General features: G+C 40.0%; 1 protein-coding gene across 7 annotated transcripts; it reads left to right on the top strand.

The window, feature by feature from the left end:
• The first annotated feature begins 44,701 nt into the window (after positions 1-44,701).
• pdgfba (platelet derived growth factor subunit Ba) lies at positions 44,702-71,212 on the top strand. Of its 7 annotated transcripts, NM_001423262.1 has the most exon segments (8): positions 44,702-45,303; positions 55,518-55,614; positions 59,426-59,497; positions 62,252-62,445; positions 63,958-64,777; positions 65,046-65,169; positions 67,661-70,366; positions 70,413-71,212. In NM_001423262.1, coding segments are annotated over 7 exon segments (1,392 nt in total). In that variant the 5' UTR covers positions 44,702-45,231; the 3' UTR covers positions 67,674-70,366; positions 70,413-71,212.
• The last annotated feature ends 877 nt before the right edge of the window (positions 71,213-72,089 follow it).

Genomic DNA, 72,089 nt, shown 5'->3' with positions numbered 1-72,089 from the left:
TACTATAACTTATACGAACTAAAGATACATTTCGAAGTCCATTGATAACACAGTTGTTTCAGCGTGCACTAATGGAAAATCTACTATAAAGTATATGAACTGGAGAGACGTTTCAAAGTCCATTGATTGCATAGTTGTTTTTAGTGTGCACTAATGGAAAATCTACTATAACGTATACGAACTGAAGAGACATTTCGAAGTCCATTGACCACAGAGTTGTTTTAGCGTGCACCAATGGAAAATCTACCATGAACTATACGAACTGGAGAAACGTTTCGAAGTCCATTGACTACACAGTTGTTTCAGTGTGCACTAATGGAAAATCTACTATAACGTATATGAACCGTAGAGAATTTTTTAATGATAAGTTATCTAAATTTGTTAATTTGTGATCATTTTGGCCTTGAAATATTATTTGTTTGTACGTAAACTCGACTAATATTATTTCTTGTATATTCTAAAGTGATTTACCTGATTTATATATTTATGGAAGTTTATTTTACATTTTATCACCCGTGACTGGATAGTAGTGGGTATTATTAGGTATTGTGCCTGGGCCTGGAAATTTAAGTTTGCTTGGTTTATGAGTTGAACTAAAATGTGTTCAAGTTAAAGCTTGTTTGCTTTATTTTTTTTATATTTTATTAATATATCGATTTAGTTGATTGAACATTTGATTTTTGCTTACTTGATTAAAAGTAATTGAGTATGATAATGAATTATAAACTGACATTTAAAACAAATTAACAAATTTTTGCTTGTAAATGTAAAATAAATGGATGATAAATGAATACATTTCTAATTATCATCTAAAAGCTCAAGAAATGTAATTTGTTACATAACTAAAAAAATACAATATTTAAAATTTAAATATTAAATAAAACAATTGGTAACACTTTATAATAACTACATACTATGAACCATTTGTTAAGCAAATATTCATTCATTTTCTTGTCGGCTTACTACCTTTATTAATCTGAGGTCGCCACAGCAGAATGAACCGCCAACTTATCCAGCAAGTTTTTGCACAGCGGATGCCCTTCCAGCCGCAACCCATCTCTGGGAAACATCCACACATACACACACACACTCATACACTACGGACAATTTAGCCTACCCAATTCACCTGTCTTTGGACTGTGGGGGAAACCGGAGTACCCGGAGGAAACCCACACGAACGCAGGGAGAACATGCAAACTCCACACAGAAACACCAACTGAGCCAAGGATCGAACCAGCGACCCAGCAACCTTCTTGCTGTGAAGCAAACGTGCTACCCACTGCACCAATGCGTCGCCTTGTTAAGCAAATAGTGAATTCAATATTTGTTAAGCATTAACTATGCATTAACAGCTAGTTAGCAGTTACTATAAATGCTGTATTCTTGACTTCTTGACGTTTATAATGTGCTTAATGATTGTATTTTCATAATTTTTTATGACAATTAGTTCATTACTAAATTAAGTGTTACATTATTTGCAAATCAGTTATTTAAGAATAGTTGATGCTATTTTAAAATCATTTAGAATGCTTAAGTAAATGATTAATAAACTATTCAAATTAACATTTATATATCTTATTATTCAGTTAAATATTAATAGATAATCTGTATGTTAATAAATGCTTTATTAGTTCAGCTTCATCCAGTTTTGTGACCCAAAATAAAGCGATGACTATTTATGCTTTATAAATTCCTAATAAATGATAAGATTAGATCAGATTCAACTTTTTTGTCATTACGCATGTGCAAGTACACTGCAATGAAATGCAGTTTAGGTCTAACCTGCAGTGCATTAGCAGCAAGTGCAGGATACAGTTATACGTTATAAAGTGCAGTTACAGAAAAACTATGGTGATATTTACAGATGGATGTACTATCAACATTATATACAGGTTATTGTATTAGCTATGAACAGAGGTTTACAATAAGTGAATATATGTACAGGTTGCTATTAATAATCAGAAGTGTGCAGATAGATAAACATAATTACAAATGTCCAAATGATAATTAAATGCTCAGTTATATTCTGTTCTTCATTAATTTCTATGAATTTAAAGATACACAAATAAAAACTTATCACATGAAAAATAAATCTTTGCAATTTTATTTTAAATAAAATCACTTTACAGCTTAAACTTCGCTAAATGTCATTGAAATTTTGTATCATAACATGTTAAATTATTATATTGTTGTTATTTTATCCAGTTTTATTCAAATATATTTATTGCTAATTGTATTTGGACAGTCCTGTTGTTCCCCTTCGGGGGGAACTTCAGCACTATAAGTGGATTTGATTTGTAAAATCCACGCATTGGGAGGTTCGGTTCAGAAGCTACTCGTCTGAAAGAGTATTGAACGGGCCAATTAAGAATGAATTGGCAGCGCAAGCCTGCGCAGGTGAGCGGCATAAGCAATCAACTGAGTATATAAGCTCACCTGGCGCCAGCAGACGCTATCCTTTTCGCTTCAGAGACTTTCTGATCGAGTCGATGAGGGTTCCTCCTGCTGTGACCAGCGATTCTGAGCGAACGAGAGCATTCTCCCGGTCCAGAGTGTGTACACGCAGTGGCAGACGGTCGAGCTGGGTTTCTCCCTTGCCTGGTGTTCTTTGGGTCCGGTCCTCCAGAGCGGTGCGTATAAAGTTGCAAACTTCACAGAAAGAGCAACACAGTCGTGCAGCACGTCCTTATCAGGACGGCGCTCCGACTGTGCGTTTCTGGATGCGGTGGTTTCCTGTCCTCGGATGATGGGCGCGGGCACTGCGTTACATGTCTGGGGGTCCAGCATGTTAATGCGCTGCTCGCGGGCAGTTCATGTCGTCATTGCGATGCCATGACTGTTGCGCAAGATCGCGGTTAGCCTTTGCAAAAGGGTGAACCACCCCAGTTGTCCCCTGCTCTGCAGCGGGCACTCGGGCAGATCTGAGGGTTTCAGCGAGAGATAATCCGTCGCCCACGGGCCCACGGACCTCCCGCTCCTCTAAGCGCTCCATCCAAGCTTCGGGCGGGGGAAGCGATCCGTCTAACAGATGGTAGCCCTTACGCCCGATGACACCGGAGACCAGATGTCCACCGCGGCATCGGAGGGTGGGCTTTCATTGTCCGATGATGATCCAGACCCGCTCGCCCCCTTCGGGCTGGTGAGCGCTGTCACTACGGATCCTGAAACGGACATGTTAGCCGTGCTTTCCCGGGCTGCTTCGGCCGTGGGTTGGAGATGGTTTATCCCCCAGCTCCGCGGCCGGACCGACTAGAGGGGCGTTCCCTTCTTCCCGGAGGTGCACAGTAGGCTCACGCGGTCTTGTAAAGCACTTTTTTCTGCTCGTGCTGCGTGTTCCTCCACCCTAACCACTCTTGACGGTGAAACAGCCAGGGGGTATGTGGCGATTCCTCAGGTTGAGTGCGCGATGGCGGTAAATCCGCGCGGCGCCTCTTCTTGGCGGGATCCGCCTCGTCTCCCATCCAAAGCCTGTAAGTTATCTACCTCCCTCGGAGCTAGAGCTTACATAGCTGCGGGCCAGGCTGCTTCAGCCTTGCATGCGATAGCCACCTACTAGCGCTACCAAGCGCAGGCGCTGGCCGAGCTGCACGAGGGTGGGTCCAACCCAGGCTTACGAGCTTCGCACCGCCGCCGACTTAGCTCTTCGGACTACTGAGTCCGCTGCGTGTGCGTTGGGAAGGACGATGTCCACATTAGTGGTCCAGGAGCGCCACCCCTGGCTGATATGCGCAAAGTCGACAAAGTCCGCTTTCTTGACTTCCCCATATCCCCAGCCAGGTTCGGCGACACTGTCTGTGAATTCACCCAGGAATTCAAGGCGGTGAGAGAGCAGTTGGTGGGTGATGTCTTATCGGCGGTCCGTAGCCCGCTCCGCCCGCCGTGCCATTCATACCTGCTCCTCGCCGAAGGCGCCCGCCTACGAGAGCTGCTCCGCCCCCGCACACGCCTCAGGCGAAGCGAGCGCGTCGGGCACCTCGGAAGCAGGCAGCCCCCCTGCCCAGAACGCCGCTAAGTCCGGCAACGGACCGCGAAGCGCCCCTGGGACAGGCCATCTGGAGAAGAGGGAACTTGCTCTTTCCCCGCTGGAGGGCGGGGCCCCATTTCCAACGGCACTTTTTACTGCCATGAAAACATTATGAAAGGGCACTTTTCACTTCCCCAGATGTGACAGCCCGAAATCTGCCAGTCTGGGACGCTATGCTTTCTAGCTTGCAGATTCGGTGCGTTTCGCCAGTGGCTCACGAGCGCTGGGAGGACGGTCTCCTTTCTCCCACCCCTCGAGCCTCCCCTCCGGAGCTCGGGTTTGGAGTGAGAGCAAATATCTCACCTCCAGCTTTTCCGTGGGACCCGCGAGCTTCCCGGATCAGCACACCCACTCCGCGCTGCCCCACTGCTGGTACGTCAGCGATTGTAGCGATGAGTCCATTAGCGAGAGCTCTGCCTGCCTGGTTAGCGCGGGCCAGCTCTTCGCGGTGGCTCATACGCACAATCAGACTCGGCTATGCGATTCAGTTCGCGAAACGGCCCCCCAAGTCACGGGTGTGTATTCACCAGGGTCAGCCCCCTGTCCGCCCCTGTCTTGCGAGAGGAGATTGCTGTCCTCCTGGCGAAGGATGCAATCGAGCCGCTCCCTCCAGCCGAGATGGAGAGCGGGTTTTACAGCCCACGCTTCATCGTGCCCAAAAGAGCGGTGGGTCACGGCCAATCCTAGATCTGCGCGTTTTGAACCGCTGCCTGCACAAGCTGCCGTTCAGAATGCTCACGCAGAAGCGCATCCTCCGGTGCGTTCGTCCTCTGGGTTGGTCTGCAGCATTAGACCTGATGGACGCGTATTTCCATGTCTCCACTCTTCCTCGCCACCGACAGTTCTGCGGTTTGCGTTTGAAGGTCGAGCTTGGCAATACAAAGCCCTCCCCTTCGGGCTCTCTCTGTCTCCGCGGGTCCTCACCAAGCCCGCGGAGGGTGCCTCAGCGCCCCTTCGGCTCGCGGGCATCTGCATACTCAATTTCTTTACGACTGGCTGATTTTTGCCCTCTCTCAGAGCAGTTGATTATGCACAGAGACAAAGTGCTCTGGCACTTCCACCTGTGGGGGTTTCAGGTCAACCGAGAAAAGAGCAAACTCGCCCCCGTGCAAAGGATCTCTTCTCTCGGGCTGGAGCTGGACTCGGTCACCATGGCAGCGCGCCTCTCCGGAGAGCGCGCTCAGCTGATGCTGTACTGTCTGAGAGAGCTCGACAGTAAAATAGTGGTCCCACTGAAACTATTTCAGAGGCTCCTGGGGCATATGGCATCCGCAGCCGCTTCATGCCGCTCGGATTATTCTATATGAGACCACTTCAGCACTGGCTTCACGATCGAGTCCCCAGACGCGCATGGCACGCGCGCGCACACCGAGTCTCTGTTACTGCGCTGTGTCGCCGCGCCCTCAGCCCTTGGAGCGACCCCTCGTTCCTACAGACCTGGGTGTCTCTAGAACAGGCGTCCAGTCTTGTTGTCGTTTCAGCAGACACTTCCAACACGGGCTGGGGGGCTGTGCGTTGCGGGCATGCGGCTGCGGACCTGTGGAAAGGTACCCAGTTGCATTGGCATATCGCCTGGAGCTGTTGGCAGTGTTCCTCGCTCTCCACCGTTTTTTTCCGGTGCTGGAGCGGCAACACGTGCTGGTCAGGACGGACAGTACGGCGGCGGTGGCGTATATCAGCCGTATAGGGGGTATGCGCTCTCGCCGCATGTCTCAGCTCGCCCGCCGTCTGCTCCTCTGGAGTCATCCGCGGCTGAAATCGCTGCACACCATTCATATTAAGGCAAGCTCAACCGTGCAGCCGATGCGCTCTCACGGCAGCCTTGCGTCCTGGAGAATGGAGACTCCACCCCGAGTCTGTTCAGCTGATATGGGCGCGATTCGGGGAAGCCCAGATCGATCTGTTGCTTCCCCCGAGATCGCTCATTGCTAGTTGTTCTTTCCCTGACCGAGTGCTCTCGGCACGGATGCACTGGCTTACAGCTGGCCTCGGTGCACGCGCAAATACGCGTTTCCCCCAGTGAGCCTGCTCGCGCAGTTACTGTGCAAGGTCAGGAAGAGGACGAGGAACAGGTTGCTGGTTGCGCCCCTCTGGCTCAACCGGACCTGGATGTCAGAGCTCTCCCTCGCGATAGCCCTCCCCTGGCAGTCCCTTCGAGAGAGCACCTACTCTCTCAGGGACAGGGCACCACCTGGCACCCTCGCCGATCTTTGAAGAGATTGTAGACGCGAGGAAGACTTAGGTAACCTCCGATTGCGGTGGCTAATACCGTCACTCGGGCTAGAGCCCCCTCCCCGAGCGCGCCTATGCCCTGACGTGGAGTCTATTCACTGAATGGTGTGTCTCTCGCTGAGAAGACCCCCGTAATTTGCCAGATCAGCGTTGTGCTTTCTTTACGCCGAGAGAAGCTGGAGAGCAGGCTGTCGCCCTCCACACTCAAGGTTACGTGGCTGCCATCTCCGCTCTCATAACGCGGTGGCTGGCAGCACCGTGGGAACGCATAACCTCATCATCCGGTTCCTCAGGGGCGCTAAGCGAATTAATCCATCCCGCCCCCTCTCATGCCCTCTTAGGATCTCGCCCTCGCTACACAAGCCGCGTCAGATCCCTTCGATCCTCGACTCAGTATCTTTCTGTCCCTGAAGACAGCTCTGCTGGTCACGTTGATATCGATTAGAGGGTCGGGGACCCGGAGGCATTTTTCGGTCAGTGACTCGTGCCTGTAATTGGGCTGGCTTCTCTCACGTCCTGAGACCCCGCCCGCGATATGTGCCCAAGGTTCCTACCACTCCGTTTTAATACGAGGTAGTGAGCCTGCAAGCGCTGCCCTCGGAGGAGGCAGACCCAGCCCTTCTTTATTGTCCAGTTCGCGTTTTGCGTATTATCCGGACCGCACTCAGAGTTTAGATCATCTGAGCAGCTCTTCGTCTGTTATAACGGTCGGCAGCAGGGAAGTGCCGTACCGAAATAAGTTCCCACTAGATTGTGGATGCCTTTCTTTCACTATCAGAGCCGAGATGAGCCGCGTCCCCCGAGAGCGCGTGCGCACTCCACTCAGAGTTTCGCATCCTCTCGAGCGCGCGCACGCGGCGCCCCTCTAACAGACTTCTGTAGAGCTGCGGGCTGGGTGACACCCAACACATTTGCAAGGTTTTACAATCTGCGAGTGGAGCCGGTTTCCTCAAGGGTATTAGGTAACCCTTGGTGATTGAGGAAACAATTCGGTAGGGTGTTGAAACACGCTTGCTGCGCCATTTTCCCTAACACGGAGATACGTGCGCCTTTTTATCTGTCAGTAAAGTTCCCCGTCAGGTGAGCCCTGCAGATTCCTCCGTGGCCCCCAGCACTGACTCAGCGGAGGAGTCACTTGCTGGCCCACTACGTTGTAGGTCTGCCCGCTGGTCAGCCCGCGTTTTGGGTAAAGGTGCCTGCTATGCGTGATCCCCACTAGGCGATCCCATATGCTTATTCCGCCACGGTTAAGTCCCCCCCCTGGGCGGACCCGTGTCTTCCCTCCCCGCTAACCACTCTTTTGCTATGCGTACTCCCCCTTTTTAGGGCTAGTCCATATGTAAATTCTGCCATCTATCCCCCCTCGGGTAACGGATGGCCTCCGCAGCGTCCTCCCTATCGGGATTGCACGCTTCCCAACGTACTGTCGTATTTCCTAGAATTATCTAGATGCTCACGACTTCCCAAAAAATATATCTAAATCCGTAAAACTTCTGTTGAAGTAGGATAAATTAGGGCCAGGGACACGTTGGAGGACCGCGCCCCCCATGATGCGGGTGCGTCACGCTTGCTTGACTATCTCCTCATCGGGGGTGTTGGTAAGGTGCAGTCATTATGGCGCTTTCAATGGGCTCCCAATGCGTGGATTTTACAAATCAAATCCACTTATAGTGCTGAAGTTCCCCCCGAAGGGGAACGTTCGAGGTTACTAAAGTAACCCTTCGTTCCCCGAGGAGGGGAACGGAAGCACTATACTCCGTCGCCATAATGACTGTCCCTTAGCTGTTGAAAGTCTCTTCAGCTTAAAAAGGATAGCGTCTGCTGGCGCCAGGTGAGCTTATATACTCAGTTGATTGCTTATGCCGCTCACCTGCGCAGGCTTGCGCTGCCAATTCATTCTTAATTGGCCCGTTCAATACTCTTTCAGACGAGTAGCTTCTGAACCGAACCTCCCAATGCGTGGATTTTACAAATCAAATCCACTTATAGTGCTTCCGTTCCCCTCCTCGGGGAACGAAGGGTTACTTTAGTAACCTCGAACGTTCTGCAATGTTTAAAGTAATTTTATTTTTTTTAGATAAGATTGCAAATATTTATTGTTCAATTGATAATGAGCCTTTAATTGTCATTTATAAGGTATTTACAAAGCATAAATAGTCCTCACTTTAGATTAGATCACAAAACTGCATGGTTGAGTTAATAAAGCATTTATTAGCATGCATAATAACCATAACCATTCATGTGCCTGAATTATAAAATATATAAATGTAGATTTAAACAGTTTATTAATTATTTACTAACTCATTCTGAATGATTCTTAAAGCCGCCAACTACTCTTAAACACAAATGGTTTGTAAATAATGGAATACTTAATTCAATAATGGACAATTAATAAGTAATAAAGTATGAAAATACAATCATTAAGCACATTATAAATGTGCTTATGTCAAGAATACAGCATTTGTATCTTTATAAACTGCTTAATGTCTATTAATGTAGAGTTAATGCATAACAAACTATTTGCTAATGCGTAATAATTAATGGGCATAATAATACAATAGTTTAAATTAAGTCATAACATTTTTGAATGGGAAATTCTAATGGCCAAAAATCGTTTAAAAATGAATTTGAAATTGAGTATAATAAAAAAACAAAAAACAGCAGTGTCTTTAAAAAAGCCTCTATCTATAAAAAAAAATACACAAACAGGCTTGACAACATGCAGAAATCTGTCACACACACATACATGGAAAAAGGCTGTAGGGTGTGAAGGCTAATAAGGTGCATTGGTAAAGGTGTGTGTGTGTGTGTGTGTGTGTGTGTGTGTGTGTGTGTGTGTGCGTGTGTGTGTGTGTGTGGTAGAGGGCAGGCAATTGTTCGTTCTCTAAGACATGAATAACTTTAATGACGGAAAGCACATCTGTACTAATTACTAAACACATTGGGCTTTTACCGTACCTGCTGCCCTCATTTTACAATGAAGAAAAGACTCACTGAAACACAAGAAGAGCTGGAGAAGTCAGTTCAGTCCTGATGAAATGCTGGAACTCAATGCACACAATGAAATGGCTATAAAACACACCTGTAGAACATGTACATTCACAAACATTCTATGTAAACCATTTTTGAAATGTTTTAGACTAATAAACATTGGGTTAGCTAATTATGACATTTCATCACTGGAACTTTATTTCTCATAATGCAACTTTTTATCTTAATTTTTCTCATGCTTTTTTGGAATTGTAATGTTGTATTTGGGCAGCACGTTGGCTCAGTGGTTGCTGGTTTGAGTCTCGGCTGGGTCAGTTGTCATTTTTGTGTGGAGTTTGCATGTTCTCCCCGTGCTTGCGTGTGATTCCTCCAGGTGCTCTGGTTTTCTCCACAGTCCAAAGACATGCTGTACAGGTGAACTGAATAAACTAAATTGGCCAAAGTGTATGATTGTGGGTGAATGTGAGAGTGTATAGGTGTTTCCCAGTACTGTGTTGCAGCTGGAAGGGCATCCTTCTATTCTTATGTGGTGACCCTGAATAAAAAAAGAGTCTAACCTGAAGGAAAATAAATGAATAAATGAATAAATTAATGAATGTTATATTTCCTAATTATGATTGGGATATTATTTTCTCAGGTGAGGCTTCACGCCTCGTAATTGACTTTTTGTAACTGCAACTGTATTTAAGAATTTTGAGTAAATTTTTGTAATAAAGGAAAATACATTTTACTATTGCCACTTCATTCCATATAATGTAACTTTATTTCAAAGCTATTTTTTCATAATTATGTTTTTATTGTAATTACATAATTACATAACGCACAACACATGGACCGGACTTTAATCATGTTTGGTAATGATAATAATAATTCCTTATGTTTATATATCGCTTTTCTGGGCACTCAAAGTGCTTTACACAATGGGGGGATGGGGGGGGGGTCTCCTCATTCACCACCAGTGTGATGCATCCACCTGGATGACGCGACGGCAACCATTTTGCGCCAGACCGCACACCACACACCAGCTGATTGGTGGAGAGGAGACAGAGTGATGATATGCCAATTGTGATATGGGGAGGGTTAGGAGGCCAGTGGGCAGATTTGGCCAGGATGCCGGAATTAAACCCCTACTCTTTTTCGAAGGACATCCTGGGATTTTTAACGACCACAGAGAGTCGGGACCTCGGTTTAACGTCTCATCCGAAAGACAGTGCTCACTGAGCAGTATAGAGTCCCCGTCACTATACTGGGGCATTAAAACCCACACAGACCACAGATTGAGCGCCCCCTGCTGGCCTCACTAACACCACTTCCGGCTGCAACTTAGCTTTCCCATGTGGTCTCCCATCCAGGTACTGACCGGCGCAATCCTGCTTTGCTTCAGTGGGCGACCATGTGAGAGTATTTATTAAACTGTTAAAATGACTATAATTAAATTAAATGTTTCTAAGAATAAAATATTATGTGTTCTTTGGAAGAGTGCTTGCATATTTTATTGTCATTCCAGCATTTAATAATAATGGGTGACATAAAATAGTCTTAAAATGACAATACAATTTTTTTGCATCATATTTTGGAGTAATATATCGTACAACAAATAATAGATAAAATAACAGGCCTAATTTCAACTTCATTTAAAATTTGTCATAACTAAAAACTTTATATTGCAGTGGCAGCTTTCATTTCATTCATTTTCTTGTCAGCTTAGTCCCTTTATTAATCCGGGGCCACCACAGCGGAATAAACCGCCAACTTATCCAGCAAGTTTTTAAGCAGCAGATGCCCTTCCAGCCGCAACCAATCTCTGGGAAACATTCACACACACTATGGACAATTTAGCCTACCCAATTCACCTGTACAGCATATCTTTGGACTGTGGGGGAAACCGGAGCACCTGGAGGAAACCCACGCGAACGCAGGGAGAACATGCAAACTCCACACAGAAACGCCAACCGAGCCGAGGCCCGAACCAGCAACGTTTAGCTGTGAGGCGACAACACTACCTACTGCGCCACTGCTTCACCCAAATCATAACATTTGTGACTATATTTAGAATTTTCCAAAATTATTAGTTCATATCACACAACTCTAAATTTGTTTCTTGCAATTGCAACTTAATATCTCAGAGTTAGTGATTTTAGGTTTTTTTTTAAAGCAATAATTTGTATAAAGATTTCTTGCTAATACATTAAATAAACGACTGAGAAATTCAACATGGATAAAAATTTTACAGCACATTCAGAAAGTATTTGTAACGAGGAGACTGACACGGAGGGATCCATTATGCAGTATTTATTAATAACAACTTCACTCAAACACACAATATGCACCGGAGTGCACACACACACATCCACAGTAGTAGTAGTAGTAGTATAGGTAACAAGAATGGTGATGAACAGACACAGAGTGAGTTACCAGGCATGAGTGGAGGGGAGAGAGCGAGAATCAGAGTCCGTTATTCAGGCTTGGGTCGAGGGCAGGCAGCAAGGATCAGAGTCCGTATAACAGGCGTAGTCGTGGGCAGGCAGAGAGAGTCAGAGTCCGTATAACAAGCGTGGGTCGTGGGCAGGCAGAAGGCGAAGCAAAGTAAGAGGCAGGCTGGAGTCGTACACAAAAGATCAGGCTGGAGATAAACGCTCAGTAGTGCTGGCCAGGGCTGAACAAGACTTCGCACTGACTGAGTGTTTGAGTGCAGCTTATATGAGGTACGTGGGTCGTTAACCAGATTGAGCTCAGGTGTCTGTGCAATCAGTGTGAATGGATGATGTAATGCTAAAAGTCCGGAGATGGTGGCCTCTGCTGGCCAGCGAGGGGAATGACCGGGACCGAGTCGGTGACAGTATTAATATCGCTTGACTTTTTCCACATTCTTTATGCTACAGCCTTATTCCAAAATGGATTAAATTCATTTATTTCCTCATCATTCTACACACAATTCCCTACAATGACAATGTGAAAAAGGTTTTTAGAAATTGCTGCAAATTTATCAAAAATAAAAAAATCACATGTACATCAGTATTCACAGCCTTTGCAGTGAAGCTCTAAATTGAGCTCAGGTACATTCTGTTTCCACTGATCTGTCTTGAGATGTTTCAGCAACTTAACTGGAGTTCACATGTGGTAAATTCAGTTGATTGCACATGGTTTAAAAAGGAATACACTTATATAAGGTTCCAGGGTTGACAGTGAATGTCAAAGCACAAACCAAGAATGAAGACAAAGGAGTTGTTGGTAGACCTCAGAGACTGGATTGTCTTTAGGTACAAGGCCTTGGAAGGTTACAGAAAAAATTCTGCTGCTCTGAAAGTTCCAATGAGCACAGTGGCCTCCATCATCCATAAGTAGAAGATGTTTGGAACCACCAGGACTCTTCCTAGAGCTGGCAGGCCATCTAAGCTGAGTGATCAGGGAGAAGGACCTTAGTTAGGGAGGTGATCAATAACCTGATGGTCACTCTGTCTGAGCTCCAGCGTTCTTCTGTGGAAAGAGGATAACCTTACAGAAGGACAACCATCTGTGCAGCAATCTACCAATCAGACCGGTATGGTAGAGTGGCCAGACGGAAGCCACTCCCCGCCTGGAATATGCCAAAAGGACTCTCGGACCAAAAGAAACAAAATTCTCTGGTCTAATGAGACTAAAATTAAACTCTTTGGGGTGAATGCCAGGCATTACACGTTAAGAGCATAACCAGGCACCGCTCATCACCAGGCTAATACCATCCCTACAGTGAAGCATGATGGTGGCAGCATCATGCTGTGGCGATGTTTTTCAGCAGCAGGAACTGGAAGACTAGTCAGGATAGAGGGAAAGATGAATGCAGCAATGTACAGAGACATCCTGAATAAAAACCTGCTTCAGAGTGCTCTTGACCTCAGACTGGGACTATGATCTTCAAGCAGGACAATGACCAAAAGCACACCACCAAAATATCAATGAAGTGGCTTCACAACAACTTGGTGAATGTCCTTAAGTGGCCCTGCCAGAGCCCAGACCTAAATCCTATTTGAACATCTCTGGAGAGATCTGAAAATGTTTGTACACCGTTGCTTCCCATCCAACCTGATAGAGCTTGAGAGGAACTGCAAAGAGGAATTGATAAACATTCCTGAAGACAGGTGTACCAAGCTTGTGGCATCATATTTAAAAAGACTTGAAGCTGTAATTGCTGCCAAAGGTGCATCAACAAAGTGTTGAACAAAGGCTGTGAATACTTATATACATGTGATTTTTCAGTTTTTTCAACAATTTAAAAAAAAAAAAATTTTCACATTGTCATTATGAGGTATTGTGTGAAGAATGCTGGGGAAACAAATGCATTTAATCCATTTTGGATGAAGGCTGAAATAATAAAAAAAAAAAGCTCTAGGATTTTTTTCTGGATGCACTGTATGTCGTGCATAAAAAAAAAAAACTACCTTATAATAAAACCTTATGATAAAAAAAAAAACTACCTTATGAAATTCTTAACAATGTATATGGAGGATAACCCCTTCAGATTTATCTCAGCATCAACAATATCTTAATTTGGAGTTTTTTTAAAGAAATTAATTTTGACATAATTCCCAAATTCATTCATGATACTTATATCTGATCTCACTTTATTTCTTTATTTGAGCTATTTTCTGTAATGACTAAGAAAAAAAACAAAAGAAAAACCAAGAAAACCTGAACAAAAGCTCACATTTCTCTTGAATTCTTTTCATCTAGGAATTTTATTTATATATTCACTGCTCGTTAAAGAAACTCAAGTTTAATAAATGTCTGTCCTGTATATATTTAGCTCCACCACACACACACAAAAGGGTTTTTGCTGCTTGTTCAAACTACTTATTTAAAATGAGCTGAAACAACACAAATGTTAAGATCTGGACTTTTTTTTAGAGACAACCTAATAGTTGTAGTAGTTGTAAGAGCAATCAAGTAAAAATGTATGTCTTGTTGTCTCAACACAAATCGATTAAGTCGATTTAATAGTTTTACAAACTTAGGTGGATTGAGCATAAAACAATTATGTTGTTGCAAAACACATTTAAGAATTGTGTTGATTCAGCTCATTTTAAGTCATTAGTTTGAGCAAGCAGCAAACATAATTCTTTTGAGTGTAATATGTGAGTTCTACTAAGTCTTCTAAAGCATCTGTGAGTACGTTTACATGGACACCAAAAATCTGAGTATATGATTTGAACAAAACTCTGATTAGAAGTCTGGCATGTAAACAGCATTTTTTTTTTATTAATTTAATCTGACTAAAGTCATAATTAAACTAAACAGAAATGGAATTAAGACATGGAGTATGCAGATTTTCGCATTATTGAAGTGCAGTACAGACATGTAAACACTACAATCAAACTATTAACATTAAGAAGGGTTTCGCCATATTTTGCGACAGGATAATCTATACACACATGGCTGTTTGATACTATTCTCTGCACCTACCAAGTCAGTGAAAGACCAGGGTTTTTTTTCCCATACATCTTGCGGTATCAAATTCCATTACAACAACACTTTTCCAGCAGTTCATTCTCACATTCAATATCTCGTTTGTCACAAGATGCATGCATGAATTGTTCCTGAATAAAAGAGAAAGTGTCAAACTGCAGTTAAAGTCAACAAATTAGTCAACTAGAAACTTAAACCCCCCAAATAACATGAAGCACGGTGACACAATGACATTAATCAAATTACGTGCTATAACATGTAAAGCGGTATCATGAAAGAAACATTTAAAAAGCAACTCATGTAAACACCTTAATCATATCATTATCTTATTTAGATTAAGGCAAATAATTTAATTACAGATGTCCATGTAAACAGTTACTGACTACAAATTCTTTGACTTCTCTCAACATGAAGTGTTCATAGTTGCATTATGAAAATGGATGCACAGTGTGTGTGATTATAGGTCGGTTTTCACAAAGACAGACATGTTTAAGCAGCTCTTATTGACCTGTGCGGCCTACAAAAAAGAAAAGTTCAAGTACTGTTAGGGCAAGTCTTTCTCTTTGACTCGACAATATTTATGACAGGAGGACAGTATATGAGAACAAGGGAAAGACTGAGGTGTGTTTCTGAGCCAAATGAGGGCGGCCAAAGTCCCTGTATTCCCTCAGGTCCCGTTTTCCTCCACCTCCGAAGACTCTGTGCAGGAAAGCAGAGAACAGTAGAACGGATGCGAGCAGAGTTTTCATAAATCCACAGAGGGGAATTTCCCCCCCAACCTTAAAATCCTCTGAAGTCGCGCATGCCTTCAACACGCAGCCACCTGCGAGTGCTAAAAACTTTGTCCAAAAGCATTCAGGGAGGTGATTCTGCATCTGACATATTTCCATTTCTCTCTAGGGGAGTTGCAGCAAATGTTTCTAGGAAGGGGGAAAAGTCGAGGTAATAAAGAGTTTATGGTGTTTTTTCATTCCTGTGGGATTCCAGAGTGCCGCTGTTAGATTGATGTTTCCGAATGTTTGGGTTACTGGGTAAAGTTGGGAGGTGACTGGTTAGTTTGTCCACCTGCTTTGACAAACAGCTGGTTATTACTATAAAATAGTCTGCCCAGTGAAGATATATCTGTGTTTTTGTCAACCACTGGCCTATTTTGCGAATATTAAATTAATTTTGAACCAATTATTTCATTAATAAATAAGGAATTCTGCTTTTAATAGTTTTTTTTTAATTGTACAAATTTTACTTGGGTCTATTAAATAACATTTACTTTTGTCAATAACTTTTGACATTACCAAACAGACACACAACATCATAAGACGTTAATGTTAGGTTAGATTTAAGTTGTGACGTTAGGTGACCAAAATTCAATGTCTAGCTAAGGATGTTATTTTGACGTCCAATAACGACATTAAATGATGTTGATATTTGGATGATTTTAAGTTGTGGTGGTGAAAATCCAATGTCAAGCCATCATCTTAACGTCATTTTGACATCAAATCCTGACATTTATTCATCAGGTATGGCAACCAAAACGTCAACACAATGTCAAGCTGTAACATCATTAGACGTTGATATTTTGTTGATTTTAAGTTAGACACTGACATCAGCCTGACGTTGGGTTCTGATGTCAACCTGATTTTCATTTCCAAACAAAATGCAACGTCCCCACAATGCTGGGGTACAACATCGATCTGACGTCATGTTGACGTCCTGTGCCTGCTGGGTAATTAAGATTGATACTTTTAAAGTCTTGTTCTTTCTTGTCGGCTACTGTTGACTGGAGAATTTCCAGCTTTGATTCCAATTTTAGGATGGATTTTCATAGTTTAATGTTAAAAATATTTTAAAAGTTGTTAAAAGAAGGCATGTGACAATTTATAAGAATGTTGCGACAATGCAAAAAAGTAAAATTCAGTTTCAAGAATAATAAAAGTACCTTTACATGAATCTTCTGATTCTGCTTTACCTGATTCTACACAAGCTATGTATTAATAATAATTTTAGTCCAGAACTTGAGACTCAATCTCATATTATTGGTATGTGAGATTTTGACTGAGTTTTATTGACAGCAGGTGTCAACAGTGCTAAATTACAGCCTGCCTGAGTTTCCACTGTCATCCAATCAGACACCATTATCTCTGAAAAAAGAAACTGTGCCCCTGAAACTGACCTCAGCCGTAAACTTCAACCTGGACAAGCTAGTCAGTTCAAAATTTGACCAATAAATGTCTATTTTACCTGTGCATACCCATGAGATCTGATTACCTTTGAGCAAAACTTCCTGTGCTCTCAGTTTGTTCAATGGAGTATAGAATGTGTGTAAAAACCTGACCTCTGAATACCTGCAATTGGCCTCCCATTAACTGTGTACATACCTGTGGGACAATTTGCCTATGGTAAGACTAACCCCTTACTCACAAAACACACCTTGGTTTGCACATTCATCAAGAACCTGACACCATTTCCTCATGTGCAACTCCTATCTAAGCTCTCAAACCTATATGACAAACATTCGTCCGCAGTTTTAACAAATGCTTGCCAAGATTGTACTTTTTTTAAACACTAACCCACAAACTAGTTTCAACTGGAAGCTCATCTCACTTCCAGCTTTACTGTCAAATATACATTGCGGGGAATAGTTCAAGCCTGTTTTTGTTAGGGTTGGGTGATGAAAGAAAGAATATAAACTCCACTGAAACAGAGGGATATGAATGAACAGTAATTGGGAAATCAAATGAGACACAGGTGAGCAAAATAATCAGTAATGGGCTTGCTTGCTGCGGTCACACTTTTCTCCCCATGGACTTCCATTCATATGCACGCGAATGTGTCAGACCTAAATGCAGGGTCATGCATTAAGTTTCGCAGTTGGCTGCGGTGCAAAGTTCAATCTTGGAAACCTCTGACCTGCGAAATCGCATCACTTGACTGTGTGAGACCAATCGAGGATCAAAACATGACCTCTCTGGACAGAAATTTAAAACATGGAGCGATCCCTCGTTTTTTTAACGTCTAATCATCTTGTTTAATCCGGCACCTTTCGCAGCGCCGTACAACAGAATTTCACACACAAACTCTAGTGTGACTGCAGCTTAACTCGGAAGTGGGAGTTTTCCTTCCTACTTGAAAATAACGTCTAGACATTGGACATCTGACCTGTAAACTCAGAGCAGATCAAAGCAAATCACGTCACTGGACATCACTTCACAAATGGCGGCTAGTTTTGCTTCAGCAGGATTAGAATGGAGCTACCTAATCTCAAACATAATTGAATGAGGATGTTTACAGTACAAAAGCTTCATAGTGTAAAACTCTACATGGCCTATTGTTCCTTTTGTTTCTCGACATAGCATTTACTTTTTTTTTTTGTTTTGTTTTGTTTTAGCCATAATTGACACAATTGACCATAAAATAGATGTGTAATTGATTGGAAAGCAATGAGTTCAAAAGCTGGAAGTTTCACTGCTGAAATTTTCACCTCCATCTGTGTCTGGCATTTATATTATTATGTAATTAATATGTATTATTATTATTATTATTATGTAATTAATATTATATAACTAATATTTATATTAAATCTGCAACTTCATATTTTCTGGCCACTTTATTAGGTTTACCTTGCTAGTACCAGTTTTAACCCGTTTTGCCTTCAGAACTGCTATGCGCAAGTCATGTCTAGTGAAGTCTAGTAGTTTATTCCATTCTCTGAAACTATCATTCAATTCAAGAGCTCACACTTAGTTATTGTTTAACAACTGTTAGCAGGTTTGGCATGCTGTCCCGGGAGAGAACCCTGAGCTCGGAGATAGTTGAGCCCAGGGCTCCCGCCAGGTCCATAGAGCATGTGAGGGGAGTACGAGATCAGTTGGTTCTCGAGAGCTCCCCTTTAGTAAAGGAGGAAAGGAGGAGAAAGGGGTGGATGGGGGTTTTCTTCAAAAAACGATGATAAGGGAGTAAATCTAGCTAGGCTACTTATAGTGATCTAGGATAGATCTGATTGGCTAACTGAATGTAGATGGGTGGCCAGCTGCAGTCAATCATATCACATGCTCCTCTCGAAATTAGTTTGAAAAACTTCACGTCACAGCAGAAATTGAGACTTATCATTTCAGGCAAACTTTTTCTGTTGTCCAGTTTTGTTAAGCCCATGTGAATTGTAACCTCGTTTAACTTTTTTAAGATGACAGGAGTGTCAACAGTTGCTTTTATTCTTCTTATTTCTTACTTCTTATTCTTCTCATCTTCTTTAAGGTTTGAAGTGTTGTGTGTTCAGAGATGCTCTTCTGTTTATAGCAAGGTGTTTCTCTAAGGTTGAATCAGAAGGGATATTCCTCTTTTTCACACCCTTTGTGTAAACCTTAGAGATGGTTGTTTGTGAAAATCTCAGTAGATCAGCAGTTTCTGAAATACTCAGACCAGCTCGACTGGCATGAAAAAACAAACAACATTCAAAATTTCTAAATTGTCCTTCTCAATTCTGATGTCCAGTTTGAACTTCATTTCTTGACCACATCTACATACTTAAATGCACTGAGTCGACGTGATTAGATATTTATGTCAATGAACAGTAAAACAACCTAAGGAAGCAACCTAAGGTCCCTAAGGAAGTGTAGTTCTTCTGTCACCTTCAATTATACATTTAACAGGGAATTCTAAAAGTCCAGGTGCGAGTGATCCAGATCAGTCAAACTCTGTGGATGTATCCAATAATTGCCCCAATACCTTTAAATAGTGCACTATTTGAGGGAGCAGCCATTTGTAGGGGTGTCTGAATCCATAATATACAGTCTGAAGTGCACTCAATCAATCTCAAAATGCACCTAAATAACAAGTGTAGTTTTGGCCTGATATATTTAAATAGTGCACCATTTGAGGGAGCAGCCATTTGTAGGGGAGCCTAAATCCATAGTGGATATTCTAAACTGCACTCAATCAATCCCACACTGCACCTCAATAACAAGTATGGAACCCAGGGGCGCCACTGCTCCGGACGGGCCCTCTGACAACCTTTCGTGAAGAGGGAGATGATGAGGATTGAGGTCTAGGACGAAAGTGACCAGTGGGTGGGATAGATGTCTTTTGGGCCCTAAGACTTTTGGGCCCTTAAATTAAATTAAATAGTTTAAATCCTTATTAAACACGCCTGATCAAACTAATTGAGTCCTTCAGGCTTGTTTGAGACCTACAGATAAGTGTGTTGGAGCAGGGTTAGAACCCAAATTGTGCAGAACTGTGGCCCTCCAGGAATTGACACCTGTGTTCTAAACCATCTCTAAACCAAATCTAAACCATCTGATGGATTCAACAAACAGCAAAACAAACAAAATGGCATCCCTTACTTTAAGTTATAGGTCTCAAACTAGATTCCTGGAATGCCACAGCTCAGCACAGTTTTGCTCAAACCCTAGTCAAACACAGCTGACTAATCAAGGTGTTCAAGACTACTAGAGACTATTAAGCAGGTGTGAGTTAGAGGTGGTTGGAGCTAAACTGTGCATAGCTGTGGCCCTCCACGAATTGAGCTTGAGACCATTGCTTCAAGTGCACTAATGCACGAAATAGTAAATAAATTTATAGGTGTGATTTTTGGATACTGCCCATATCTGTTTGCATTCCATGATTGAGACTTTGATTGACAGAAGTTTGAATGCCTGTTCATGCAATGGCTAAAGTGGAAGAGAGCCAGATATAAAGATGTGAGATACCTGATATGAGCTGGAACAGAAACTGGAGCGTCCTTTATTAGTGTTGGCTTCGGTTTAGTCATGGATTGCAAACTACTAATTTACAGACATCCTTGAAATTATACCCTAATGTTGCCATACTTTTCAAACCTCAATGAAACAAGAGATCAATAATAGGAGATTAAACTACACATTAAGGCCTTGCTGTTCTACAAGACTGCAACACCAAAGTTCATTTAGGTCTGTCTGAAATAAAAATGTACAATGTTGATTTCGCTAGCTCACATTGTTATTCTTATGCTGTGTTCACACCAGATGTGTAAATAGACGAGAGAACATTTTTGCGCTTCATTCGCGCATCAAATTCGCTTCATTTGGGCGTGAAATTCACTTCACAATAGATATGGATTCGCATCATGGGTGACTCTAGCTTAATTGATAAATGGCTAACATGCATCTTATTGAGAGATTAGTTGTGCTTTATGAGTTTTTGCAATGCTGAAAAACAGCGTAGATTTGTTCGGCGCCATGTCTGAGTCGAAATCTTCTCAGAGATGCACCCAGCTTTGTAAATTTATCAACTTCACCAGAAACCATACCTGGATGATGAAGGCTTTTAGCGGTGCTTCCGACCGAGCTGAGCCCAGTTTAATGAGCTGTTGTCCGGTGTTGGCATAAGGATTTTCCCCTGGAAAACTAACAACATTCATTTTCTTTTCGGCTTAGTCCCTTTATAAATCCGGGGTCACCACAGCAGAATGAACCGCCAATTTATCCAGCCACAACCCATCTCTGGGAAACTCTTGCTTCACTAAATTAATAGATTTTTTTCCCATAACAGATGATAAAATAGCAACAAAAAAGCCCCTTACACTTCCATTGAAAGCAAAAGCTAGAGTTCTGAGAATCCTAAAGACTTTTCATATGAGGCTGGAAATAAAAAGAGGAGATACAATCTCTGGAAATTCACCTTAGATGACCAACACGAGGTCACGCTGTGGAAAAAATGACATGATAGTTTCTGTTTCACAAGAGGAAGCTGTTTTAATAGGACCTGCATTAATATTTGAGAGTGGAATCTATCATAGTTGTTATATTGTGCATACTGTCGATACACTCGTATTTATAAGCCTTTGACACTCTTCATTTGCATTTAACTCATACGCTGTTTCTCAATACCAAGAACTCGAAGAACGGACTCAAGTTACCTAAGAGGAAGACTGAGAACACAGACTGTCCTGTGAGAAATAACATCATCAGATCCTGGTTCTTTCACACATCCTCCATTCTTGCCATCTTGAGTATTGGGACTGAACTTCAGTGGTTGATGATCACTAAAAGCAAGGTTGCATAGGAACAGATATTGAGAAACAGCCATATTTTTTCTAATGCGACTTGAACACCCTAATTTTTAAATGCGTAACTAGTGAGTGAACTAAATTGCCTTAAGGCCAGGGTGTCAAACAGCCTCGAAGAGTTTAGTTCCAACGCTGCTTTGACACATTTACCTGCAGGTTTCAAACAAGCCTGAAGGACTCAATTAGTTTGATCAAGTGTGGTTAAAGCTAAATCGTGCAGACTTGCTGCCCTCAAGGAACTGAGTTTGACACCTGTGCTTTAAGGGAACCTTTTGGTGTGACCTTATTTTACATTTGTAAATACATTTTTTTGCACTCGTTTACCTGAAACTGCCCACAGGCTTGGGTAGAGCTATATTTTTGAAACTTGTTAGTTAAAACGTGCAACTTTAGTTATGACGTTTTTCAAGTGGGTAAAGTAACAACTTCTTCAGATAAAATCCACAACAGTGGATGAGTTATATTGTAGTTTTATTCAACAATTAGCTTGTTTGTTCAGTTCAACAATTAATTCAAATATTATACAGCAGTGGTTTCCAATCTTTTTTTGCCCGAGACCCCCTTTTTCCCCAGAAAATATTGTGAGGCCCCCCTCCACATTTAATGATATATTTGCTTATATAAGTTTGCAGTAATGAAGACAAAAAATGTTGTTTTCTAACAAACAGTAAGTTTATTTTAAAGGTGGGTATAGATTTTTTTTAATCTAGATTAATTTAGATTAAAATGGCACATTTGAATTGAATTTGAATTTCAATGGCTCATTTAAAATTTGTTTGCTACCTAAATAAAAAGTCTGTAAGAACGGGTTTCTCAAGCCAGGTGGCGCATTAGACTAGAGGCTTATCACCGGTTTCCACATCACAAACTGCTTGTGAAAATGTTCTACTATGACAAGTGGTGATGAAAATAAATTATATTTAATAAGATTCATGTATTCATTTTCTTTTTCGGCTTAGTCCCTTTATTAATCCGGGGTCGCCACAGTGCAATGAACCACCAACTTACCCAGCACATTTTTATGCAGCGGATGCCCTTCTAGCCACAACCCATCTCTGGGAAACATCCACACACAAACACTCATACACTATTTTACATTTGTAAATACATTTACAAACATAAAACCTCGCTGCCAACTAGCGTTTCGGAAGTGTTACTGCAGAGAAACACAAACAGCGTGCAGAGGTATGGATACATGTTTACGCGCAAGACATAATGTACGGCGTGGGTTAAGCCAATCTCTCGATGCAGAAGTATAAACCAGGCTTAATTAACCTCATATACAAATCAGATATATGGACATACACTTTAATGTAAATATATATATATATATATATATATATATATATATATATATATATATATATATATATATATATATATATATATATATATATATACATATAGTTTCATTTATCTGTCTAATAAATTACACTTGGTTTCAGAAGTACGCAGTGGCGCAGTAGTTTGTGCTGTCGCCTCACAGCAAGAAGGTCGCTGGTTCGAACTAGGGTATACAGTACGCTAAATTGTCCATAGTGAATGGGACTATGGGTAAATAAAGGGACTAAGCCGACAAGAAAATGAATTAATGAATGAATGATATTATACTCAGAACACTGCAGACATGTTGCATATACTTACAGTACAGATGGGCCTACTTTTTAAATGTAGATTAAAACCATTAATTAGTTGCAGGAATGTAACATATTTTCTATGTCTGCATTCAAAATTGTATAAATGTCTTTGGAGTGCACTAATGGTTGTGGTAAGATACGGTACGATATGGGTTGGTACAGGTCACCTTTATCAGGCTTTTGTTTCCACTGCCTACAGAGTACCAATGGTAGCGTTTTGGTAAGCGTGTGTGGTGTACGACAGAAAGCTTCAGTATACATAATTTTTGCTCAAGGTGTCAAAGTGAAGCTGTATGGGTCGTTCACAAATCCTACGAGAAGCACTTCTCACAGAACTGATGGTTTAAACACATAAATACTTGTGTATAAATGTTCATTATAACCTCTCAAACAGTATTTGATTATTGCTGCAGATCAGTGATATGGCTGAATAGCCTACTTTTACATCTGCAATTATATAAAGTAAAAAATAAATGCAGCATGTATGAACACATACAGACCCTTACAGTCTTCAATATGATACACATTACAGAAAAACTACACACAGGAAACATTTAGTCCTTATTTGGTCTCAAAAACAACACACAACATATAACCCACAGTCAGTGCAAACCTCTCATCTTTAATCTTCACCAGCACATGTAACCTCTTATTAGAGAGTTATTCTGTCATTCCGAGTTCAAAATAGTCCAAAAGGCGATGGTAATAGTTAAACATGGCAGTTTTTTCATGTTTTAGGTTGCTAAAAGAATCATTTGCTGCTTTGTTTTTTCGCGTGTTCGTCTTGCATTTGTCCGCTTCTGAAAGGATCAGATGTCAGAAGCACTTCAATAATCATGCACATGTTATTATCATCAGCCTAAAAACTTTGTTATTTCACATATAGACGTGCGTGTGAGCTCTCTCGAAAAAGTGAAACCGCTTGCGCTTTAGAAGGCCTTATAAACAACAATGAGCCACAGGGTAGATTATGCTCTTTTTCTTGGCTTAGTGGCTGTTCATCAATACATATATGAGCTAGTGACATATCTCTGTAAACCAATACCGTTCAGCTGCATGTCTTGCACCACCTTTTGGTATCCTTTTTGTTGTGCCGTGGTACCGTACGGTTCACTTTTCAGTACCTTTTGACAGTGGAAACGGCCATAAAAGCGTACCAAACCACACCGTTCTGAACTATTCCGTACCATACCATACCACTCAGTGGAAACGGACCATAAGAATGGAGCGCAATTCTACACTGTAAAGATCTTTAAAACTGAACTATATTTAAAAATATATTGGGGAGGCTGTCACATCCATCAGTGACCACCTGAGGGCGCTGTAGTGCATCAGGACTAAGTTAGCACTACAGCGTCCCAGAAGAACTACAATCCCATACATACCACGCGCATACACCGGAACACTTACACTGACCCGTCATCTCATCTGTTCTGTGTTACCGTTGATTATCTGGACTATTTATACAACCATTTCACCTCTGTTTTGGATCGCGTCGTTTGTCTACATTGTCTACTTTGTCTTCCTTGTTGTTTTTGTCCCCAGTTCTAGTAAGACTTGCTACCGAGTTTCTTGATCTTGTTCTTGTATTTTTTTGCTAAAGTCTAGTTTGTGGAGTTATTGTTTCTGAGCCTTGTCTCTGTTTTAGTTTCTAGTTTTGTCGTTTGTTTGTTACTTTGTATTTTGATCACCTTGTTTGTTGCACTGTAAATAAATATCTGAACTTGGATCCACACCTTTTTGTTTTTGTTCTGTTTTGATCACGCATAACGTGACAGAGGCATTTGCTTACATTTTGAGCAAAATATCTTTGAGCTTTCAAAATCCTTTAAAGTGGATAGTGAAGTGTGTGAAAGGAACAGGGCAAAGGTGGGATTACTGGGAATAGGACACTAGAATAGAACTCTGCTTCTAACTACAGCTGTACAGGTGAAGCTCAAACCACACAAGATTGCGATATGATTTGAGAATGTTTATTGAAATTACGGATTCAGGAAACAGAATTGTCAAACTATGTTAAAACTTGCGATCTAAGCTGGCTAACGATGGTTTTTGAGAAACACACCTCAGACTGGTAAAAATAAGAACATTTAGAATTTGAGCAAGCTAGTAATTGTGGATGTTTTCTTTGCAGACAACTATTGCTTCTGTAGCAGGTCAGCATGAGGCATATACAGTGAAGCTCTGTGGCTTGAGGATTGGGTCGAGTCCAGAATCCTGGGTCCACATTAACACCAGTTAGAGGAAAGAAACACGGTGTCATGTTAAGAGTTGGGTGTTAGCTGTCAATCGCGCAGCATTTTAATCACCTGGCTCTCCACTCTCTCCTTGACCTCCAGTTAATACTCCGATTAAACTGCTGAAGACATATAGGCTGTTTTGAGGATGTTTTTGTTATCTTTCAGGACTTTGAAATTGTTGGGCCTGTTGCTGTATATGTAGGGGAGAGAAAGAGTTCTCATATTTCAGCTAAAATATCTTTATGTTTTAAATATGAATTAAGGTCTCAAAAGTGGCATACAAACAGCTAAACAGTGTCATGTTAAGAAGAGTTGGGTGTTAACTATCGATCGCGTAGCATTTTATTCACCTGGCTCTCCACTCTCTCCTTGACCTCCAGTTAATCCCCTGATTAAACCACTGAAGGCATATGGTCTGTTTTGAGGATGTTTTTAATATCTTACTTGACTTTGAAATAGTAGGAACTGTTGCTGTATATGGCGTAGAGAGAGATCTCTCAGATTTCAGCTAAAATATCTTAATTTATGGTCTGAATCTAAATTAAGGTCTCAACGGTCACATACAAATACCTAAACATGGGGTCATGATCAGAATAGTTCAGTGTTACCAACCAGTTGTGTAGGATTTTAATCCCCTGGCTATCCACTTTCTCCTTGACCTCTAGGTATTATTTCGATTGAGCCGCTGAAGACTGTTTTTGGTATCTTTCTGGACTTTAAAATAATCACGACTGTTGCTGTATTTGGAGGAGAGTTCACAGATTTCAGCTAAAATTTCTTAATTTGTGTTTTGAATCAGAATTAAGGACTCAGGGGTGGCATACAAACACCTAAAAATGGTGTTTTGTCAAGAAGATTTAATATTAGCAACCAATTGCATAGGGTTTTAATCACCAGGCTCTCGCTCTCTCCCTGACCTCCGGTTCAACGTCATCAAACTGTCCATCCGTCCATCTATCTGTTCACACTCATTACCAGCTCCTCATATCCGTTGCCTGTCTTCATCTCCTATTATACTCATTGCATTAGCCTTCCCGCGTGCAGCTGCTATTCGCTAGCTCATTGTGATGTTTGTATATTTAGCGGCTGTGTTCATTTCCTTTACTGTTGACTGGGGAAAACACATACAATGCACAAACAGATGCCCTCCCCGCTCGCTCCACCCGGCCTTTTTTTTTTTTTGGTCTTTTTCTTCAGGCCCACTTCTGTACAAAACCCATTTTGCCACCCTTCGGTTTTTAAAAGAAGTGGGTTGAGAACGAATACGGACTGAACTTCACAGCATGGAGGCCCTGAGCTGGCCATTGTTTAGGACAAACTCCCAGACAATCAGGAGATCAGGGCTGAAATTCCCCACCAGCTCTGGTGTCCTGTAGAGTTTATTTTCATATACTGCCAGTTCTCTTCTCACCACAAATATGAAGAATAACAAAAGAACAAATTCAACTTATTAATTATAATTGCTTATTAATTATTATTATTCATCAAAAAATAAAACTATAGTAATGTTGTTGTTATTATTGTTATTACTATTGTTATTAATAGTGTGGTTGTTCATAAAACAATACCAATACATATAAGCAATATGCAATTAAATAATACCAGTTATTATTTAGTGCAATTAAATGCAATATTCTTCTTCTTCTTCTTTTTCTTCTTCTTCTTCTTCTTCTTCTTCTTATTATTATTATTATTATTATTATTAGTATTATTATTATTAGTAGTAGTAGTAGTAGTAGTAGTTGTTGTTGTAGTAGTAGTACTATTACAAGCTTTTTATTTACCAGTTATTGTTATTAATCTGACTAGTTAGTCCCTCCAGGATTTTTAGCTCCAATGATTCTTAAAAATAAAAAAGAAACATTTTATTAAATGTAAGTGTATTTTTACAGCAAAACACAAAAATTGAAGCAAATTATGCCATAACTTTTGAGAAAAGCTGTCACAAAAGTCATTTTAGGCCACAAAACAATATACAAGTAATTAAAATTATATTTTATAATAATTTTCAAAAAATATATATACAGTTAGGTACATAAATATTTGGACATTGACACAATTCTAAAATTTTTAGCTCTATACACCAACACAATAAACTTGACATCAAACAAACAAGATGTGCTGTAGCTGCAGACTTGTCAGCTTTAATTTGAGGGTATTTACATCTAAATCAGGAAAATGCTGTAGGAATTACAACAGTTTGCTTTTGTGCCTCTTACTTGTTAAGGCACCAAAAGTAATTTGACAGAATAATAATTAAAAATCAAACTTTCACTTTTTAATACTTGGTTGCAAATCGTTTGCAGTCAATTTCAGCCTGAAATCTGGAACGCATAGACATCACCAGACACTGGGTTTTATTCCTGGTGGTGCTCTGCCAGGCCTGTCCTGCAGCTGTCTTCAGTTCCTGCTTTTTCTTGGGACATTTTCCCTTCAGTTTTGTCTTTAGCAAGTGAAATGCATACTTAATCGGATTCAGGTCAGGTGATTGACTTGGCCATTGCATAACATTCCACTTCTTTCCCTTCAAAAACTCTTTGGTTGCTTTTATAGTATGCTTTGGGTCATTCTGCATCTGCACTGTAAAGCACTGTCCAATAAGTTCTGAAAAATTCATCCTGCTGCTTTTGTCAGCAGCCATATCATCAATAAATACAAATTAACCAGTTCCATTGACAGCCATACATGCCCACGCCTTGTCACTACTGCCACCATGCTTCACTGCTTAGGATCCTTTACTTCTCCATGCTCTTCTCTTCCCATCACTCTGGTACAAGTTGATATTGGTCTCATTTGTCTATACGATGTTGTTCCAGCACTCTGAAGGCTTTTTTAGAACTCTAATCTGCCCTTCCTGTTTTTGAGGCTCACCAATGGTTTACATATTGTGGTGAACCCTCTGTATTCACTCTGGTGAAGTCTTTTCTTGATTGTGGACTCTGACACACTTACATCTACCTCCTGGATCATGTTCTTGATCTGGCCAACTGTTGTGAAGGGTTTTTTCTTCGCCAGGGAAAAAATTCACCAGTCATCCACCACAGTTGTTTCTGTGGTCTTCCGGGTCTTTTGGTGTTGCTGAGCTTACTGGTGCATTCTTTATGTTTAAGAACATTCCAAATAGTTGTTTTGGCCATGCCTAATGTTTTTGCTATCTCTCTGATTGTTTTTTTTTTTTTTTTTTTTTTTAGCCCAATGATGGCTTGCTTGACTGATAGTGACAGCTCTTTGGATGTCATCTTAAGAGTTGACAGAACAGATTCTGTGATAGCACACTTAAAATGAACTCTGGACATCTTACTGCTCATTGTAATTGGCATAATGAGGGAATAACACACACCTGACCATTTAACAGCTTAGAAGCCAATTTTCCAATTTGTTTTGGACCCTTAACAAGTGGGAGGCACATATGCAAACTGTTGTTCCCCTTCGGGGGGAACTTCAGCAATATAAGTGGATTTGATTGTAAAATCCACGCATTGGGAGGTTCGGTTCAGAAGCTACTCGTCTGAAAGAGTATTGAACGGGCCAATTAAGAATGAATTGGCAGCGCAAGCCTGCGCAGGTGAGCGGCATAAGCAATCAACTGAGTATATAAGCTCACCTGGCGCCAGCAGACGCTATCCTTCCTTTTCGCTTCAGAGACTTTCTGATCGAGTCGATGAGGGTTCCTCCTGCTGTGACCAGCGATTCTGAGCGAACGAGAGCATTCTCCCGGTCCAGAGTGTGTACACGCAGTGGCAGACGGTCGAGCTGGGTTTCTCCCTTGCCTGGCGTTCTTTGGGTCCGGTCCTCCAGAGCGGTGCGTATAAAGTTGCAAACTTCACAGAAAGAGCAACACAGTCGTGCAGCACGTCCTTATCAGGACGGCGCTCCAACTGTGCGTTTCTGGATGCGGTGGTTTCCTGTCCTCGGATGATGGGCGCGGGCACTGCGTTACATGTCTGGGGGTCCAGCATGTTAATGCGCTGCTCGCGGGCAGTTCATGTCGTCATTGCGATGCCATGACTGTTGCGCAAGATCGCGGTTAGCCTTTGCAAAAGGGCGAACCACCCCAGTTGTCCCCTGCTCTGCAGCGGGCACTCGGGCAGATCTGAGGGTTTCAGCGAGAGATAATCCAACGCCCACGGGCCCGCGGACCTCCCGCTCCTCTAAGCGCTCCATCCAAGCTTCGGGCGGGGGAAGCGATCCGTCTAACAGATGGTAGCCCTTACGCCCGATGACACCGGAGACCAGATGTCCACCGCGCATCGGAGGGTGGGCTTTCATTGTCCGATGATGATCCAGACCCGCTCGCCCCCTTCGGGCTGGTGAGCGCTGTCACTACGGATCCTGAAACGGACATGTTAGCCGTGCTTTCCCGGGCTGCTTCGGCCGTGGGTTGGAGATGGTTTATCCCCCAGCTCCGCGGCCGGACCGACTAGAGGGGCGTTCCCTTCTTCCCGGAGGTGCACAGTAGGCTCACGCGGTCTTGTAAAGCACTTTTTTCTGCTCGTGCTCCTCCACCCTAACCACTCTTGACGGTGAAACAGCCAGGGGGTATGTGGCGATTCCTCAAGTTGAGTGCGCGATGGCGGTAAATCCGCGCGGCGCCTCTTCTTGGCGGGGTCCGCCTCGTCTCCCATCCAAAGCCTGTAAGTTATCTACCTCCCTCGGAGCTAGAGCTTACATAGCTGCAGGCCAGGCTGCTTCCGCCTTGCATGCGATAGCCACCTACCAGCGCTACCAAGCGCAGGCGCTGGCCGAGCTGCACGAGGGTGGGTCCAACCCAGGCTTACGAGCTTCGCACCGCCGCCGACTTAGCTCTTCGGACTACTGAGTCCGCTGCGTGTGCGTTGGGGAGGACGATGTCCACATTAGTGGTCCAGGAGCGCCACCCCTGGCTGATATGCGCAAAGTCGACAAAGTCCGCTTTCTTGACTTCCCCATATCCCCAGCCAGGTTCGGCGACACTGTCTGTGAATTCACCCAGGAATTCAAGGCGGTGAGAGAGCAGTTGGTGGGTGATGTCTTATCGGCGGTCCGTAGCCCGCTCCGCCCGCCGTGCCATTCATACCTGCTCCTCGCCGAAGGCGCCCGCCTACGAGAGCTGCTCCGCCCCCGCACACGCCTCCGGCGAAGCGAGCGCGTCGGGCACCTCGGAAGCAGGCAGCCCCCCTGCCCAGAACGCCGCTAAGTCCGGCAACGGACCGCGAAGCGCCCCTGGGACAGGCCATCTGGAGAAGAGGGAACTTGCTCTTTCCCCGCTGGAGGGCGGGGCCCCATTTCCAACGGCACTTTTTACTGCCATGAAAACATTATGAAAGGGCACTTTTCACTTCCCCAGATGTGACAGCCCGAAATCTGCCAGTCTGGGACGCTATGCTTTCTAGCTTGCAGATTCGGTGCGTTTCGCCAGTGGCTCACGAGCGCTGGGAGGACGGTCTCCTTTCTCCCACCCCTCGAGCCTCCCCTCCGGAGCTCGGGTTTGGACTGAGAGCAAATATCTCAACTCCAGCTTTTCCGTGGGACCCGCGAGCTTCCCGGATCAGCACACCCACTCCGCGCTGCCCCACTGCTGGTACGTCAGCGATTGTAGCGATGAGTCCATTAGCGAGAGCTCTGCCTGCCTGGTTAGCGCGGGCCAGCTCTTCGCGGTGGCTCATACGCACAATCAGACTCGGCTATGCTATTCAGTTCGCGAAACGGCCCCCCAAAGTCACGGGTGTGTATTCACCAGGGTCAGCCCCCTGTCCGCCCCTGTCTTGCGAGAGAAGATTGCTATCCTCCTGGCGAAGGATGCAATCGAGCCGCTCCCTCCAGCCGAGATGGAGAGCGGGTTTTACAGCCCACACTTCATCGTGCCCAAAAAGAGCGGTGGGTCACGGCCAATCCTAGATCTGCGCGTTTTGAACCGCTGCCTGCACAAGCTGCCGTTCAGAATGCTCACGCAGAAGCGCATCCTCCGGTGCGTTCGTCCTCTGGGTTGGTCTGCAGCATTAGACCTGATGGACGCGTATTTCCATGTCTCCACTCTTCCTCGCCACCGACAGTTTCTGCGGTTTGCGTTTGAAGGTCGAGCTTGGCAATACAAAGCCCTCCCCTTCGGGCTCTCTCTGTCTCCGCGGGTCCTCACCAAGCCCGCGGAGGGTGCCTCAGCGCCCCTTCGGCTCGCGGGCATCTGCATACTCGATTTCTTTACGACTGGCTGATTTTTGCCCTCTCTCGGAGCAGTTGATTATGCACAGAGACAAAGTGCTCTGGCACTTCCACCTGTGGGGGTTTCAGGTCAACCGAGAAAAGAGCAAACTCGCCCCCATGCAGAGGATCTCTTCTCTCGGGCTGGAGTTGGACTCGGTCACCATGGCAGCGCGCCTCTCCGGAGAGCGCGCTCAGCTGATGCTGTACTGTCTGAGAGAGCTCGACAGTAAAACAGTGGTCCCACTGAAACTATTTCAGAGGCTCCTGGGGCATATGGCATCCGCAGCCGCTTCATGCCGCTCGGATTATTCTATATGAGACCACTTTAGCACTGGCTGATCACGATCGAGTCCCCAGACGCGCATGGTACGCGCGCGCACACCGAGTCTCTGTTACTGCGCTGTGTCGCCGCGCCCTCAGCCCTTGGAGCGACCCCTCATTCCTAAAGGCCTGGGTGTCTCTAGAACAGGCGTCCAGTCTTGTTGTCGTTTCAGCAGACGCTTCCAACACGGGCTGGGGGGCTGTGCGTTGCGGGTATGCGGCTGCGGACCTGTGGAAAGGTACCCAGTTGCATTGGCATATCGCCTGGAGCTGTTGGCAGTGTTCCTCGCTCTCCACCGTTTTTTTCCGGTGCTGGAGCGGCAACACGTGCTGGTCAGGACGGACAGTACGGCGGCGGTGGCGTATATCAGCCGTATAGGGGGTATGCGCTCTCGCCGCATGTCTCAGCTCGCCCGCCGTCTGCTCCTCTGGAGTCATCCGCGGCTGAAATCGCTGCACGCCATTCATATTCAGGCAAGCTCAACCGTGCAGCCGATGCGCTCTCACGGCAGCCTTGCGTCCTGGAGAATGGAGACTCCACCCCGAGTCTGTTCAGCTGATATGGGTGCGATTCGGGGAAGCCCAGATCGATCTGTTGCTTCCCCCGAGATCGCTCATTGCCAGTTGTTCTTTCCCTGACCGAGTGCTCTCGGCACGGATGCACTGGCTTACAGCTGGCCTCGGGGCACGCGCAAATACGCGTTTCCCCCAGTGAGCCTGCTCGCGCAGTTACTGTGCAAGGTCAGGGAGGACGAGGAACAGGTTGCTGGTTGCGCCCCTCTGGCTCAACCGGACTTGGATGTCAGAGCTCTCCCTCGCGATAGCCCTCCCCTGGCAGTCCCTTCGAGAGAGCACCTACTCTCTCAGGGACAGGGCACCACCTGGCACCCTCGCCGATCTTTGAAGAGATTTTTAGACGCGAGGAAGACTTAGGTAACCTCCGATTGTGGTGGCTAATACCTATTGCGGTGGCTAGAGCCCCCTCCCCGAGCGCGCCTATGCCCTGACGTGGAGTCTATTCACTGAATGGTGTGTCTCTCGCTGAGAAGACCCCCGTAATTTGCCAGATCAGCGTTGTGCTTTCTTTACGCCGAGAGAAGTTGGAGAGCAGGCTGTCGCCCTCCACACTCAAGGTTACGTGGCTGCCATCTCCGCTCTCATAACGCGGTGGCTGGCAGCACCGTGGGAACGCATAACCTCATCATCCGGTTCCTCAGGGGCGTTAAGCGAATTAATCCACCCGCCCCCTCTCATGCCCTCTTAGGATCTCGCCCTCGCTACACAAGCCGCGTCAGATCCCTTCGATCCTCGACTCAGTATCTTCTGTCCCTGAAGACAGCTCTGCTGGTCGCGTTGATATCGATTAGAGGGTCGGGGACCCGGAGGCATTTTTCGGTCAGTGACTCGTGCCTGTAATTGGGCTGGCTTCTCTCACGTCCTGAGACCCCGCCCGCGATATGTGCCCAAGGTTCCTACCACTCCGTTTTAATACGAGGTAGTGAGCCTGCAAGCGCTGCCCTCGGAGGAGGCAGACCCAGCCCTTCTTTATTGTCCAGTTCGCGTTTTGCGTATTATCCGGACCGCACTCAGAGTTTAGATCATCTGAGCAGCTCTTCGTCTGTTATAGCGGTCGGCAGCAGGGAAGTGCCGTACCGAAATAAGTTCCCACTAGATTGTGGATGCCTTTCTTTCACTATCAGAGCCGAGATGAGCCGCGTCCCCCGAGAGCGCGTGCGCACTCCACTCGGAGCTTCGCATCCTCTCGAGCGCGCGCACGCGGCGCCCCTCTAACAGACATCTGTAGAGCTGCGGGCTGGGTGACACCCAACACATTTGCAAGGTTTTACAATCTGCGAGTGGAGCCGGTTTCCTCAAGGGTATTAGGTAACCCTTGGTGATTGAGGAAACAATTCGGTAGGGTGTTGAAACACGCTTGCTGCGCCATTTTCCCTAACACGGAGATACGTGCGCCTTTTTATCTGTCAGTAAAGTTCCCCGTCAGGTGAGCCCTGCAGATTCCTCCGTGGCCCCCAGCACTGACTCAGCGGAGGAGTCACTTGCTGGCCCACTACGTTGTAGGTCTGCCCGCTGGTCAGCCCGCGTTTTGGGTAAAGGTGCCTGCTATGCGTGATCCCCACTAGGCGATCCCATATGCTTATTCCGCCACGGTTAAGTCCCCCCCCCTGGGCGGACCCGTGTCTTCCCTCCCCGCTAACCACTCTTTTGCTATGCGTACTCCCCCTTTTTAGGGCTAGTCCATATGTAAAATCTGCCATCTATCCCTCGTTGGGTAACGGATGGCCTCCGCAGCGTCCTCCCTATCGGGATTGCACGCTTCCCAACGTACTGTCGTATTTTCCTAGAATTATCTAGATGCTCACGACTTCCCAAAAAATATATATAAATCCGTAAAACTTCTGTTGAAGTAGGATAAATTAGGGCCAGGGACACGTTGGAGGACCGCGCCCCCCATGATGTGGGTGCGTCACGCTTGCTTGACTATCTCCTCATCGGGTGTGTTGGTAAGGTGCAGTCATTATGGCGCTTTCAATGGGCTCCCAATGCGTGGATTTTACAATCAAATACACTTATAGTGCTGAAGTTCCCCCCGAAGGGGAACGTTCGAGGTTACTAAAGTAACCCTTCGTTCCCCGAGGAGGGGAACGGAAGCACTATACTCCGTCGCCATAATGACTGTCCCTTAGCTGTTGAAAGTCTCTTCAGCTTAAAAAGGATAGCGTCTGCTGGCGCCAGGTGAGCTTATATACTCAGTTGATTGCTTATGCCGCTCACCTGCGCAGGCTTGCGCTGCCAATTCATTCTTAATTGGCCCGTTCAATACTCTTTCAGACGAGTAGCTTCTGAACCGAACCTCCCAATGCGTGGATTTTACAATCAAATCCACTTATAGTGCTTCCGTTCCCCTCCTCGGGGAACGAAGGGTTACTTTAGTAACCTCGAACGTTATTTCTACAGCGTTCACCTGATTTAGATACCCTCAAATTAAAGCTGACAGTTTGCAGTTAAAACCACATCTTGTTCGTTTAATTTCAAATTCATCGTGTTGGTGTATAGAGCCAAAAATGTTAGGATTGTGTCCATGTCCAAATATTTATGGACCTAACTGTTTATACACACACACAATATTTATTATTGTTTTATTACTATAAATAAATAAAATAAATATAAATAAAAATAAATATAAATAAATAAATTAAAAATAATATACATAATAATATTTGTAATATTTATATGATATAATAGTAATAATAAATAATAATAATAATAGTAATAGTTATTGCAATTTTTTAAATAATATTTATTTAACGCCAAGAGTGACGATTTTAATAAAAATCATCTTGATATTTAATAAAATTATATTTAATAATGGTACAACAAAAGAAAGTAGCAATGATTAACAGTTAGTTGTATTTATTAATGAGAGCAATATTTTTTATTATAATCAATTATTATTTTACAATGACCCATTTTTTATTGTTATCATTATAAGTACTATTCACATAATATTATCAAAATAAAACTTGATTTCTTTCTTAAATAACCATAAATTCCTACATTGTTAAATAATTCATAAATAGTAATTATAAGTTATTATTTGATAATTATACAAGTATAGAATAATTATTGTTGTTAAAATTATGATAATTAATCACTTTTTTATAACAACTGCTGAAATAAAGTGTTCTTGTCATAAATGTTTAAACATATATATTCTAATAACTAGAAATGTTGCATTAATTTCCTCAATCCATCTCTCCCTCAATGTCAAACCCTCCTTATGCTTCCAGATTGGATTTCACATAAAAATTCCTTGAAAATTTTGGATTCTTCCAGTGACCTCTGATGAGCCAGAAGGAGGTGGTTCAAAGACTTTACACATGCTCCATTCGGGAATTTTGACTTTCAGGTCAAAATTGGCTTTACAAATCAAATCAGACGAGCAGACAGAAGTTAATCAATGACACACCAGCACAGACGTTATTGAAACACTCTGACTAATGCTGGATTCAGACGTTCTTAATGACATCAGCTTATATTTGTTTTGACATTACTATGTACTGCATTACTATGCATTACCGCAACACTGTGAGTTCTATTGTTGACAGTGGTGACAGGCAGGAAAGGTCATCTGAGGTCAGAGGTTGAGTCGGGATCAGGATTTTCTCCTGCTATGAAAACTGCATTCAGCATTAACTATGTGGTCATGTTTGTGTTGTTTTACAATATATTTTCTAAATAGAGTACATACCATGCACACTTTTTGGAATTGTAATAATTCATGTTAGTGTGAGCTGAATGTATTTTTAGAAGCTTAATTACATGTTATTTTAAATTATTTCTATTATATTATATTATTCATTTATTCATTCATTTTCTTGTTGGCTTAGTCCCTTTATTAATCTGGGGTTGCCACAACGGAATGAACCGCCAACTTATCCATCAAGTTTTTACGCAGCGGAGGCCCTTCCAGCTGCAACCCATCTCTGGGAAACATCCACACACACATTTACACACACACACTCAAACACTGCGGACAATTTAGCCTATCTAATTCACCTGCAGCATGTCTTTGGACTGTGGGGGAAACCAGAGCACCCGGAGGAAACCCACGCGAAGGCAGGGAGAACATGCACGCGAAGGCAGGGAGAACATGCAAACTCCACACAGAAACGCCAACTGAGCCGAGGCTCGAACAAGCGACCCAGTGACCTTCTTGCTGTGAGGCGACAGCACTACCTACTGCGCCACTGCTTCGCCTTTTATTATATTATATTATATTATATTATATTATATTATATTATATTATATTATATTATATTATATTATATTATATTATATTATATATATATATATTTTTTTTTTTTTAAGTTGAGGCTGTTTTATTGCCTTAATTTAAGTATTTAAGTATGTAAACTTATTGACTGATAATCATTTAAACAACTGCAAGGTAAGTTCACTTCTGAGATGTAAATACAGAATGCTAAGAAAAACAATGATTATTTCTGAATTTGCAGAGAGAAAGTCAGAATTTATCAAACATAAACTCAGAAAAGTCAGAAAAATCCTGAGCAAAAAAAAAAACAATAATAATGAAAAAAGTCATAAAAATGAATCGAGACTCAGGATTCTAAAGGAACAAGGGAAACATCAGAATTAACAGATTTTTAAAAAGCTGAGTTCAAAAAAAGGCAATCATTTAGAACCTATTTAGAATTCAGAAAAAAAGATTGACAAAATTTAGACTTCAGACGGAAAAAGATTTATAATGCATAGATTCTTAGAATTCTGAAGAAAATTCTTAAGAATTTAAAGGATAGATATTTAGAAACCAGACTATCTTGCGTAGTCCATGTATTGGGCAGGGGTGTGTTTCCTAAACAACGATGTAACTCGCGGCTGAACCATCATAGTACGATGCATTTTTTGGGAAAATAACTATGTAATGACGAGTGTTTCCCAAAACCCGTAGCTTTTCTGTCGTAGATCCATCGCTTGAACCACGTTAGTTATTAAGTAAAACGTCAATAATAATGCTCTTAACGGGGTGGAGTACCTACTTCTTTTGAGAAAAACCCATAATTTCTTGGTGTAAATTATATTGTTTTACACGCACACGCATTTAAAATAAAATCCAATATTATATTTGGTAAAAACATGCACTCACTTTCCATATTAACTGAAATAAATGTAATTGGCACATATAGGGCCTATGTTTGCTTTACTAATATTATTGAGAAGTTGAACATTATAATATTCTATTCTAAAACATATCACTTACAAAAAAAATTAAATGTAATATTTATTATTTATTAGAAATGAAAAAAACATACTTTAATAATATTATTAATAATATTAATGATGATATTAATATAATATAACTGATAATAATAATAATAATAATAATAATAATAATAATAATAATAATTATACAGAATTCTGGACAAAAGTTCCAAATTTACAATTTCTGAACATAAACTCATCAGAAACAAGTTACAGTTTAAGAGATGTAAATTCCAAGAAAATGGTATTTACACCATGTAAACTAAGAATTATCAGTAAAAAAGTGAAAACTGTAAATTGTAAACTTTGAAGGAAATAGTCAGAACTGCAAGATGCAAATTCATAATTCTAAGAAAAAAAGTTAGTTATAAAATCTATATTCTGGATTCTAAAGGAAAAGTTTCTTCTTTTATAAAAAAAAAAAAATTACAGGGAAAAATCTGAATTTACAATTGCTGGACATAAACTCATCAGAAAGTCAGAGTTGTAAAATCAAAGAAAAAGGTCCAAATTTGCAAGATGTAAATTTAAAATCCTGGTGAAAGAGTCAAAACTTCTCAGTCTTTACCTGAATTTGAATCCTAATCCCAGATTTGGTAATTCTGACTTTTTGCCCTCAGAATTCTGAATTATTCTGTCTGTATTTTCTCAGCATTTTGAATTTATAAATTGTATATCCTGACATTTTCTGAGTTTATCTTGTAAATTACAAAATGTACATTCCAAGAAAAAGGTGTGAATTTGCAAGATGTAAATTCAGAATCCTGGCCTAGGCTAGAACTCTGAAATTCTATGGCTAGAATTTTTTTATATTTTGCAAATTCTGAATTATCCTGTCTGTTTTTTTTTTTTTTAACTTTAATTTTTGACAAGTTTCGCAGTTTGCTGCATTCTAAATTTTAAGTTTGGTGAACTTTGATCTGTGAAATAGCATCACATGATTGTGTTAGATTAATAGAAGATCAAAACACAACTTCTTTGCACATTCATTCATTCAATCATTTTCTTTTCAACTTATGCTCTTCATTAATCCAGGGTCGCCACAGTCGAATGAACCGCTACCGTATCCAGCACGTTTATATGCAGCAGATGCACTTCCAGCCGCAACCTATCTCTGGGAAACATCAACACACACTCATACACTATGGAAAATTTAGTCGAACCCAATCCACCTGTCTCATATGTCTTTGGACTGAGGGGGAACCCGGAGCACCCGGTGGAAACGCAAGGAGAACATGCAAACTCCACATAGAAATGCCAACTGACCCAGCCGAGGCTCGAACCAGCGACCTTCTTGCTGTGAGGCGACAGCACTACCTACTGCGTCACCCTCTCTGCACAGACATGTATAATATGAAGCAATCGCTCACTTTTTCATTGTCTAATCATTTTGTTTTAGCCCTGCCCCTTTTCACAGCGCCGTACGACAAAATTTTGCATGCTCAAACTCTAGTTTGACCGTTGCTTTAATCCGTCCACTCTAAGGCTTTGTCCACACAAATACGAATATTTTCAAATCCCCTTTTTTTTACATGCTTTTGCTGTTTGTACATATAAAAACAGTATCAGGTGACTGAAACCTAGTGCTGCATGATATTGGAAAAATCTGATATTATCTGATTTCATTTTTCTGTGATAAAACTTGTGGTATGAATAGATTGAATCACTCTATTTGACAATTTTCTGGGAAGTCAAACAGTATTAAAAAATAAATAATCACAATGCAAAAAAAAAAATGCTTTTCTTACTTTGCTTTGTCTCGTTTTGAAAAAAAAAATTCTTAAACCAAAAAGGATATAGTTTTGTATTCAACTTCAGAAGAAATTAATCAAAATAATGATTTTTCCTTTAAAACAATTGAAATAATTGTTTTCGCTTTCAAATGTAGATATTTAGACTAGAAACTAGACACAAATTCTAAGTGAAAAAAACTCCTGGTTCAGATAATTCAGACTCAATTCAGACTCAATGATCATGCATATTGTAAAATCGATGCTGAAATGATATACACTGCCTGACAAAAGTCTTGTCGTAGATCCCAGTTGTAAGAGCAACAAATACGAACTTGGCTTCTAGTTGATCACTTGAAAAAGTGGCAGAAGGTCGATTTTTCAGACGAGTTATCTGTTGAACTGCATTACAATCATCACAAATATTGCAGAAGACTTATTGGAACCCGCATGAATATTCTCACAGAAATCAGTCAGGTTTGGCAAAGGAAAAATCAGGTTTGGGGTTACATCCAGTATGGGGGCGTGTGAGAGATCAGCAAAGTGGATGACAACATCAACAGTCTGAGGTATGAAGACATTGTGCTGCCAGTTACATTACAACCCACAGAACAGGGCAAATTCTTCAGCAGGATAGCACTCCTTCTCATACTTCAGCCTCCACATCAAAGTTCCTGAAAGCAAAGAAGATCAAGGTGCTCCAGAAATGGCCAGCCCAGTCACTAGACATGAATATTATTAAGCATGTCTGGGGTAAGATGAAGGAAGAGGCATTGCAGATGAATTCAAAGAATCTTGATGAAGTCTGTGAGTCCTGCAAGAACACTTTCTTTGCCATTCCAGATGACTTTATTTATAAGTTATTTGAGTCATTGCAGAGATATACGGATGCTGTCCTTCAAGCTCATGGGAGTCATACACAATATTAATTCTTTTTCTACTGCACCATGACTTCATATTCTATACTGTACATTATTTCTGTTAAGTGACTAGATGTTTGTTTAATTAAAGTCAGACCTTACTGTCCTAATTAAATAATTAAAAATCAAGGCATGATCATGGCCTTTGCCTTTCATTTAAGCCACTTCTGATACCAAATGATCAACTAGAAGTCAAGTTATTATTTGTTATTCCTAAAACTTGGATAGGCAACAAGACTTTTGTCTGAAAGTGTATTGTGCAGCCCTATTGACCACCCAAAACTTTCTAAAAACTCATTTGAAGGTTAAGATTTACTGACTTTTTTGGGTAAAGTTTGCTTGTGTGGATACTATATAACTCTAAACTGTATTTTTTATGTGTGTCAGAGTAGATGATCAGTGGCTCCTGCAGCTCACAATAACGTGTGTCATGTCAGTCACTTACTCTATGCAGATAGAAAAGGTCAGCAGGTTTATTAATAGCCCCCTGGAGACCCTCAAATGCCCGTGTCACTTCCTGCTGCAGCAGCAAACAGGACCACCGTGTCCCTCTGACCTCCGACCTCCAGGAATTCTGGACGTGCGATTATTCCATGAAAGCGGAAGAGTCTGAAAACAAACAGCAAGATGAGAGACAGGAGGAGGATTTTACATCTCACTCCGAGATCTTCTGTAGAAAGCAAACTACTTACTGAAGCGTCTATTTTTAGCCATCGTGACTTCATCTTGATGATGTCAGCTTTTGCTTGGAAATCCCAGACGAAGATGAGAACTAATGATTTAATTCACTTCTTCTTTTCTGTCTTGTGTCATTTATACATTAAAGTGAATATAATCAAACTGATGTTTTCCCATCAAGAAAATGTACAAGTCATGTTTCGTTCAACAATTAAATAAGGACTATAGTCATTTATTGTAAATTCATTCATTTTCCTTTGACTTAGTCCGTTTATTCAGCAGGGGCAGCCACAGCAGAATGAACCGCCAAATTATTCAGCATATATTTTACGCAGTGGATGACCTTCCAGCTGCAACCCAGTACCGGGAAATATACACTCACATACACACACTCACATACACACATACACTACGATTGTACACATACACGACTACAATTTAGTTTATTCAATTCATGTGGAGTGTATGTCTTTGGACTATGGGGGAAACTGGAGCACCAGCAGGAACATGGGAAGAACATGTCACCCTTTATTGTAAATACTACATAGTTTTTCGTACTATAACAATGTGTATTATACTGAATATATTATAGTGTTTGCAACACTTTTTTAATAAATGCACAGCATAGTGTAGAAGACTGATAAACTGTATTAAATACTGTAGCATCCATTAGATTTTACTATAGTTAACTGTGGTGTGTTGTAAGATCTATGTAGTTGTAATAACTTAGTAGTGGGATATTTGTTTAAATTAGCTACTATAGTAGTTGTGTTGCCATACCATGTAATTAAATTGCCACAACTGTACTTTACCATAAATGGTTTAAAAACACTACAGTATTTATTATTAGTAACTATAGTGTTGTTGTTGTTGTTGTTGTTGTTGTTGTTGTTGTATTTTTGTGGATATGCATATATCTGGTTTGTTTTTTTGAGATTATTTTCATGTTTTCACAACCATTGCTTACTGATCATTTTATTTACATTACACATTTTATTTATTACACTTTTTGTTTATGCATGATACATTTTTAACAGATTTTTTAGGATTGCACATTACACACCTTAAATATTGGGGGGAAACATATACATGTAAAATTTTAGTTACCCAAAATATGTTTTGACAATGTTGTGTGCACATTTCCATTTTTAAGTTGAGAGATATAATTGTCAATTTATATTACAACATAGGCTCATTCTGAAAATGTAGCCCTATATACATTTCTGGAGATCTCAAATTATGTAGCTAGAGCTACGTATGACTGCATTTTTTTCTTTAAAAATTAATTCAAAATTCAGTTTCGATTTCAATTTTGGCTTGTAATGATTATTAAAAAAAAATTATATTTAATATTTAAACCTGCTTTTATTCTAGAAAAAACAAAACAAATAAGACTTTCTTCAGAAGAATTTTTTTTAGGAAATACTGTGAAAAATTCCTTGCTCTGTTAAACATCCTTTGGTAAATTTTTATTTAAAAAAAAAAACATTCACTGGAGGGTGAACAATTCTGACTTCAACTGAGCTGTATATAGTTTTGAACAATCATGATTACAATTATGACCAAAATAATCGTGATTATGATTTTTTTCTCATAATCGAGCTGCCCTAATGATTGATGTAGGGCGGTATGACATTGTTAATTTTATTGCTAACCAGCTGACCGCTTACCTCCATATGGACGACTTTCCTGCTGTTGCTAGTTTGTCCGGTAGCTCGACATGTATGTTGGTGGACTTGAGATGCAGAGAGGAGTTAACCACGACAATGTGTAAGTACAGTAAATAACAGGGTGAGAATGTGGTAAAATCTGAAAACATGGAAAAAATTAGGGGGCTTTTCTTTATCTGGATTGCCTTTGAAAACACTGTTGGTTGTGTTTAGAAAAGGGGGTGGGCGGGTCAATCGGTGCTTTTTAAAACACTATTGGTTCTATTTAAGTAAGGGGTTGGGTGGGGGGGTTGGCTGGTCATTGAGCAAATCATTTAGTTGATAGCGGCCTCTGGTGGATTTACGTGAGAACAGCAGGTGCGAATGGCACTCGCAGGATAAATTTGAGATCTAAAAAAGCATAAACATATTCTACTATTCATTCATTCATTTTCTTGTCGGCTTACCCTGCAGAAAAATCCAGCTTAAACCAGCCTAGGCTGGTTTTAGCTGGTTGACCAGCCTGGTTTTAGAGGGGTTTTGGCCATTTCCAGGCTGGTTTCCAGCCATTTCCAGCCTGGTCTTAGCTGGTCAGGCTGGAAAATGACCAGCCAAATCCAACTAAAACCAGCTTGACCAGCCTGGTTTAAAATGGATATAGCTGGTTTTGGCTGGACTCCCAGCTTGGCTAGGCTGGTCAAGCTGGTTTTAGCTGGTCATCTCCCAGCCTGACCAGCTAAGACCAGGCTGGAAATGGCTGGAAACCAGCCTGGAAGTGGCCAAAACCCCTCTAAAACCAGCCTGGTCGACCAGCTAAAACCAGCCAACCAGTCTAGGCTGGTTTAAGCTGGATTTTTCAGCAGGGTAGTCACTTTATTGACACGGGGTCACCACAGCGGAATGAACCGCCAACTTATCCAGCAAGTTTTTACAAAGCAGATGCACCTCCAGCCTCAACCCATCTCTGAGAACCACACACTCATACACTATAGACAATTTAGCCTACCTAATTCAACTGTACCGCATGGACTTGGACTGTTGGGGAAACCGGAGCACCCGGAGGAAACCCACGCGAACGCAGGGAGAGCATGGAAACTCCACACAGAAACGCCAACTGAGCCGAGGATCGATCCAGCAACCCAGCAACCTTCTTGCTGTGAGGCGACAGCACTACCTACTGCGTCACTGCTTCGCCCAAATGTGCTTATTAATAATTAAAATATCTCAAATTGTCAATTTTAAAATGAAAATTTACAAATTTTCAATTCGTTACAAACCTTTAGGAATGTCTTTTTTTATGGTAAACACAAATGAACTTACTGTAAATTGAAGAAAGCTGAAAACTTTTAACCACTGACTTCCATTGTAGGAAAAACAAATACTATGGAAGTCAATGGTTACAGATTTCCAGCTTTCTTTAAAATAACCTTTTTTGTGTACAACAGAAGAAAAAAACCTGTAAGGGTCGAAACAAGTAAATGATGACAGAATTGTTTTTTGGGGGTGAACTATTCCTTTAATAGTTATTTAAAATCTCCCAGTCAACAAGTTTTATTTCAGGACGCTGGAAGAATATGCCTGACAGGATTCAATAGACCAATGTTACCACTGTCTCGTCATCATTATGGCTCATCCAATGCAGTGAGACTTTTCAGTTCACAACCATATGCCATAAACCTCCAGTGAAACAAGACAGAACAGGTGTCTGTGAGAAAACTGTTGCCTTTTTTTCCAAATAAAAGTCACACTTGGAGAATGTCAGGTCATGTATGAAGAGCCTCCCCTCATCCGTGCAGAATCGCGCCTAATCACTTGCCTTATATGGAAACACCAGCCCAGCCTTGATGGCGCAGCGAGCCTATCAGAGCGCTGGAGGGGCGGGGCTTGTTTTTTAGGGCTGAAGCCAGAGCGAAGTGCAGCAGTGGGGCATTAAAGCACCTGAGAAACACGCTTTGACACGCACTGCTGCGCACTAACTAGGGAAAGTTGCATAGGCTACGTGCAGCGCTGGAATCATCACCAATGGCTCATTCTGTACAAAACAACTCCGTGGACATGTTATTCCTGGATATTCAAAGCTGATATTTGAAGCTGGAGATTTTTTGATTTTATTACATATATTTTTATACGTCTCCCACCTGTCAAGTGTATCATTAATATGCGATTTTTAACGGACCGGGTTGATTTCCACACTGGAGATTTTGGATACGCGTTAAATGTCAAACAGGAGCAGCTGGCACGGTGTTCAAAGTGACTCAACAACCCCTCTGGAATAAACTTTCCTGCAGCTGAGAGTGTGTGTGTGTGCTTGACAGAGAGAGAGAGACATTTGGATGTGCGCGCATGATGAGCTCGCGCCTGCTGCTGCTGGTGCTCGCGGCGCTCGCGGCGTGCCTGCGGTCCGGTCGCGCGCAGGTAAGCTTCACCTGATTGACGTCACGCTCGGTTTCTCTTTAATTTGTAAGTCTCATTTGACAATAGCTGCATTCACCCGCCACTTTTGACTGTCTTGATTGCGAGGATGAAATTTAAGCAAACTGAAACAAATTCCCTCATAAGCACGCCTGACTGACCCGATAAAACAGAGAAACCACACTCGATTCGGTGCTCAATCTTACTGTATTTGTTTGTGTCTGCAATCCTAAACTCAAACAAAGGCACAGTTAGCGTTGCCAGCATTAATGTGCGTTGGATGGCTTCCCAGATGCACCACTGCCAAAACACATCACTCAGTCCAGGAGCATCACTGTCATTGCCTAAACCCCAATTATGTTTTCAATTTAGCGCGACTGTACGCCTTTAGACGTATTAAAATAGTGCTGGGACTTAGGAGGTCCTCTGTAGGGTTTCTGGGCTTTTTGTATTTGTATTTTCAAGTGTTTTCACAGACAGTGGGAAAATCATACCTTGTGTGCATATAGCCTACATTACAGCAGAAATGTGTTTAAACTGTTTATTGTAACAACAACAGAAATCTGAAATGGATCATTTCCATTTTATATATTTGGTTTTGGGAGTTCTGGCAACAATAAAAGTATATATATATATATATATATATATATATATATATATATATATATATATATATATATAGGTGATATATAAGTTTATATTTAGCAATACTACGATTATTGGCATCAACTGCCTCACCAATGTATGATGCACGTTTTCTGCATTCAAATGTGTTTGTGTGCTAAATGGTTCATTATTATTCATGCACACTGTAAAAAATGCTGGGTTCCAAACAAATCCTTCATGTTGTCCCAACACAAATCGAGTAATTTAAATGAATCACTTTTACAAATTTAAGTGGATTGAACATGAAACTATTAAGTTGTTCCCCATAAAAAAAAAAAAAACTTAAGAATTGTGTTGTTCGGCTATTATTATTCGTGCACACTGTAAAAGAAAAATGCTGGGTTCTTAGGAACCGTGTTGTTTCAGCTCAATTTAAATAAGTAGTTTTAAGAAGTAAAAAAATATTTTTTTAAATGTATTGTTTTTTTGTGCACACCGTAAAAAAGCATCCTTCATGTTGTCCTAACACAAATGGATTAAGTTAATTTAATAGATTTGTACAAATGTAAATGGATTAAACTTAAAACAATTAAGTCGTTATTATTCATGCACACTGTAAAAAAATGCTAGGTCCAACATAAATCATTCAAGTTGTCCACTGTAAAAATAATTTTACTGTTTATTTCCAGCAGCTGGGGTGCCAGAAAAAAATATTAAAATAACAGCCGTTAAATTACAGAAATATACCATAAAATATCATACAGTATATTAAATTACAGAAATTTACCAGAAACTTACATTTCTGGTAAATTTCTGTAATTTAATATCCCATATTTTACGGTAAATTTCTTTAATTCAACGGTTGTTAATTTAAGTTTTTTAACTGCTGGAAATAAGTAAATTACGTTTTTTTTTTTTTTTACAGTGTCCCAACACTAACTGATTAAGTTAAATGAATTGTTCTTAAACTAATTTAAGTGTATTAAACATAAAACAATTAAGTTGTTCTTAAAACTTAAATATTGTATTGTTTAGCTTTCACTATTCATGCACCTATGTAAAAAAAAAATGCTGCGTTCCATATCAATCCTTTATGTTGTCCCAACACAAATCAAGTTAAATGAATCGTTTTTACAAATTGAAGTGGATTGAACTTAAAACAATTAAGTTATACCAAAAAAAAAAAAGGTAAGAATTGTGTTGTTCAGCTATTGTTATTCGTGCACACTGTAAAAAAATGTTGGGTCCCACTTAAATCCTTCATGTCCTAACACAAATCGATTAAGTTAAATTAATAACATTTTACAAATATAAGTGGATTGATCTTAAAACAATTAAGTTGTCCCAAAAAAAATTAATAATTGTGTTGTTCAGCTACACTGTAAAAAATTGCTGGGTCCCACATAAATCCTTCATATTGTCCCAACGCAAATCAATTAAGTTAAATTAATAGATTTTTACAAATTCAAGTAGATTGAACTTAAAACAATTAAGTTGTCCTGAAAAAAATAATATTGCATTGTTCAGCTATTATTATTCATGCACACTGTAAAAAAAATGCTGGACTCCACATAAATCCTTCATGTTGTCCCAATGAAATCGATTAAGTTAAATTATTACATTTGTACAAATTTAAGTGGATTGAAGTTAAAACAATTAAGTTGTCCCAAAAAAAAAAAAACTTAAGAATTGCGTTGTTTCAACTCATATTAAATAAGTACAAGCTGCAAAAGTAATTTTTGTGGTGTGCATCTCAATTTAATGACTGTTTTATCCATCCTGCTCTCTAAATATATCAGTTTTGGCCATCAAACCTATCTGTCATTTAACAGGCCCAGCAGAATCATTCATGCATCCTGATTTGGGTTGCAGATATTCTCGCATATGCGTCCTGACCTTTAAGTCTTTATCACATGCACATCAATTACCGTCCCTACACACACACACACTATAAAACCTAAATCCCCTTGTGATATTTCTGTAATCCGCCTTTTGAATATAACCATTGCATCATCACCAAACATGCAAATAACCCAACTTTATGTTAGGTTTACTCTCTAAAACCGAGCGCTCCGATTCGGACTGTTTTAGGGAGTTTAAAAGGTCACAGCTGAGGGGATTGCACTCGTCCAGCTGATGCTTCATAAGTCTTGTGTTTAAGTTATATAAGAGAGAGAGAAATAATCTAGGCGGCACGGTAAAGACGTGTGGATGGAATCACATAAGATGATTTGGCTTCGGGTCCCTCTGGGGCATTATGCATGTGTCACGGCCTGAGGGCTTAAAAAAAAAAAGCGAAATTGCTTTTGCAGACATGACTCAGGAATCGAGCAAATGAAAGCCGAGCCAAACCACCTCGTCTAATCAAATGTGCATTGAATTTATGACTCAGTTTTGGAAAATAGAAGCTGAGTCGATGCTTATTGTGCTTATCCTTTCATATGCTAGATTTACTCACGGTTGAAACAATGCAAAGGCGTGAAAGGAGATATTTTTCGTGGCAGATTGTTTTGAATATTAAGCATTTGTTGGGGTTTCTGTTTCAGACACAACAGTTATGGTATGAGGGTGGCATGATGGCTCAGTGGTTAGCACTGTCACCTCACAGCAAGAAGGTCACTTCGGTTTCCCCCACAGTCCATGCTATAGGTGAATTAGATGAACAAAATTGGACGTAGTGTATGAGTGTGTGTGAATGCTAGAGTGTATGGGTGTTTCCCAGTACTGGGTTAAAGCTGGAAGGGCATCCACTGTGTAAAAACGTATGCTGGAATAGTTAGCGGTTCATTCAGCTGTGGTGACCCCTAATAAATAAGGGCCTAAGCCGAAGGAAAATGAATGATTAAATTAATTATGGTTTGAATTTATTTATATAGAGCATCCACTCATAGATGACAATGCTGTCAAAATCTTCCCTGTTTACACTGATCCTTATTACACTGAATAATGGCGTAATTTGCATGCCAGGCCTGTACATGGCGATCACATTGTAAAGAAACAGCATAATTACAGTCCTGCGGTCCACCCCTGTTGCTTAGGTTGATAATACTGAACCAGAATTACAAATGTGCATGTACAAATGTTACACCGAGATTATTCATTCATTCATTTTCCTTCGGCTAAGTCTCTATTTTAGGGGTTGCCACAGCGGAATGAACCGCCAACCGTTCTGGCATATGTTTTACACAACTGATGCCCTTCCAGCTGCAACCCAGTACTAGAAAGCACCCATAGTCTCTCATTCACACACACTCATACACTACGGCCAATTTAGTTTATTCAGTCCACTTATAGCGCATGTCTTTGGACTGTGGGGGAAACTGGAGCACCCGGTGGAAACTAACACAGAGAGAATATGCAAACTCCACACAGAAATGCCAACTGGCCCAGCCAGGAGTCATACCAGCTACCTTCTAGCTGTTTTCATGTCCCAAAAATTGTTAGCAAAGGATGCTTTTGGAAAAAAAATGTGTGTATTTTGTTTTATAAAATGTAATATTTCAGCAAATGCAGCTTTATGTTATGACAAAACTTTTAAAAATTGATTAAAGATTACAACTTTACTGGTAAAATATAAAATCCACAATCCATGATGTTCCTTTTTTTATGGAAATGCACAGTCACACATCCATTTCCAAATGCTGGTGAATTCTGACATGATGGACCAAGAAGTTACCTCTAAATGGCTGCGATTGTTTTTGTAAACCTAAAGGGGTCAAACTTTCTTATTCATGAAGCTGCTTTTGACCCAAAGACCAAAATACTGACTTTTAGTTGAAAAACAACTTGTGAGACCCTCCTTAAAATGAAAGAATATTGGTGTTGTAGGCCAGTTTCTTCCAAAGTGGGCGTCAGGACCCCCTGGGTGATTTTCCTCTTAGAATTGCCATGTTTCATCCCAAACCCACAGATGATGAAAATATTTACATAAAAAAAACAACAACATGTAAATACAATTTTTTCATTGGATTCCAACCCCTTGGGTGTTTACCTTAAATTGATGACACAGCAATAGTGTCAGCTGCAGCAGATTGATTTTATGGCACCAGATTAAACTTTTAAAACACATTTAGCACTTAAATAGATTTAAGAGGTGACAAGGTGGCTCAGTGGTTAGCACTGTTGCCTCGCAGCAAGAAGGTCGCTGGTTTAAGTCCTGTCCAGGCCAGTTGGCATTTCTGTGTGGAGTTTGCATATTCTCCCTGCATTGGCGTGGGTTTCCTCTGGGAGCTCCGGTTTCTCTCACAGTCCAAAAAAACGTGCTAAATTGCTGGTGAATTAAATAAACTAAATTGGCCGTAGTGTATGTGTGTGCATGTGAAAGCGTATGGGTGTTTCCCAGTACTGGGTTGCAGCTGGAATGGCATCTGCTGCATAAATCATATGCTGAATAAGTTGGCGGTTCATTTCGCTGTGGCGACCCCAAAGGAAGCCAAATGAATGAATGAATGAAATACATTTAAAATAAATTGAGACCACAATTGAATAAGTGTCAAGTGGCGGTCTCCAAAATTGAATCAAGAATAGACTTGTGTGGTAAACATTGTGCTTACCAGTATTTAATTAATATTAAATTAAGAAAATTAAGAAATGACTCTAAAAATGTTTTTATTCTTGTTAGAATGTTGCGCTTTTTGGTACTTGTCAACATGTTCGTGTTCATGCAGGCCTATTGTTGTGTGTGCAACATTTGTATGTTTGAAACCACCTCTGAGAAAAATGGGGCATGCGAATCACTGGCATTGCTTTTTTTGAAGTCACAGGTTGAAAAGTTTGGGAGCCCCTGTTGTAGGCTACTGATATCTGAACGGTCGGCAAATCCCACTCCTGATTTTCTTGTACATTCACACAGAGCAGAATTCTGAGAATTTACTTGTAAAGTAACAACTTTTTATTGCAGAAAATAGCCATAACTAATTTATGGGTGTTTTAAAAGATGAGATTTTACCATAAATATTTTAGAAAAAGTACACATTTCCTGACAAAAGTCTTGTCCCCAATCCAAGTTTTAGGAAGAAGAATTAATAACTTGACTTCTAGTTTATCATTTGCTATTAGAAGTGACTTATATGAAAGGCAAAGTCCTATTCATATATTCATCTTCAATGCCTCCTCCTTCATCTTTCTTCAGACATGCTCAATAATGTTCATGTTTAGTGACTGGGCTGGCCAATTTGCTTTCAGGAACTTTGATGAGGAGGCTGAAGTATGAGAAGGAGCGCTATCCTACTGAAGAATTTGCCCTCTCCTCGGGTTTGTAATGTAATGGGCAGCACAAATGTCTTGATACCTCAGGCTGTTGATGTTGCTATCCCCTCTGCAGATCTCCTGTTTGCCCCCATACTAAATGCAACCCCAAACCATGATTTTTCCTTCACCAAACTTGACTGATTTTAGTGAGAATCTTGGATCCATGTGAGTTCCGATAGGTCTTCTGCAGTATTTGTGATCATTTGGACGCAGTTTGCAAATGATCAACTAGAAGTCAAGTTATTATTTGTTGCTCTTACAACTGGGATCGAAGACAAGACTTTTGTCAGGTAGTGTATATGTATAAAAGTGCTTATGAACCACTGTACTTATTTACGGCTTCACCATTGTGTGCATTTAAAGTGAAACACTAAATAATTTGTGTCAAAACAGTTCAGTTCACTCCAAGTTTCTAAAAGGGCATGATAGGCAACATACTTTATGCGTAATGTTTATATAACAACAACAAATGAACAAGTCAATTACTAAATCACATTATTTTAAAATTGCGCTGCTCTCAGTTGCTTACATTCGTCATTAAAATAAACCAATGTGTCTGTGTCCTATGAAAACACTCTTGTGAAAATCACCAGCAGATTCGGTGTGATTATGCTGAATTATGTAAGGGGATTCACAGAGAAGCTGCTACGTTTGGATAATTTTCACCCTAAATCACAATATGGAAAATTGTGTTGCATAAAGAGACATATTTAGCATATTAAACCCTTTAGCAACAATTTTCAACCTCTGTTGGAAAAATAAATCCACTTTTGTTGAGCAAGATGGGCTTTTTATGCATTTTATGTAAAATGAATGGACATATGAGTTATAAAAGTAATGAAAAGGTTGGTCTTCTTGTGTATTATCACTACCGTTGGCTCTTTTAAGGGATTGCAGTCTCACGGTAATTTGCCCTGTTCAGTAAATCTGGCTCATAATCCCCTTTATGATTACTGAAGCTTGGTCAGACTGTTCTTTTTAAAAAATAAATCCAGTTTTTCATCCTCCTTTCAGTGCATCTGTTTCAGTGACCTGTGTGTTTGCACTGTATGCGCAGGTGTGGCTGTCACTTCATGGATACAGTATTCCTTTATGTCTGAAGTCAATTATGGCTGAATGCCATGTGGTTCACCCTCTAAAGTTTCATGTGTGTGCGTATAGCAGCCCAGGGCCATAATTATACCCCCTAACTTTTGCCCTGGATGAACTATTGGCATTCCTGGATCTAATGAGTCATTATAGCAATTTGCAAACGGGAGTGATGTCATCCTAATGGGATCAGTAAATGTGTTACTTGGACTTATGTGTGTGTCCTACTGGTCAAGTGCATAGTCAATGTTGATGTTTCACTGCTTTTGATTTAGTATATCTATTTTGATGGTCAAAGGGCTATTTTCAACACTAATTTAGTTTTCGCATGACTGTTATTAACATGACTTGCTGATTCGGTCAGTGAAACAGGATGATGCTATTGTAAATGTAAATCTCTTTGTTGTGAAGGTTCGCTCAGCAATATTCTCCATAAACTAGAACAATTGATCTGAAATATTAACATTACTGCAGAAGGCAGTTTAGGTATGTTAGTATAGTGCAGGGGTGGCCAACCCTGTTCCTGGAGAGCCACGTTCCTGCAGATTTCAGTTGCAATCCATATCAAACACACCTGCCTGTAATTATCACATGGTGTTCAGGTCCTAATTATTTGGTTTAGGTGTGTTTGATATGGGTAGCAACTGAAATCTGCAAGAAGGTGGCTCTCCAGGAACAGGGTTGGTCACCCCTGGTATAGTGCCTCATTGTGTTGCACTGAAATGCATAACATTGAATTGCGCATTTCAGATTTGAAAGGTGCCCTATAATCAAAAATCTGGGTATACCAAGGCATGGTAGAACAATAAGAGATCAGTACATAGACACACTGTGAGCCTGAGAGACCATTGTTTAAGTCAAAACGGAGCTCATTAATATTTACGACACAATCCATATAAGGTCAATTATAAACCTTCTGATTCTAGGGGTATTTTTTTGGAGTAATAAAAGAGCATATAAAACTATTTCTGGAGATATTTGAACTTATCGAAACCTGCTATGTAAATATCAGAGAACAATATAACTATATATTGTGAAAAAAAATCAGAATTGAATATGGCATCAAATTCTGAACTACTTAATGCTGGGTTAAACCAAACACAGAGAACCATTTCACTCTCTTTAGTTTACTCATGGGATGTTTTCCCCCTCATGCAAATTTTTTGCTTGACTATTTTGAATCAATTAAATGGCGATGATTCGTCTCTAATGTTTGCTTTGACTTCGTATGTTTAATATTGTATCTTTTAATATGGCATTTATAAAATAGTTGTTTCAACCTTTATGCATAAGTAAATAGAGCTATTTTGGGACAATGGAAAATAGTTTTGGGGATGTATTTTGTATGTAAAACCTGTAAAAAATCAATGGGGCAGGAGTAGATCATAGGAATTAAGAAGGACAATAATTGTTTGAATTCATTTATAAAATCACATACAATTTATTTTTTAATCATTATAATATTCAAATGTTTGTTTGTTTTTTCGAAAGAGCTCATTTTTTATTTAAAAAATTAGCAAAATTAACATCTATTTTTTATATGTAGATATTTAGGTGTGAGTGTATTGGAGGTCAGCTACTTGGAGATATTTGAGTCTTGTTAGCATGTCTGCTTCTGTGCGGTGAATAGATCCCGTGGGGTTTTAGGAGCTGCCATCTTTATTTTCCTTGTAAGCACACACGTCCCCAGTTCTGTGAAGCAGTGGTTTAAAACGCCCTCGAAGTGTAGAAAGAGGAACGGATGGGTTACATTGGTGCTGTGACTCAGATAGGAGTGAGGTTTAGGGAAATAAGTGTATTATAGTACAGCTAGTAGGAGCTGTGTAAACCCACTAACTAATGCTAGCAACTGTGATCTTAAGCACCTCGCTGGTACACCCACCTCCCATGTTGGAAACGACAGCTCAAAATACCTCTCAGAGGGAGCAAATAGAACCTATAAGGGGTTATGCTGGTGCCGCGACGCAGTAGAAGTGAGGTTTAGCGGGAGGAGTGTATTGGAGGACAGCTAGTAGGAGCTGTGTAAGTAAACCTAGCAACTGAGGCTAGCAACTGTGATCTTAAGCACCATGTTGGCGCACCCACCTCCCATGCTGAACATGGCAGTTCAGAATCACTCTCAGAGAGGGCAAGTAAAACGTAAGTGGTTGTGTTGGTGTCGTGACCCAGATGGGAATGAGGTTTGGTATGAGTGTATTTGAGGACAGCAAATAGGAGCTGTGTAAGTAATAAGCAACTAATGCTAGCAACAGTTATCTTAAGGACCTTGTTGGCGCACCCACTTCCCATGTTGGAATGGCAGCTCAAAATACCTCTTAGAGGGAGCAAGTAGAACCTAAGGGGTTACGCTGATGCCGTGACGCAGATGGGAGTGAGGTTTAGCAGGATGAGTGTATTCGAGGGCAGCTAGTAGGAACTGTGTAAGTAAACCTATAGTAACTAATGCTAGCAACTGTGATCTTAGCACTTTATTAACACACCCACCTCTCATGTTGGAACAAGCAACTCAAAATTACTTTCAGAGGGCGCAAGTAGAACCTAAGGGATTAGAACCTAGGGGTTGGTGCCATGACCCGGATAGGAGTGAGGTTTAGCGGGATGAGTATAGTATAGCACAGCTGTGTACCAGTGTTCAGCCAGCTAGTTGGAGCTGTCCGAGTAAACCTCACTTAGGGGGGACTTTTGAGTAAAACTAAAAAGGCTTACAGAAAAAAAAATCATATGCATTTTAATATCAAACTTAAACAGAACTGAAACAGAAAAATGCTCAGTTGTCTGCTGACAATATTTATTGCACACTTTGGAACTGAACAGAAAAGATACAATACCTAAGTTGTTTGAAAAGTCCTAACTGCAATAAACTGGGTGCAACTGTAAATTTTAACACATTTATGAGGAACTCTGTGGGCGTGTGATTTTTGATTGGTCACTAGCTTGTGGCAATATGTTTATTTATATATTTATTTTCCCACTGTGTGGCTGTCACATGACACAGGCCACATCACACACACAGACACTAGCACAAACACACACACAGTGACCTGATTATGAGTAATGCAGCTTAATAAAGGACAGAGATAAAAAAATAAACACAAAGGACAAATCGTGCCGTCCACACGTTCCACAACACATGCTCAGCAACATATCTGATATTGTACTTACATATTTATGTGAATTTTATTGATATTACAAGCAACTGTTTTTTAACCCAAACAGGTGTTGTTTTGTTCAGGACCTGTTTTTGACCATCTCTTTCTCTCTTTCTCCATCAGGGGGACCCTCTTCCTCCATCTCTGGTGGATTTAGTAATGAACAGCCCAATTTCAACTGTAGACGATCTGAAGAAACTTTTGGATGTAGAATCCGTAGGTAAAGCTGATCCCATACCAATCCCAAATAGTACACAACAATATATATATATATATATATATATATATATATATATATATATATATATATATATATATATATATATATATATATATATATATATATATATATATATATATATATATATATATATATGCATAATTTAGGGCTTGACTGTATGTGTGTGTGTGTGTGTGTGTGTGTGTGTGTGTGTGTGTGTGTGTGTGTGTGTATGTATGTATGTGTATATATATATATATATATATATATATATATATATATATATATATATATATATGTGTGTGTGTGTGTGTGTGTGTGTGTGTGTGTGTGTGTGTGTATGTATGTATGCATGTAAGCAGTTTAATATACATACATACATACATACATACAGTAGTCATCATTTGAACTGTAGTGTTTCTTAGCCATAACTTTGTCACCAAGGGTTTTCCTGAAATTTTTTATCTGGTCTACATCAGGACTCTGGTCTGGCCATTTCACTATTTTAATGTTTTCCACTTCAATGAACTACAAATTACAAAAGAATTACAAAAGATTTTGACTGAATGATCACAGCAAATTATCAATTTACATAATGGTATATACAGTAGTCAACATTTGAAGTTGAACAAAATTGTTTTTCAAAGTTGTACTAAGACAAGAATGACTGTTCAATTGTTTTAGGAAAACTTTGATAAATGCAGATGATCCACTTCAAATGTTGACTACTGTATATCTCACTCTTCTTCAATCTCTTTCACAGATCACCGACTGTAGTGTTTCTTAGCCGTAACTTTGTCACCTAGGATTTTCCAGAGATTTTTTTATTAGGTTTATGTCAGGATTCTGGTCTGGCCATTTCATTATTTCAGTTTTACGCTTCAAGGAACTATTTTGTGTCCAAATTATGAAAAAAGTCAAATGAAAGAGTTCGTTCATCTAAAAAGAATATTTAAATTGTTATTAATTGCAAAATAATTACAAATCCATTGTTGTGATCCATTTACATCATGGTATATACAGTAGTCAACAAAGTCGATCAAAATTATTTTTTAAAGTTGTCCTAAGACAAAAATGACTGTTTAATTGTTTTAGGAAAACTTTGATAAATGGCAATGATCCACTTCAAATGTTAACTACTGTATATCTCAATATTCTTCAGTCTCTTTTACAGATCACCGACTGTAAGAATTTTCAAGAGATTTTTAATCAGGTTTACATCAGGACTCTGGTCTAGCCAAATGTTTAATACTGTATACATATAGTCGTATACTGTATGTGTGTGTGTGTGTGTGTGTGTGTGTGTGTGTGTGTGTGTACTTGCTTTGGCCGCGTTGCCCTTTTCATATCATCTTTGTCCATTGAAACCCCATATCAGCAGTACTTCAAACTAGCCAGCGTCTCGTCACTTCTGGAATGTGTGTGTTTTCTGGGGTGTGTTGACTGGGAAGGTGAGGCAGGAAAAGACTGAGGGGTCTGGAATGCTGTGTGTGTGTGTACATGTGTGTGCGCATGCATGTGGATAATGGTAATATTTACATGAATGGGCCGTGTATAGCCACTCACAGGCACAATAGCAGTGACCTTGAGCCCAGTCCAGCTCTAAGTTTACAGAAGGGACACAAACACAAGGCTACGCTATTGTTCCCGACACCGGAATCCTCTGCGTGTGTGTGTGTGTGTGTGTGTGCATTTTAGCCAGATTCAACAATGTTATGACCCTCGCTACAACAACTGGAACACCAGACGAATGTCGCTTATGGATATAAAGGGCTTGAGCAGATTTACAGCAAGGTGACGGGACAGTGGAATCAAGAGGATTCAAATGGCAATCCCAGACGCAGCAAGTCTTATGCATGAGACATAAGCTAAACAGAGCTGCACAACAGAAAAGCAGCATACAACAATTGCTAAATCGATCGAGCTAAGCTTTGATCGGTGGGAGAATGGTAGTCATGCGTACAAGTTTGAATTTCGGCAGTTAGGATTTACATGTCTATCAAACTGCTCCTATGCTGAGTGGGTGGTTCTTTTTAAGACACATTTTTTATTAAACATGACCTGTTTATGTCAAGACAGATAGCTGTATTGCTAGCTTTATTAGCATCTACACCGAAGCATGTTATATGTTTTAGAGCACACTGCAGTTTTCTTGCACTTACGATTTAAATGGTAAAGCTCATTAAAATACAGGATTGTTTATTTTTTTAATTGTTATTATTATTCCTTTTTGTTGCATAAGCATACTGCCAATTGAGCTATCTACACTGATCAAACTAATTGAATGGATGCTGATTGGCTGTCAAATGTTTATTATTGTCAATCTATTTTTCTGATAGTAATTCAAACTACATAAATTTTTCTGTCATTATCGTTATTTACAAACAATTATGAAAACAAATATATAACTAAATGTCTATAAAAATAATAAATATTTTAGTTAAACTAATAGTATATTAACATTAATAAGAGTAAATAATATAGTGTTTCGAAACCATGGGTTTACTCCAGGTGCTCCGGTTTTCCCCAAGTCCAAAGACATGCGCTATAGGTGAATTGAGTAAGCGAAATTTTTCTTAGTGCATGTGTGTGAATGAGAATGTATGGGTGTTTCGCAATGATGGGTTGCAGCTGGAAGGGCATCCTGCATACACATATGCTGGATAAGTTGGTGGTTCATTTCGCTGTGGCGACCCCAGATTAATAAAGGAACTAAGACGCACTACAGTTTTGTGCTCTGCCACTTTAAATCTTCAGGCTCATAAAGTCAGGTGGATTCTGATCATCTGTCAGTGTTTATAATGTTTTTTCAGCCAGAAAACACTTCTGAAATTGATTAAAGCAATATTGTCTCTCTGTTTTGTCCCACAACAATATTATTCATTGTCTGGTATCAAAAAGGAAGCATAAAATAATTAAATCTAATTACAAATTGCCTATTATACACGGTATTTATGTGCACTGTAGAAGTCATTGGTGGGTTGTCTATAAAGCACTGTTAGCTTGCAACAAGCTAGCATGAAGGAAATGTAATTACAAATGGAGTTTTACACAATATTCATACTGCAGAATTTAGGCTAATTTTTGAATAACATGATTAGCGTAGCGACTAGCTATAATAAATAGTTCAATGAATTGCAAGTGCACAATTTTACGCAATATTTATATCGAATTTTAGTTGATGCTAATTAGTTTAGCACATTGTTAGCTTAGCATTAGCAACATAATGAAAAATGGCTACATCACATTGCAAACAGTCTGTTGTACACAATAGTAATCTGTGTTGTTGGTAACTGTTATAGTTGTGATGTAGAGGCCCGTTCAAACCAAGAATGATAACTTAAATATTACCATCTGAAGCAAAGGACAATAATTTTTACAAGCTCTTCAGTTTTTAAACACTTTAAATCCTTAAGTTGATCCAAGTATTACACTTCTTGTCTTGAGTCTAGCCCAAATGTCTAAACTTAAAACTTGAAGACTTTTCTAAACAAGCAAATATGTTTTCAGAAATAACCCTGCCCATTGGTGGATTATTTTTGCTTGGTTTAAGTAAAAACTCACTTAATTTTGCCATATTATGTCTAAAAACAAGACAATATTTTTAGCTTGACTAGAAAATTCTTCTTGATTTGAGCATTTTGAGACATTTAGACTAGAATCGAGACAACAACTCCATGTAAGAAAACAATTTTTTGCAGTGTATATAACTTATATGAACCTAATGCTACCCTATTTTTGCTACCCAAAGTGCTGATGATCGGTGTTTCATATTATGAATTCCTTTCTTTATTTTGTCTTTCGTTTTCAGAGGAAGATGATGAGAAGCCAGAGACCGAGATGCACTCGAACGGAACACACAAACGTCTTCCCAGAAGCCTTAGTAAGTCCGTTGCAGCGTTCCCTCCCTTCCTCTCTTTGTCTGGCTGTCTCTTTTCCACACTCCCGTCTCTTCATCTTTGTCCTCCAGCGGAATTTGAATGTATGTTCCAGTCTGTGGCGATTATTTTGAGACACTGGCATCTCCATTCCACAATAGTGTTGTGGCTTTGTTGCAGTGCGTTTTGTGCGAGTGTGTGAGATGTGAGACTGGAGTCTGCTGTTGCGTCTCTGTGATTGATTCTGTCTCGTCCAGTCTCGCCACATGTCCTTAGGTCACCCTCAAACACACACACACACACAAGTTTCAAAGCTCAATTTGAACCACCCACGCTTCTTTCGCACATGCACTCGAACCCTTATGTTCTTTTCAACTCTCTCTGAGTGCTCACTTTCAGTCAAGTGTGCCTTGCATCTGCAGATTGTACACACTGACAGCACTGAGAGGCTGAATTATAGTGAGTGTCTGAAGCCTCGTCTGTCGGGATCATTTTAGTGATGAATGCTTTTGAAGCAATGCTTCATGAATTTAAAAATTTTTACAAATCTTTTATTTCGAATTAGTGGCTCAGATCAAATGTTTATCATTGATTTATTCTGCTGCATGTAATTCAAACAACATCATTCCTTTGAGTCATTATTGTTAATGACAAACAATAACGATAACAACATTTACATCAAAAAATACTATAGTAATAAATAGTAAGTAATGTTATGTTGTTTAACCAAACAATAGTAAAGTTGTTGAAGTATAACAACTATTGTAATATAAACAAATGCCTATGTTTTGTATATATGAGTAGCAATGGGATATGGCTGTATATCGACACTGGTGGGAGGCATGTGTTGGACACATGTTATACAGCATATCGCACTGCTACTTTTGTGATATTGCATTTATACAACAGATCAACAGCATAGTCGTGTACATAAAGAAAATTTAAAAATCCTTTTATACGAGGAACTATTTTTTCCGACGTTCATTCAGATCTGCACCTGACGTCAGAACAGCAGAAACCATTGCTTAAAAATATGTCACTTTAGAGCTGGTATTTTAATGATTCACTAGCGTAATGTCTAAAGTCATGACAAAACAGGTGATTTTGCTGACATTTTAAGATTATAAGGCTGAACAGCATGAAATGCTATCAGTCTACAGAGATTTCTCAGTATTTCACTGTTGCAGTCAGGAGATCCCAATAATTAACTCTGAAAAAGCCAAAGCAAAGCAAACACTAGCAGATTACTATTGTATAAATACAGCACTACAACATACAAAAGAGGGAGATTGATTTAAAATGTTACTTGCCTGTTTGATAATGATTTGATCAGCTATAGTTTAAAATCCAAAGCTATAGTTTGAAATCCAAAGTTTTTCCTCCCCTAATGACTCATTGTGTGGTCTCTCTCCCCATCTTGTGGCGCAACCATCTTTGCTCTTCTCAGTATGACAGGCCGCCGATCTCCGAAATTAAAATATTTAATATAGGCACTATTCTTAAATAAACTGCATTGTTGCAACCTAAACAACTACATTCTCTTCTATAAAAGCCTCAAAGGTATATTATGTTGTCCAACAGCTGCAGTATTTGTCAAACTATAGTGAGTTTATTGATCTGCTGTCACTCTATGTGGGCGTAGTAATACACAAAAGTGAAGACGCTGTTGGAATTATGTTATCGCAGAATATTGCATCAGATTTGAGAAACAGACAGAATTGTTTCACTGTAGTTTTTTTCTAGATATAAAATGAATACATTAATACAGTATGATACACTACTATTGTATGGTTAAAAACACTATTGTATGTATTTACTTTCAATATTGTTTAAATACGTCCACACAAATGCATGTTCATGCTCTTTTTTTTACACACACTGCAGTTTTGATTCTGTCACAAACACAAAACTTTTACAAATCTTTGGAGTGTGTCTCAATTGGTGAGATCACATGATTTCAGTAAACGGAGTTTAGTTGCATCACAAAAACGTTTTTGAAACGGAAAGTATAATAGTGTTTGTTTTTTGCTTGGATCAGTTTTACTAGTTTGTAAATTTTTTAATGAGACATTTGTAAAATGAAAAGGAATAATATTTGTTAAAAATTTCTTGTTGTCCAGTTTAGCGGAACCCAACAGGGAACAAATAGTATGCATGTCTTAAAAAAATATAAAAGAAGAGATGTTATTCAGACACATATGTAAAGACATTAAATGATAAGCTAAGTGCACTTATAGTATATTCAGTTTAAAGTTTGCATTATTTTCAATATTTTATTGAAAAAAACAAATCCATGTTCGCGTGGGTTTTCTCCGGGTGCTCTGGTTTCCCCCACAGTCCAAAGACATGCGCTATAGGTGAATAGGGTAAACAAAATTGGCCATAGTGTATGAGTGTGTGTGAATGTGAGAGTGTAAGGGTGTTTACCAGTACTGGGTTGCAGCTGGAAAGGCATTCGCTGTTTAAAACATATGACGGAATAGTTGGTGGTTCATTACACTGTGGTGACCTCTGATAAAACAGAGACTAAGCCTAATGCAGAAAACAATTCTAATGCATGCTTTGCTCGAGTTTTTGTTGCATTTAAGGTTTTGGCATGTGCTGTTTTAAATTTTAGAATAATTTTGTGAAGCAATTAGTTTAATGCTTTGTTTTACCCATCAGTAGTTTATCTTACTTTCATCCAGTTTGACTTTTGAAGCATGTGATAAACGTTAAACAAAGATTAATTTAACAATCTTTCAACCTTTCTTTCACAGGCATTCAGGTGGCCCAGCAGGCTATGTGTAAAGTGAGGACAGAAGTTATGGAAGTGACCCGTGCGATGTTTGACAGACGAAATGCCAACTTTATGTTATGGCCTTCATGTGTAGAAGTGCAGCGCTGTTCGGGCTGCTGTAATGCTCGAACTTTACAATGTGTGCCAGTCATCACTGAAACGCGACATCTACAGGTATTTATAACTATGTTTCATGCTAATTACTGTATAAAATTGTTAGCTAGCAATTTTAATTACAAAAAAAGTTGCAGTATATTAAAAATATATTTTTTCTGCATTGTCTGTTTTATAGTAATTAGTCTATAACATTGTTAGCATGGCGTAGCAACATGCTAACATAACAGTCATGTCGATTTTCAAAAGGGATATTTTAGACAATACTTATATGTATTAATATAGTCTATAATATTTTTAGATTAGAAACATGCTAACAATATATTTTGGTCTAATTATAAATACATTAGCTTGTCAAAAAGTTTTTATGCTAATTTGTGTACCATGTTGTTAGCTTAACCAATGCTTATATAAAAAAAAGTTAAATGTAATACCAAATGCATAAATTATTTTATCAATTATTTTTTGGAGTGTTTATTTCAGTGAATTAGCTTATAATTTTGTTAGCTAAGCTATTGCTTTGCTAACTACTACAATGCTAATTTGTCTGGCTGCTTCCAAAATCGCTTACTACTCGAGTATGCTCTATATAGTATGAATGTTAGTAGTACGAATGAATCTCAGATGTACTACATCTGCAATTTTGTCATCATCATTTGACCTATTCGCTTAATGTGCATCGCTTCACTCTCATACATGAATTCTTTCCAAGTGTATCATGGGATAGCGTATTGTCCATCGGATGCGCACTTCTGAATCTCACTAAAAGTAGTAGGTTATCCGGGTACTTCTTGCATACTGTTTTTTTTTATTTCTATGAATTTGGATATACTACTCGGCTCGCATACTGTTTTTAGCATATTATATAGTATGGAAGTATGCAATTTTGGATTCAGCCTTTGTTAGTTTAGCAGAAATCTAATTGCAAATACTTTTTTATGTAGGTCACAGATTTTTACAGATTTAGTGTAGGTCACAGATGTTTAAAGTGATCTGATTTTGTAATGGTGCGATTGAAGTGCTTGGGCTGGCTGACTGAAAATTAAAAGTATGTGTGCGTATACTACATTATTTGTTAGCAACATGCTAAAATCTAATCCAATTGAAGTAGGATTTATGTCTGAAGTTAAATTTCATATAGCATGATTGCAAATGACTCTCCTAAGTTTGGAATCTCAGCGAGAATTTTTTATTTTAAAAAAGATGTCTAATAGATGTCTAATAGACATCTAAACATAGCCGTTTTGGCTAAAACAACGCTAAACTTTAGCTGTTATCTAATAGATGTCTAAGAATAGGCCAAAACTAGACTAGTCATCAAATAAACAGAAATTAATGACTACTCATAGAACGTCTGTCTATTTGATGACTAGTCTAGTTTGGTGCTATTCTTAGATGTCTATTAGATGTTCACTGACAGCCCAAGTTTAATCTTGTTTTAGCCAAGCTGTCTAAGTTTAGATGTCTTTTAGATGTCTATTAAACACAAAATTGTTTACTCTTTGGATTTGGATACTCTTTTGGGTCCAGAAAGAAATGGTTAACACAAATTTTTTCGATTTTATTTTCTAGATAACAAAAATCCAGTATATCAACCGACAACCATCCTACGAGAAAGTTGTCATACCCGTGGAGGACCATGTGACATGTAGCTGTCAGTTACGTGTCCCAGCACAACCACCACGTGTCCAGACCACACCCCTTCCCCCGCCCAGACTCCACCCTAAAGTAACTCCACCAAAGACCCAATCAAAAGAGGAGCTGCACCGCAATGATGAACTAAAACATAACCAGCAGCTTCATTTGGAGGACAAAGAAAGTCAAGAACTACAATGGCAGTCCAAATACACTGTCGCACACACAGACAGACAAACCCCACACCAACACACACTCACACTCACGCCAGCTTATGCCAGCCGAGGAGATTTTCCCACCAGACAGACTACATTGGGAAATCCACACATGATGAGTGATGCAACACAAACAGAGGAGGCTGATCACATCAAATCTGAACACAGTGGTGACGACATGGCCAAAAAGACTACCGACAAACATTCACAAGAGGAACAACCATTCAACAGGACGACACCACAGCAACCAAAATCTCCTTCGCAAACTTCTGTCCAATCAGAACGTGGCATAAGCAGCCAATCAGACACTCTTACACGCACTTACAGCCATGTTGAGGTGATTGGCCAATCAAGCGGCTTATCAGAAGTACTAACCCATCAGTCTGACCAATCAGAAGTTAGAAAACGTCACCACCACAGCCACCAATCAGAAAAACAAGAGGAAATGCATCATCTCCGTCACCAACACCACCAACATCATCAACGTCACCAGTTTACAACACAAGCAGTTAGCAAACAACAGACTAGCACACAAAGAACAGGTCAGTGTAAAGATTGACTATTAAGCCACTGTTTGTGTGTGTGTGTGTGTGTGTGTGTGTACACATTGTAATGTAATTAGGAATTGATGCTTCCTGTTATTCTTTCCATTTCTTTAACGTCAGAGCTCGCAAATAAAGCCACAGGTCAATAAAGTCATGTAATGCTAATATTGTGATGACTGCCTGGAGAGTAATTCATTTAACGCTGATATGATATGAAAACATTTCTAACTGCATTCCTTTGACTGTTTTCTTTGTTATCCTGTAGTGATGAAAGCTCCTCCCACCACGCCCTCAGCCCCACAGACTCCGCCCCCTCTCCCGTCTCCACGAAAACGGAGACGGAAACATCGGAAAAGGATCAGCAAGGCTTCCATGAGAGCGATGATAATGTAATGCTTCTATTATACTTCTAACACATCTAGCTTTGTTACTTGAAAATGTACGAGGGTCAATGATGTGAGAAAAACATGCAGGAACAAAACAAGACGTCATTTAGCTGTTGTAAAATGTCATGTGATGCAAAAAAGTTACACCTTTTTATGAGTTATTTTAAATTATATTTGACACTGGAACCACCAGAATCCTATTACTACTATTAATTTAAGACTGTACTGAATAATTTACCTGTATAACTGTCATTTTTGTCAAGTCATGTTTACATTTGAAGCTTCAATTAGGGATTATAGAATTAAGCTTTTAATGTGATATTGTAATGCCATAATATTTTATGGGGCGGCACAGCTTGATCTCGAGGAAATGCAAGTATTTTATGTTTTGTCAGTTTAGCGGCTAATTCGTTTGAGTTTGAATTCGGTCGCACAAAAATGTTTGATTTTAAAAAGGAGGTGTGGCACCCAACCCCACCCCTAAACCCAACCGTCATTGGAAGATAAGCACATCATACTAAATTGTATGAATGAGATCGTATGAATTCATACGAATTAGCCACTAAATCAAAGTTACGAATTGCAGTGAGACTGTGTTGGGCGGCATGGTGGCTCAGTGGTTAGCACTGTCGCCTCACAGCAAGAAGGCAGCTGGTTCGAGTCCCAACTGGGCCAGTTGACATTTCTGTGTGGAGTTTGCATGTTCTCCCCGTGATTGTGTGGGTTTCCTCCGGGTGCTCCAGTTTCCCTCACAGTCCAAAGACATGAGGTACAGGTAAATAAAATAAACTAAATTGGCTGTAGTGTATGGGTGCATGTATGAATGTGAGTGTATGGGTGTTTCCCAGCACTGGCTTGTGGCTGCATAGAGCATGTGCTGGAATAGTTGGTGGTTCCTTCCACTGTGGCAACCCTTGATAAATAAGGGGCAATGAAAACGAGGAAAATTAATGAATGAACGAATATTAAGTATATATACAGTCGTTACCTAAAAACTATTATCGTTTTTGTAATATAGCCTATAATGGTGTACAAAGTGCGAAGATGCATACTTAAATTTATCCTACAAGCAAGAGAGAAATGGGTTTTTTTCACTGGTGTTTTTGAACGTAAACTTATGTTTTTGCTATGAAAAAGTTGTTTATGTTTATCAGAATGTTACTAGGCAACAGAAGCACCATGTTCAAAGAGTGGGAAAAAAGCAGACGCTGAAATGCATGCGGTCAACATTATGAACATTCAAGGCAGAAATATTTAGAACTATTTCGTGTTTTGCAATTTTAATAAAATAACAATTTTAGAATAAACAATACATGCTTAAGACAAGTCAAGGGGTTATTTTAACAAAGTTTTCAAATTCATTCATTTTTTTTTCAGCTTAGTCCCTTAATTATCAGGGCTTGCCACAGTGAAATGAACCGCAAACTATTCCTGCGTATGTTTTACACAGCAAATACCCTTCCAGCCACAACATAGTACTAAAAAACACCCATACACACTTATATTCATAAACACACTCATACACTTTGGCCAATTTAGTTAATCCAATTCACCAGATTGTGGGAGAAATCGGAGCACCCGGGGGAACCCACGCCAACAAGGGGAGAACATGCAAACTCCACACAGAAATGTCAACTGGCCCAGCTGCAACTCGAACCAGCGTTCTTCTTGCTGTGAGGCTAAGTGCTAACCACCATGCCACCCCAAGTTGACAAAACTGAAAAACAGTCAAAATGACAGCCTCAGAAGTTCTAGTGATAAATATAAACAGTGTAGATCTTAGGATAATGTATGGAGTCATGCTAACAATCTAATAAATCATGTTAACATTGCGCTAAACTAGTTAGCATGGTTCAAAGTCATGCTAAACTTAAATTAGCAACATGCTACCTTTTAAAACCATCTGAAATCGTTCATGCTAGGCTTTCTAAAAGCTGAATACATGTCCTTTTTTTTAATTACAGGAATTTATCTCAAGTTTAAGAAAATGTGTCCTTACTTTTTGATTGATGGTTGCAAAACATGACATTTTGATTACATTTTCTCAGTAACAGAAAACGTTTTCCTTCATGTTTTTGATAAGTGAAATCACGAACATCAAAAAACATGCATTTGAAGGGGAAAATTATTTAGTTTCAATGCCTATAAAATACTGAACATTGAAAAGGGATTCAAATTTACATTTATTCTCTTGAAAAATTGTTTAAAAGTGAAATTAACTTGAAAACAAAGAGTATATTTCTAAAAATTGGCTTGTACTTGTAGTATTAAACCTATAATATATCATTGACTCATCAGTCGGCATAATTAATGTCACAAAAAAGAAGCTCAAACATATCCCTAGTTAAGCATACAGTGCTAAACAGGCTGCAATTCAGCTTGGTGCCATTAGTATTGCATAAATGACACACTGCTACTTTAACCAAGCTATTCAATTTTAAACTGAAATCTAATCAAAGATCTAACCCGATTTGGTCCTCAATCCTCTCAACAGGGTAATGTCCTGAAGAAGACCAAGACTCTGCAAACTGCTGCCAAAGTCCCAGGAGCGAGCACAAAGCTGGGAGTCTGGGTGGAGACACACAGGATATAGCAGAGACACACTGGAAATCTTTTTATAATAACTGGAAATGTCTTTGATCTTTGCCAAATAAGCTCCCCTGAACTACATTTCCCATCAGCCACTGCAGTTGTACGGCCTCTGCGCTACGGGAGCTGCTCATACTCAGGATATCCTGTTAGCATGGACTTAAAAAGGATTCCATATGGACGCAAACACAGCCTGCCAAATAGTGAGACTGTATTTAAAACACAACATGGTTGTGCTCTGCCAAAAACACTTCATTCAACACAACGACTGCCAAATGTGGTGCAATATTGACTTGAACTACTGGTTGGCCAAGAATTTGGCTCAAATCAGTGATTAGTGATTAGCTACGACAAAGTAGCCTTTAAATGCCAATGAATGTCGTCGACCAATGGTGGCTCGGGTTGGACAGTTTATCCACTGGAGGAACTACTGGAAGAAGATGCAACTGGAAGCTGTTAGGACTTTGAATTCGGACTCTCAAAGAGGAGAAACGAAGCTCAGGACTTCCAGACTAGTATAAAATATAATTAATTATTACAAACTCATCTCAAAACGTATAATCTGTACATTTGTCAAACTATTTAAACACTCCAAGTTTATTAAACAAAAAAAAGTGAAATATATCAGCTGGCTAGATATAAAATCAAGGAGTTAAAGCACTTAACAAAAAAAAATTAAATAAAAAATATTTTTGGACATTTACCATGGTTATATAATGGTATTCGTTGAAGTACTTTGGAGTACCATGTATAGACCATGGTATATGAATATGGTAATCCATCTGATGCCATGGTACCGCCTCAGTACTTTTCGTCTAAGGATCTCTCAGCCTAAGTAGAAATCTGTTTTATGGCAATATATGCAAATTACACATATGGTATACAAGTTCATATATATGAGCAATATCACACGAGTAGCAGTGTGATATGTTTGTATATCGGCACTGGTGGGAGGTGTGCGTTGGCTCGAGTCCACTGGCCGAGTGCCTTAGTGTCCCACCAGTGACAATATACAGTTATATTGCAATGCTACTTGTGTGATATTGTGTTTGTACAACTGTTCAAGGGCATAATCGTGTATACATATAAGAATGTATACATATAGGAAAATCAAACACAAAGGGTCTAAAAACTGCTTTCTTCCGCCACTCACTCAGTCATGTCTGCAGGTAATATCAGCAGAAGCTGTTGTTACGTTTTTGTAGCAAGTATTTGAGTGATTCTCTTGCGTAATGTCTAAAGTGATGACAAAACAGGTGATTTTGCCCACATTCTAAGATTATAAGACTGAACAGCATGAAATGCCATCAGTCTACAGAGATTTCCCAGTATTTCTCTGTTGCAATTAGGATATCACAATAATTAACCCCAAAAAAGCCAAAGCAAAGCAAACACTAGCAGATTACTATGGTATAGATACAGCACTTCAACAAACAAAAGAGAGAGATGGACTTAGAATGTCACTTACCTATTCTCCAATGATTTGATTAGCTGCAGTTTGAAATTTACACTGAGTTTTTTCCCCTAAGGACCATTATGCGTCACCATCTTGTGGCGGAACGGCAACAGTCTTTGCTCTGCTCAGTATGACAGGCTGATGGCCGCTGACACGCTGAATCTCCAAAATATTAAATATAATTATAATATTATAAATATTTAAAATAGGCAATATCCTTATAAATGAACTGCATAGTTGCAATCTAAACAACTACATTCTCAACTAAGAGTTTCAAAAGTACATTATTACGGTGGCTGAGAGAGAATGCAATTGCAATTGCAATTTAAGAAAGCATATACAATTACTAAAAAACACCAGCAAATAAAGAAATTATCTTGCTCAATTTGTCAGCACACTTGTTGCAAATTCTCACAACACAAGCAACTAAAAAAAAAGCGCACCAATTGGTCACAACACAAACAACTTAAGAAACGTGCAATAATTGGTCACAACACAATCAACTGAAGAAACAGGCTGCAAATTGATCACAACACAAACAACTTAAGAAACATGCAACAATTAGTCAACAACACAAACAACAACAAAAAAACACAAATGGTCACAACACAAACAATGAAAGAAACGCGCTGTAAATTGGTCACAACATAAACACCTGAAGAAATACGTTGCAATAACTCAAGACACTTGCAAATATCCATGTAACACAACGAACTTCCATATCTCAACAGGGTCTGTCATGGTTTTGAGTCCTCTTAAAATATTTCCATTGTGTTACATGGTTATTTACAAGTGTCATGATTAATTGCAGCGCGTTTCTTAAATTGTTTGTGTTGTGACCAATTGCTACGCATTTCTTCAGTCGTTTGTGTTGTGAACATTTGCAACGTGTACTGTCATATTGATAAAGATCGTTTCTTTATTTGCTAGTGTTTTTTTTTTAATTGCTGGTGCTTACTTAAACTGCAGCCCATTAGACTCTTTTGACCACCGTACTATCTGTTGTCCAACAGCTGCAGTATTTGTCAAACTGTAGTGAGTCCTTTGATCTGCTATCACTATGTGGGTGGAGTATTACAAAAGGGTGAAGAGGCTGTACAAGTGCTGTTATTGCAGAATATCACATCTCTATAAGCCAATGAGATTCGAAAAACAAACATAACTGTTGTTTGTATATATATATATATATATATATATATATATATATATATATATAGTTAAAAAATATTTGGGGTTCGCCTATATAAAACATGTCATACATGCAATATATATTTGTAAATATTGCAAAAATGGCCGTTTACGAATATATTTTATCAACTATTGGAATAATAATAATTAAGTATTTATTTATATGTTTGCGTGTGTTCATATATGTTCATGTTCATATATATGAAAAAACTATAGCTATTATATGTATATATTTGTAATTCCAGTAACTGAAAAAAAACATATACTGTAATCGGTCATTTTTGCAACAGTTTGACATATATTTGATATATGTGAAATCCAAATGTGAACTTTTATCTGTCGTGTAATTTGCATTTATTGAATTTCTAAATGGTAGTATCATACACAGTATTTAATTGGTGCACTGGAATATCATACACTGGAAATTACTACGTACAGTATGAAGTGCTGAGAGCACAATATTTTTGCATGTTTGTAGATGCACGGTCAAATAGTACCTTAACCAATATTTAAATAAAAGAATTAGAAGATTGTGTTTAGCCGTGATGAGGTTACAGTGAAATACTCCCATCCTGTAGGGGGCGGTATGGAGTGCTCTGTCATTTTATGCCTGCTGTCTCCAAACATCCATCCGTGCGCTCAACTGCTTCTGGAAACATGTAAAGCTATGAAATAACTGTTTGTAAATGTCACATTTCTTTTCTGGCTTTTTACGTAACTTATTTATAAATGGTAGATGCTCTACTCATCTGCTTCCGAGAGTTATTAATAAATTGTTATTTGTTTTCAATGGAAATTATTGTTAATGTAATGATGCTATTTTAATATAAAGTATTCAATTTATTGTTGGGTTGATGTTGTTTTTATTGCTTTTTGTGAAAATGTGGTAAGTTCTAATATGGGGACAATTTTACCTTCACTGCAAGCTCATTAAGCCAATGGATTTGTTAAAAAAAAAAAATCTTAAATGACAATTACACCTAAGAAATCTAGTTAAACATACAACCCTGTTTTCCATCCTAATGTAAAGCGAATATTTTCAAATTTCAGCAAAAAAGAAAGGAAATCTTAAATGTGCATTTCCAGCAAGTTGCTATGCTTTGTTCACACCAGACACGCACAAATAAATCATGATTTTCACGTGTAAATAAACGTGTGAACATTCTGAGTTTACTCAAATTCACTTCACAATAGTTGCAGATTCACGTTATGGGTGAGGCTTTTGTCTGCCCGATGACTCTAGCTATGTTACAAAATGGCTAACAGATATAAATGAGGAAGTAGCGGTGCTTTATGTACTTTAGGAAGGCTGAAAAACAGCATAGATTCCTTCGGCGCCGTGTCTGAGTCCAATAAATCTTTTCAGAGGTGCACCCAGCTCTGTGAGTTTGTCAACTCCTCTAGAAACTATACCTGGATGATGGAGGCTTTCAGCGTTGCTTTAGACTAAGCCGAGCCCAGTTTGATGAACAGTTTTCCGGCCAGAGATTTCCCCTCAGGATACCACCAACAGGCACTACTTCATAATTAATCCCCTACAAGAGCAAGCTTATAATTGGTTAACGCGGCATGAATGTCCAATGAAGTTGGCCATTAACGATTCAGAATTGCGTCATTCACACGCCTCATTCGCGCAAATTGTGCAGCAGGATGTCTAATCGCATCTTTGCATTGACTTAACATGTAAATA

This window comes from Danio rerio, chromosome 22, assembly GCF_052040795.2.
Source record: "Danio rerio strain M-AB ecotype USA chromosome 22, GRCz13ab, whole genome shotgun sequence".
NCBI lineage: Eukaryota > Metazoa > Chordata > Actinopteri > Cypriniformes > Danionidae > Danio > Danio rerio.
The sequence above is the reverse complement of the archived record's forward strand: the minus strand, read 5'-3'. Positions and strand labels throughout refer to the sequence as shown.

Excerpts from the sequence above, each read along its gene's own strand:
- pdgfba (XM_087303275.1), top strand. The coding sequence starts at position 45,222 with ATGTGCGCGCATGATGAGCTCGCGCCTGCTGCTGCTGGTGCTCGCGGC. Across the intron at positions 59,498-62,251 it reads ACGTCTTCCCAGAAGCCTTA|GCATTCAGGTGGCCCAGCAG; the intron begins GTAAGTCCGTTG and ends TTTCTTTCACAG. Across the intron at positions 62,446-63,957 it reads CTGAAACGCGACATCTACAG|ATAACAAAAATCCAGTATAT; the intron begins GTATTTATAACT and ends TTTATTTTCTAG.